At 41.7% G+C, this 70366-nt stretch overlaps 5 protein-coding genes across 8 annotated transcripts; 2 read left to right on the top strand and 3 right to left on the bottom strand.

Moving 5' to 3' along the window:
- Window positions 1-29540: 29540 nt before the first annotated feature.
- Window positions 29541-43288, bottom strand: enc1 (ectodermal-neural cortex 1). Its single transcript, XM_046375531.1, has 3 exons — window positions 42961-43288; window positions 35808-37623; window positions 29541-32221 (listed from the first exon to the last, which is right to left on the bottom strand). Exon 2 carries the CDS (start codon window positions 37615-37617, stop codon window positions 35842-35844), a length of 1776 nt encoding a protein of 591 aa, XP_046231487.1. The 5' UTR covers window positions 37618-37623; window positions 42961-43288; the 3' UTR covers window positions 29541-32221; window positions 35808-35841.
- Window positions 43289-46190: 2902 nt separating this feature from the next.
- On the top strand, window positions 46191-52904 carry hexb (hexosaminidase B (beta polypeptide)). Of its 3 annotated transcripts, none has more exons than XM_046374958.1 (14): window positions 46193-46524; window positions 46687-46838; window positions 47993-48058; window positions 48612-48658; window positions 48758-48868; window positions 48978-49079; window positions 49202-49334; window positions 49485-49665; window positions 49753-49839; window positions 49934-50006; window positions 51592-51772; window positions 52173-52263; window positions 52383-52487; window positions 52596-52904. In XM_046374958.1, the coding sequence occupies exons 1-14, from the start codon at window positions 46244-46246 to the stop codon at window positions 52657-52659; spliced, it is 1674 nt and encodes a 557-aa protein (XP_046230914.1). In that variant the 5' UTR covers window positions 46193-46243; the 3' UTR covers window positions 52660-52904. The 3 variants fall into 3 exon arrangements, 2 of the variants coding, with proteins under 2 accessions (XP_046230914.1, XP_046230915.1); XM_046374959.1 differs by lacking the exon at window positions 51592-51772 and adding an exon at window positions 50789-50963; XR_006841839.1 differs by lacking the exons at window positions 52383-52487; window positions 52596-52904 and adding an exon at window positions 50789-50963 and having other exon boundaries at window positions 46191-46524.
- A 33-nt stretch (window positions 52905-52937) lies between these two features.
- On the bottom strand, window positions 52938-58955 carry gfm2 (GTP dependent ribosome recycling factor mitochondrial 2). Its single transcript, XM_046374957.1, has 20 exons — window positions 58570-58955; window positions 58398-58482; window positions 57770-57815; window positions 57586-57683; window positions 57348-57473; window positions 57179-57267; window positions 56986-57074; window positions 56833-56893; window positions 56436-56621; window positions 56242-56322; window positions 55473-55621; window positions 55021-55161; window positions 54839-54938; window positions 54562-54748; window positions 54401-54477; window positions 54172-54310; window positions 53873-54058; window positions 53636-53751; window positions 53349-53531; window positions 52938-53252 (listed from the first exon to the last, which is right to left on the bottom strand). Exons 1-20 carry the CDS (start codon window positions 58588-58590, stop codon window positions 53124-53126), a joined length of 2289 nt encoding a protein of 762 aa, XP_046230913.1. The 5' UTR covers window positions 58591-58955; the 3' UTR covers window positions 52938-53123.
- Window positions 58956-59016: 61 nt separating this feature from the next.
- nsa2 (NSA2 ribosome biogenesis homolog (S. cerevisiae)) lies at window positions 59017-61750 on the top strand. The gene is made up of 6 exons (XM_046374960.1): window positions 59017-59175; window positions 59880-60067; window positions 60198-60348; window positions 60529-60708; window positions 60934-61126; window positions 61440-61750. Exons 1-6 carry the CDS (start codon window positions 59173-59175, stop codon window positions 61505-61507), a joined length of 783 nt encoding a protein of 260 aa, XP_046230916.1. The 5' UTR covers window positions 59017-59172; the 3' UTR covers window positions 61508-61750.
- A 1691-nt stretch (window positions 61751-63441) lies between these two features.
- On the bottom strand, window positions 63442-67543 carry tor1 (torsin family 1). Of its 2 annotated transcripts, none has more exons than XM_046374318.1 (5): window positions 66660-67543; window positions 65635-65900; window positions 65359-65534; window positions 64947-65074; window positions 63442-64826 (listed from the first exon to the last, which is right to left on the bottom strand). In XM_046374318.1, the coding sequence occupies exons 1-5, from the start codon at window positions 66856-66858 to the stop codon at window positions 64582-64584; spliced, it is 1014 nt and encodes a 337-aa protein (XP_046230274.1). In that variant the 5' UTR covers window positions 66859-67543; the 3' UTR covers window positions 63442-64581. The 2 variants fall into 2 exon arrangements, with proteins under 2 accessions (XP_046230274.1, XP_046230275.1); XM_046374319.1 differs by lacking the exon at window positions 66660-67543 and adding an exon at window positions 66070-66617.
- Between the last annotated feature and the right edge of the window lie 2823 nt (window positions 67544-70366).

Below are 70366 nucleotides of genomic sequence, written 5' to 3'. Positions count from 1 at the left end.
TGCACCTTTTCCTTGCTGCTTTATATTTCATCCTTGACCAGGAAGATGTCACCTGCTTTAGGTGTGTTTCTGCTGATGTAGTTTGCACTTGATTGTGTCCCTACTGAGAGAGAGAGAGAGAGAGGGGGTCGAGGCTGAAGGAGGCAGTCACCTCCATTAAGCACACACGCACACACACACCATCTTCAGTGGAACCGTTCACTCTGTACACTTAAGCATGCGACTGTTTGATGTGCTTGTTTGAACTTCCGACCTTGTCTCGCCAAAACCATTTCGGCTGAGTGACCCTGCTCAAGCATCAGTGGTTCAAGGGGAGGAGTGCAACACGTAGATGGTCCTGTCACATCGACTGTGAAGGACGTCTCATTTACCGCTCTGCTGTAGATTAAATTCTGGGGCCTGTCATGTACAATGACGGTATTATAAGCTAGAAAGTTGATCAATGCGAGATGTGATCAAGTGAGAAGAGAGCCCCGAGTTCATTACAGGTGTAAGGGTTGAAATAAAGAGACCACTTTATGAAAAAGGACTTTAAAATAACATCACCAGTGCAAACTGTTTAACAGGTGCTGGATCAGCTGATGATTCTGATCATCTGTTTTTTGTTTTGTTTTTTTTAAAACTATAGTTTTGATGATTTAACCTCATACGTGTAAATATGTGTGACTTAATAAATTTGCCAAATTAGTTTGCCCAAGCACTTGTTGAAACTGTTTCCCGTGTGAGTGACAATAGTAAGTTGATAGTAGTGAGTTTATCCTGTTTCCCTGGGGGACCCATTAGAAGTCACAGTATTAAACTGTCTTGCACACTCAGACACAACAAAACATCAGCATAAAAATACAAGCCCCGAAAGACTTTTTCCCGTAGGCTTACTTGAATGACTGTAAAATTCACACATGATTTCACTCACTTGGCCCAATAATGTTTGGAAAGTCTAGAGGTGCATCACAATTAAAACACTTTAACCCCATTCAAGTAACCAGAGCACTAAAGCAGAGGTTAGACAGTTCAGCCGGAGCCCACACTGCTACTCTTGGTCAACAGTCCAACACCACCCAGATGGTGAGAGTAGCCAAACGGGCTGCCACCCGTCCACACATTTTCTGACAGGTGGACACACAGGGGACATACATTTTTGTTAAGAAACCATGAAAAAGCATAATATGTGACCTTCACCACTTGCAGTGCAGCGATGCTGAAAAGGAGCTGCAGCATTCACACAAACAGTTACTGAAGTCAGTCAATAGGGGGAGGTTTTGTGAGCAGCAGAACTTGGTGTTTCATATGTGGTTCAGTTTTTATGTATATCTGTGTGTGTGTGTGTGTGTGTGTGTTTGTCTGCTTAAGTATTCATGTTTGTGTGTGTGTGTGTGTGTGTGTGTGTGTGCCTGCAGAACAGATGCTGTTGCCTCAGTCTGCATTGCATGTCCTGTGGGAGTCCTTAATGTTTATTTAATCAGTTCTTGTACTGAAAAAGTATCACCTCACCCAGTGTTCTTAGCAGGCTGTGCAAAGGTCGTACGTACTGCGCTCTGTGTTTCCTTGTGGGAACACACACTTCCCTTGTTGTGCGCACACCAGGGAAGTAGATATATACCCGCAGTATCTGCTCGTGGCACAAATTTGAAAAAAGAAACCATTTTCCTCTTATCACAAATGGTATAGAGGCAGGCATATCTACCTGTTCACTCATAGATTGAGATTTATGATACACAAAAAACAAAGATTAGAATTTATTGAGTCCCTGAAGAAATTCACAAACCACCTAGCAGTATAGAGAAAATTCATCACTAAAATGATGTAGTGAAACAATAAATATAATCCAATAATATGCATGTGCACTATTCTGAAATGAGTCATTCTGCATAATGAGTATTTCTATTGTTTGTACTTTAACAATATTTTGATGTTAATACTTTTCTACTTTTTTTTTTTTTTTTAAAGGACACTCACTTACATAACTCTACACTGTGGTATTGTTACTGTCATTAAAATAAAAAACCTGGGTACTTCTTCTTCTGCTGCTTGCCCACGACGGCTCTTTGAAGGGCTGCAAATGCTGAATGGTAAGGTGCTTTTCTTATATCATTCAAGCTGTGAATCAGGTGGACATGGACAGAAAAGGGCTCTAAACAAAAACACAAATGAAGCCTAAATTCCAAGCATAGCTCAGTCATATGAGCATGAGTCACCACAATGGGTGCGCAGACATTAAAGGCTTGAATTAAATCCCTGCACGCCATTCTGAGCATGTGAGCCACCGCCACGACTTGCTGCAGCAATATCAGTGTTTAAGCCGCAACGCAGGAAGTGTGTTTAATTCAGAATAATGCCCGTCTCATCAGCTTAAATCATCACGTAGGAGCCGTTAAGAACTTGCAAGAATGAGATGCTGTTGAGCCTTCAGCACATATTTAATTCTACTGCTAGACGCTGCCTTTAGCAACGGGCGGTTTTCCATGTTCAAGCTGTACAACTGACCGTAAACACTCCACAGTTTTAAAGTCAAACTGAAATTTTAGTTTTCTTTATATAAACAGCCTCTTCTTTCTATTTCAAAAGGAGATGCTAAGGTTAGCATTGTTTCCTGTAAGACGGTACTTGTTAGTCATGTCATAGCAGCACCTATTAAGGTAGCTGTGGGACAGAATGGTGTTGTGTTTACTCTGGAAAGGAGGGTTCAAGTGTTCAGCTTTTTTTCATGGATCCACCTGTAGTCACCCAAAATGACCAGGCTGTAAAAACCTACAACAAAGACTTGTCCTAAAATCATAAATTAAATAATGAACTTATTATCTTTTTAACTTCATCCCTGTTTGCCTCCTGGGTTTTTGAGAACATAACTCATGGCCTGCTTTTCTGCAGCCTGCTTTGTAAATCTCATATGTCAGAGAGTCCTTGAACACACTAGGAAGATGGGTTTTTCAAACGGTCCCTGACTGCAACTACATTAAGAAAAAATAGGACAACAAAAATGCAGGCTGTGATGGATCACCTTTCACAGGCTGAGTTCAAGGACGTGCAGCTTGAAAGTCTCTGAAATGACTAACTGGTCACTAACTGTCTGTCAGTTGCAAAGTGTGATGTCCTGTGACCTTTAGTATGCTTGCCTTTGCTTATAAATAAAATAAACTCTTACATTATTCTTAGTCTTAAAATCTTGAAAAGAACAGATTTTCCACTTTCTTTGTTTCAGAAAAGAGAGGACAAGGTCATCCTTGAGTTAAGAAATCACGAGCAATTATAATTTTTGCAATATGTTACACCGCCAACATAACTTCCTGTACCATCCTGCCCACTCTTTCACACATCGGCTTTGAGACTGTAGTGCTTCACCCTGGATTTACTTCAGTTATACTTTGTGCTTCTGTTAGGCTAGTGTGCATCTGTTCTGTCTGTGTTTACCCTGACAGAGAAGAGAGGCACGGTCAGCCATCTGGAGACATCTGCTCCATTTCCAGCAACCACAATCAGGTCAGAAGTCTGAGCTCCAAAAGCCTGCAGGGGCCCTCAGATAGCAGATCAACCTCCATGCTGTACCTGCGGGACAGACAGGAGGAATTCAGACAACTCTAATTATCAGTTTTCTCTCTGTGTGGAATGTGGATGAACTAACCAAATGTGCTCGTATACGCTTGGTGACAAAGCGTATACAAGCCTTTGGTGACAAAGAAATGAAATGTGAGCGAGAGGGAGAGTCGAGACAGAGGCAGGAAATGAAGGAGGGACTAAACTTGACAAAGACAAATGTGGGAAGCCTCCATTTATCTCCTTTCACTCATGGTACATGTCCATTCGAATACAAAGATGGAGAGAGAAGAGAGAGATGTAATTTGCCTGTGTTTGGGAGAGGAAATCAAATAACCGCATCATATTTGAAGCATTTCTTCTCTGACATCAACATCCTCAGCAGAAAAATTACAGCGCTGGCACTTGTTTGTTCAAACACTGACCAAACGGTGGACAGGACGTGACTTTGACACCAGAGGCAGCTGTTAACATCCTGTCTCCTACCATCTGTCATTTATGGTGTCTTTAAGTCATGACCCCAGTGTTTTTCTTTTCTTATACCCATGATTATAATCTCTCCCCAACCATAACATTATTTTTCAGTTGCCTCAGCCTAATCAAACGTTAATCATAGCGGTAGCAGACCCAAATGCATGAATGATTTTAGGGATATGAATCATGCCTGGAAATCTGTAAAATATGACCCTTTCCTTTACTTGGACTTGTTCCTGTGGTGGTCAGGAGGCGAATTTATTGTTTTCTTCCATTTTATCTTCTGAACGAACTGACAGCCAACTTTGGCTTTGGTCAGATGTTGTTGTGTGTGTAGACGCTAAGCAGATGCTGCAGACATGGATAAAGAATAAAAGCTGCAAAAACTTCTTCTACGCACTTTTTCTTTCTATAGCATGAAACACCTACACACAAACATCAGGTTCATTCCATAGCTCGATATTTTTATTGATGGTAAAACATTACTGTGTCTCCCTTTATATTCCTCTGTGCTTTATTAGTATTCAGCTGACGCCTCATTCTGGGAAGACCAAAGTGAAAGGATTATGTTAGAGCTTATTAGATTGAATCAGACTTAACAGGTTTTGCCACTGTTTTTAAAGACACGAAGCATCCTCAGAGATTTCCCAACACAGATAAGGCAGTTTTTACCTTTCCAGTTTTCAGTATCTTTTCATATCTCATCTATTTCCAAAACTATTATGTTTTTTTGTCCTTTGTTCTCTGACCTCACTCTGCATTTCACACACTTTACAAAACACTGTTCCCACCCACCGCTCTCAGCCAAACCGACATCCCATCAATAAGAAAATATTTTTGTTGTGTTCCTCCTCTGTCTGCACCTCTGTGGGTGTATGAATCTCTGCTCTCTTCTCCTAAATGATATGAGGCTTAGCTGCCTTCTACAGGAGAAGCAGATAAGAGCTTAATGCATTACCCTGCAGAGCTGCGTCCAGCGCTGGCCTCATAAATCACATCATGGTTATACTTGAGTGTTGACTATGTGTTTGTGTGTATTGGGTGTGTATTGTGGTGGGTGTGTTTCGGGCAGGCGGAGGTTTGGTGTGATGACAAAACACATGCACCCATATGCTTGTTTGTTGATGTTTAAATTGATTCCCCCTCCCCCCCTGCAGGTTTCTTCATCACAGTGGTCAACTCTGCAACACACACTCAAACAGGGCTCAGGCGTGGCTGAGGAATTAACACACAGTATAACCTTTTATATTCATGACCGTGATGGAAGCGGGACCATCTATCACAACACATTTTTATTGAGAAAAACATCCGTGTGGCCAACTGGCCACAGAATACATAGGAGACAGAAACAAGGGAAGGAAATGAGCTAACTGACGCCAGTGAAGCTGGCACGTATCATCCCAGTCTTTGCCTGAAGAGTTTGTAAAGCAAAGTGTCGTTCAGAGCGAAGAAAACCAGATGGCAATTTATACTATGACTTCAGTGAAAACATGAAAAAACTCAGAGCTGCCACTGCGGAAACAAACACGGGGCTGTCCGGCAACAAAACTGAACCTGGCTTAAAGTTTGACCGTCTGATGCCATCTCCAAGATGCTGCAGTGGCCAATCAGATGCACTGAATCACACATTTTGAGTGGTTTACTTTGCAATTGTCATACTAAAAAATATAATTATTACCACTGTGATAATTTTCCAGAAGTATAAAGTATTGTTTCATGGTATTTTAAACTGCTGTGCAGATTTCAGACTTATGGAGATGTCACCCAAACTGCACTTCCTGGATCACATTTTATGTTCCTACCAACGCAGTCCCTTGTCCTGGTTAGTAATGGCTTGTTTACAAATGACTGATCAACACTCAGCATTCAGTGACAATCTGTTTAATCTGTGCGACAGATTTCAGGTGGACATGGTTATCAGTCAGGGCTCCTCCCTTGGACTGTTTGAACCTCTTTCCATCTGGAAAAAACACTGCATGTGGACAATAAATATTCTTACTTTGTGCATTACCACAGAGTTGTAGTAAAGTCTGGGTTCCTGCTTTAAGTCTGCATATTAGGCTGAAAGAGCTCTTTAGGTCTAATTAACAGTTAGAAATAAAAAAATTCCTGCTGCCCAAGCGAATTCGTGTAAATTTACTATTTCAGCCCTCTGTATCTATTTTGTATTTCCTGTTTAATGGAGCTGTTTAAAGATTCTTTCATGAAATCTGGTCCAAAGTTGCTGTAATTAACCTTTATCACCCTGAGCACATTTTCGATTTCCAGATGGAAATGCCCTGTGGCTGCTCAGCTATATAATTTCTAGATGTGACTGTGTGAATGTGGACCATAGCATTATGGCAGAGGAGAGAAAAGTGACTCAGTCTACTTTCTCCTGTTTTCTCTGGCTGCTCCTTTGGAGAACGAGCCAAGGAGAGATGCACAAGCCCACCTAACCCCGTCCTGTCCAATAAAAGTCAGCAGCAGACGTCACTGTTCCCATTTGTTTTAGTTCCGCCGTCTCCATCGAACCACCCTGTGTTGGAGTCCAGTATGGCTGGGTAGCCTCACTACTTCATCATGTTGGATTAAATCAAGTGTCTCCACCCTGGCTGCATGCCAGCAGAGGTCAGGCTGGGCAGCCTGCCTGTGAAAACACAAAACTCTCAGTCACTTTAACAAGGAAGAGCTCTATAGGGAGAGGAGGACGTGTTTGACTAGCATGTGGAGTTTTCAGAGATAAGTATCTCTGAAAGGGGCCTGGGTCAAGTCAAGGATTGGCTAACCACTTCCATCAAGTTTCACTGTCTGTGTGCGTCATGACTGTCAGAATTGTATTTTAAATGTAACCATGTCAGCCTGGGTTAAATCCATCCACAATCCCTATCGCCAGCTCCACCCTGTTTTAAGGAGTGATCTCACCTTCCAGATGGTTCATTGTTCCCACAGTTGCCTGTCCCAGTCCCGGCCTAAAGCAAACACACACACATCTATGAAGTTTGGAGCATGTTTACATCCATACTAATAATAGCCTCAAAATCATTGTTCAAGGTCTTAATCTGTGCTGCTTATCTGCATTGAGATAATAGTGTCCAGACATATTCTTTATTTCAGTATGTACAGTAAATATATTAACTGATTTTAATTTGGCACTCTTTCTCAAAATCTACCACACACTGGCACTATCAAATACATCATGTAAATTTGGGTTACTGTGGAAATCAGATTGCAGTATTTTGAACCATGTAAATATTTTTACTATCACCCTAATCTCGGATTTTTATCCAGCTGTTCATTTGAGAACAGGAACCAACTCACACTTTATCTCTCAGCATTATGATATTGTTCAAGTGAGGAGATATTCATCTTGAGCCTTTTACAGCAAGATGAGGTTTAAATCGGCAAAGGTGCAGTATGAAGCATCTGCTATCCGATTTCCATCTGCCTGCTCTACTTCACACTCATGAGAAATGGCTCAGTCCTTCTCTATTTGCCTCCAAAAAAGCATTCAGTCATAACCTTTTCCGCATTGCCTTGTTTCCTGTTTTAATCATGTTTTCATGCCCGTGATCCTTTAATGTCAGTCAGTGCGTGAGGACAACAATCATTCCATTCAAAACTGGAGGCATAAAGTAAACACAGCTTGCAATCAGCAACCAAAGATCAGTGTTTCCGCAATGGCAAACATGATGTCATGCATTTGGTGCGACAGGTAAACACACACATTTGCCTGGCAGCCTTGCGATAAGGTGTCTGTGATTGGGAGTGTGAGAGAAAAAGTTCTTATCTGTCTACATTTCCATTCCAGGCAGGTGCGTCCGAGCACCTTCAGATTGTTTGTGGAGAAAGTCTACTTTAAACAAAGAGGTGATACATGAGAAAGTCAGATGAACATACTGAGCGTTTCACAGGAGAGTCAGCACTGTGTGCGGTGTACAGGAACACGTACGCACTCTCCCCAACTGTACCTCATGCACACGCAAAGAGCAATGTCTATTATCCTCTGGATCCATTAAGTGGTTTAAGCTCTGCACACTTGTCACGCAGTCAATTTCTAATGAATTCTCTGTGTGAGAAATGGAGGCAATAAAGGGGAAGTAGATGAGAAGAGGACACAGTGCTGTGTGCAGCCTGAGACGTAATGAAAGCAGGGATATGTATAATGTATATTCCCCTGGCCGTGGCCAAAGTCCCCACTCTGTATCATTTTTATGGCACGATCCTTCTTGGATGCCACCGCTCGGCCAAAGGGGAATTTAGCTCAGCAACGCCCAAACTGAGGGATTACATAGGTTCAGTTTCTGTCTCATGCACTTCAGATTTCCATTTCTGCTCTCCCTCTCCTTTCACACTGTTCCTCTTGTCTCACCTTGTCACCTTCCTCTCTCTCTCTCTCTCTTTCTCTCTCTCTACTTTGATTCAGGTTGTGTTATCCATTCATGTTTTTCCCCATTCATACATGTACTTTAACAGAGAATGCATGGATGCATGGATGGTGAGGTAAGAACAGGCAAACATTAGCACCTTCAGGGAGCTAAGAGGGTCCGACCGCAGAAATCTTGTCCTGGAGGGGGTCCCAGGAGAAAAAAAGGAGCAAAATCCCAAGGCGTGAAGTGCGTCACTTCCTTTTCTGACACAAGTGTAGGCTATAAAATCAAATGTGTGACTACTTTTACACTCAGTCTGACTCCTTTGTGCTCAGAATGAGAGAGTAACTTTATATGCTGTGAAATGTTCAGGAATTACTGGGAAGATTTTTGACAGACATTTGAAAAATCATTTTGTGTAGAGTACAAACCAACTCGGCGCCAACTCCAAATGTCAGGTGCCGTTAGAGGTGAACTTGTGTCAGTGAGGTAACATTTAGTACTTTCCATTTTATCCTGAGAGGAAAAGAGTTAAAAAAAAAAATAAAAATAAAAATGCAAGATCGACATGCTGTCTGTATTTGTAGTTGAAATTTCACTGTTCAGGAGGCTGATTCATGAGCAGCCAATTTACACAGTTAAGCTCTGTTGCCTGCTGGAATTTAATTTTCATCTATTTGATTTAATTGCATGATGAATAGTACCATTACTTCAATCAAAGTCATTTGTCCAGAGCAACTAATCTTCACATGGATTTTCTTTATTGTTTGAGGATTAAATTAACCTTTATTAACCACCCATTCATTATCTTTCCTTTGTCACCTCACCTCTCTGGATATCTTCACCATTTTCCACCATTAAACTCCGGGCTCCGGATGTGTTTTATTCATGTCCACTGGCAGCGACAGAGGCAGTAATGTATTCCTGTGTGGTTTGAAAATCACATGTTCTACCTCACCATTCTCAGCCTTGGGATGTGTTAAAACTGAGACCTAACACCTTCTGTATGAGCTGAGAGCTCCTCTCCGTAACCCATTAACAGGTTCTCAATGACAGCGTCTCCATGAAGCCAGCACCACAGAGACCCATTGTGATTTACTGAAAACATGCCAGATGATTTCATATTATGAATATCTCATAGTGTTCCAGTTGCAGTGTTGTGTTCAAGCTTTTATTTATATTTAACTTTTTCATAAGAAACACGTCTGGTGCATACTTGGACGGTATGATAGGATCATCTGATGTAGCTCTGGTGTGACTCCTGTCAGCTCTGGTTCAGACTCTGGACAGCATATGGGGTGATAAAATGATTAACCTTTAAGCATTGTCTAGAGAGGAGTCTAAGGGGAGTCTTTCCATCAGGGGATCTGGTCAATATATGGAGTGTCACCAGTCGATCCCTCCAGTCTAATTCCCAGACCCCAAACACTACTGACATCCTGTAAATCACCTGCTGCCCTGTTGCCACGTCTTCCTGTACGTGTGGTGAAATAACCTGATGATGTTCAGGAAATCACTGTACACATGCAAAATGACTGAATCCTCCAAACTAGATGAGCTTGTTGCAGCAGTGGAAACATAACGGTTGGAGGGCCATAGTGCTGGACTGCAACTAATTTACTAAAGTGCTGTACTTCAGTCCTGCTTTGAGGTGATGTTGGTTTACTTGAGTATTCCCTTTTCATTTCATACCTCTTACAGCTGAGTCTGTGCTTAGTTCACATTTCAGATGAATAAGTCAAAAAAAATGAGTACAAGCTTTTTATTTTCTCTTCAGTCATCTCATAATCCCTCTCGTTTATCTTGTGGCCCTTTGGAGGGGCCCCAACACCTTTAGGTTGGGAGCCACTGTGTTAAACTAGCTGACTGTAAAGTAATTAAAACAAGCTCCACCTGGAGCAGTCACAACAGTAAAATGCCGCTCACATGTTGATGCTTTAATGGAATTTAACATATCAGTCACATGGGCTGATTTTCCACTGCTTTTACTTGTCATGCTAAAAGTATCTGATTAAGATTTTAAATGCAGAGCTTTACTTGTAATGTAATTCCAACTCTGTTTTTCTGTTCAACACTTCTTGGCAAGTTGTTCTCATTTTTACAGGCCCGTTGGCTTGGTTGTGACGAACGAGAACGCAAAGCAAAACACGATATTTTAAATCTAATAAGTGCTGCTTTGTTTCCCTGACCATAAAGTAGTTTCATTTAAGTTGCTTTTTATTGACTTTATTAAGTGTAATGTTTCACACACACGCACACACATGCAGTGAACTAGATGTGTATAAAAACGTGTGTGCTTTCTACTCCAGAGGAGAGCAGAACAATAAAATGTAAACACAAGTAAGGAAGCTCAAAGTTCCTGCAGGGATTTGGAAGAGAATGATAAATGTGTGATTTGCTTCACCTGCTAAGACTCAAAGGCTCATGTGGAAAAAGTAGAGAAACTCACTGACTAAAGTGATCCATTACCTTCAGTGAGGCCATCCTCATTTTTCCCTTGCACTTAATTAAAAATATTTTCACTTTTTCCACTGCTATGCCTCATTAGTTGTGGTGGGCAGAGGAGCTGAAGCAAAATCTGAGTCCCAGTAGAAGGCAACAACAAACTTTAAACGCTTGGTAATCTCTTTACCTTCAGTTCAGGGCAAGCTGATGTTGACGTGATTGCGACTGCAGTGATTGAGGCATTATAATGTTGTGTTTGGAAAGAATTTCCATAATGATCTCATTTGCAATGATGGATTGCATTTAGCGAGGCAGCAGAACGTCTCAGCAAGCTGTTTTGAAGCTGAAAACAAAATGAGCCTTTGGCTTTTAGCAGGTACAGTAAACGGACAGCTGCAGGTTTCACAAGCATTTATTAACCTCTGTCACATTGTCATAGCTTTGGCCACCACGCTGCTGGTGTAAGATTTTACTCAAGGGGTTGCTGTATTATCTAGAACACTTCTTCAGAAGTGAGCGCACCAAAAAATGCTGGTTATAATCCTTCATTGCAAATAACATAAAATAACAACAGAATGACTATGTCAATATCAGAATTAACTCTGTGACATAGTTTTGCATACAAAACGCTGGGATCTGCCTGATAAGGTTTTTCTAGTCACATATTTGTTGGGCAGACAGTTGGAGAGCAGAGGGAAAGGATGGAGGGTTTTGGGCTCCAGCTGGGAAGATTTTCTCCTCTGCAAGAAACATCACAGACAGCTCAGAGTAGGAAACCAGCAGACTTTGTCTAATACTCACATTATTATTAGGCCACGCCTGCAGCCTGCTTCAAGGCTTCCAGAACAGGCTGTTTTTTTGTGTCCCATTTTGATAAAACGCATCTTGTGCCTTCCCTTGTGACTTTGGCTTGTGGCGCTCTCATCTGGAGAAGTATGTGACCTCGTTCCTGAGCTTCCTTGATTATTTTGATAGAGTTTCATGTTATCGTGCCATCAAACTTTCAGGTATGTTTGGTCTTCTTTCATCACCTCAGATAACACAAGCAGCCTGCACCTTTAAGTGCAAAGTGGGAAATGAAAAAAAAAATCTGTGAATGAACATACATGAACACTTTAATCCAGGTGCCCCGCGGTTTAAAAAAAAGTGTGTTAGCAGCTACTTCCCTTTGTGTTTATGTGTGAGTGCATGTTGTGTTTCTTGTTTATAAGAAGTCTTGGTAAACATTGATGCAGCACCAGTCGATTACAAGCTAATGTATGAAGGTTTCTGTGAAGGTGATGTGCAAAAATGCTGGTTTGAAATCATCACAAATTGCAGCATCTGAAATTGCTGCAATTTATCAAAATATGTATTCACCTTCACCCTGTACAACTCTGTTATTCTCAGTAGACAGGTACTATTTCGTGTCGAGAAGTTTCAGAAAGGATTTGTGTGGGGAAACCTAAAGTGATTTAACAGACAGGAGCTGCCCTGGGTCACACAGTTCATGCCAGGGTGAAAAAAACACTCACATCATCTGATACCACAGACCTCATAGGCCTGTATTTGTGGATCGTAGGCCTCAGCTCCTGCTCAGCAGAGATCGTGAGCTGAACATAATGCTAAACCCACAGTAGATCATCTCAATGCAAAGGCAACATGGCACAAGCACGACTCTGGGCCCAAATTAACCCTGAGTCTAAACTGACAGGTTTTGTATTTACTGTAGGACTACTGCACAATGTCTGTGTGCTCAGTTTCACCATGGGGACATTAAATTTTTATCTTATGTATTATTTGTTGTTTTGTTCTCATTGTGTCCATTTCCAAGCTGGCAACTTGACCCGAGTGTCAGATAAACCCTCACAGGTGAAAGGCAAGGTTTACAATACCATATGTATTATTTATCTGTAGAATCAGTCTGTTAAGAATTGATAACTTTGGCAGGCCACTAAAGTAAAAGAAAATGCAAGAAAAACTTTTCTGACCAGAAACAGCCTGAATGAGATTCTGTCTCTTTCTTTCTGCTCTCCTACATTAGTTTGATCAATAACGCTGACAAACACAAGCATCAGGGGTCATCCATCAGCTTCGTACCAGCTCGCGGATAGAAAGGAGGACATCAAATATTAACGCCCACAACTCTTCCTTGTGCACAGCAGAACTCTGACACATACAGCGCAGTGAATTATTGAAACACTTCAGCAGCTGTACTTTTAACACCACTGACGTACAACCCCAGCTATGGATGAGCAGGTTAGGAAATGTGAGCGCTCTGCTCCCGATTCCACTTCAGGACCCATCACGATGTACAGTAAAATGGTTAAAATACTGAGCAGAGGTCAGGTATGAAGGATAGCAGCTTTAGCAATAATTCTGGTTAATTATAACTTGTGCCTTTTCTAAAGAAGTGTTGGTCATCATGCCACTAAGTAATAATAACACTGCCTCACCCAGTTAATTGCATCTGGGAAAACAGCACCATTGCTACAAAGTCAAATGGCACAAGAAACTTAAGCAGCCGGATGATCATAGAGACTGTATATTAGGCAACTGTTGAGCCTCCAGAAACAACAGGTACAACAAGCCAAAGCCGAACCAAAAAGTTGGTCATTAAACTCACAAAACGCAGGAACATCACTGGGCTGTGAGGCGATTTTTGCCGTAGTGGCAGCAGTTGGCATTGCAGGTCACACAACTCACTGTGGCCCAAAAACTATTTTTCCCAACACAAGATCATTACACAGAAATGCCTCTAAAAGCATGGCTATATTTTTTGAACATCACAAACAATCCAAAGCAACTTTCCATCAGAATCCCGTCTGTTATATCCAATAATGAAAATAAAAAAGCCACATAAGCTACCTTTGTCACCATGTTTCCAGATTCTGTCAATTTTGATGTTTCACTCCCTTTTTATGGCATCAAACATGACACAATCTCAGGGGGGAAAAAATATTTATCTATGCTCTTTGAAATTTTAGTTTGATCCTTGTTTGCTGCTTCTAACATGCAAGGGGTGGGATGCATTATCCATACTGCATCCAGTACTAATCAGCATTACAGCCATGGACTTATGTAGTAAACCTTTAATTAATTAATGCCTCGATTTTCTGGCAACAAAGCTAGAGCTGCATGGAAAACTTTTCACATGCAACAGGGTTTTCAGTGTTTTTCGCATCACTGTGGACAGGGCATTAAACCAGACTGGTAGGATTTCAGACAAGGCTTCCTGTTCATATGCATGAAGATGATTAACAGAGATAATGAAGAACAATGGCTCTTCCTGGTGTATACTGTATGTACAGCAAAGCTACACCACATTCCACCACAGAGCCAGAAGGAGAAAACAAACAGTGAAGAAAGAGGCAATCGGAACGCACAAGTAAGATTGCATGTTTCAGACCTTAGATGATACTCATATGTCTCCTTCCAGGATTTTATGAAATGCAAAAGTTGCTCCAGCGTACCACCTCCCTGTGTTGTTCCCTCCAGTCACCCAAATGGGCGCCCAGCAGGGAGCTAACAAGTAGATGACAGTCTGTCCCAGCGGGTGACACCAGCAGCAACAAAGCTGAAGGGGTGAAGAGGTTAGGAGGAGGGGGTATCAGTGAGAAAAGAGGTGAGAGAACACCGGGGGTCTGAGCACGGCAAACAAAACACTCAACCTCTTCCAATTAAGAGACAGCAGGTGCCCAGAGGCTCTCGCCAACGAACATGGTTGTCTCATGAAAACATGAACTCAGCGGTTTTGGGAGTTCTCAGCTCTTTAGTGCATCACATAAGAAGCTTTAAAATGATACTCCGTCACTTTTTGCAGCAACGCACTCAAAGCCCCCCGTGAGAAATCAACACTTCTCTGTGTTTGCAAGTTTATAGTGCGTTTTCACACATGCTAGTTTTTATGAATGAGCCATATGGTTGGGGGGGTCTGTTTCCTCTAGGCCAATCAAAAGTGTCATGGCAGAGAGTGTGTTATTCATCATGCAGTGTGTACGTTCAGTGGGAGATTAATCAGGAGAGGTAGGGTATGTTTGGGTGCCTTTGGAGCGCAGCCCCGCGGGCCCTTTCCCAAAACATATGTGAGTGATTATGACAGATGGGGCCCTGGACACGAGCTGGGGGAGGGTAAAGTAGAGCTGTAATGCCTTGTTGTGGAGGGGTTGCTTTAAATGTGACTCTTAATGTTTTTTAACTGATGTATTGGTGTGACTAATTCAGCTCTGGGAGTCTGTTTTTCTGACAATACATCAGCTCTTACAGTTTATTCCTCTTCCAGCCGCCCCCATACAATCCTTTTCTTTCTGACTCAGTGCTTTATGGTCTTCTGGGCATGTATAAAGGGACTGGGTCCAATGTTTTTTTCCAGCAATGTGACCAAATGCAGCCATAATCCCATTTAAATACTGATTGTATTTTATCCAACCGACTTGGAAGGCAAAAGTGTTTATAGCCTTTCAGCCCAACTCAAGCCTTATATCTTCACAATCGCAGCCAGATGAGGCATTGTACTGCAGAACTGTCCACTGAAAATCTGAGGAAATGCTACAAAATGTGCCATTTGCTAAATGCCTGGATTTATTTGACTTTTTTGAGCATTTATTGGGATTATCGACACTTCTTTGTAGTTATTTTCCTTGTAATTTAAAGAAAGCAGTCCAAAGTCAGGGCCCACTCTGCTTTTGTTCAGGTCTAAATCTGGAGGAGGGGATTTGCTTGTCACAGAGATGGATCTGTTGACACGCACACTCACTTCAGTCGAGAGAAGCTTATTAAGAGTGGAAAAATCCCTAACCCTACAGATGAGAAGTCTGAAGTATTTTGCAATTACACCTATAGTATAATGTCATCATATTTAAATACAAGATGGAGTCATGACACCGGTGAGCTCAGACCAGGACACTGGAAGACACGACTCTGGAGGGGGATGAGGTAGAGCAGAGACGATTTGCTCCAAAATGAACAGGGGGGTTGATTGGCTGATTGAGACTGTGGTGTGATCCAGTTTGCTCAATTGAAAGAGTGATATTTTTTTCAGATGCAGCTCGAAGATCCATTTGTAGCTTTTTCAGACAGTAAGTCAATCTCGAGTTTGTCAGAGAAAGTTCATTAGTTGAATAATTCACTTCGATTCACACATGTGATTTTTGCTTTTGTTGCTGTGATGATGATAAACTTTAGCAAATGTGCAAATCAGTGTCATGACTTTACAGTTATATCCAAAGCTAGTGATATATGCTTATGCCCTCATCTCATACGTGCTATAAGAACTCTGTAACTGTTAATGCTTGTGAGCTCATGGATCTTATTCTGCTGCAGTATCGATTATCTGTTTCTCTTATCATACTCAGCTTTAACACCCCAGCAGCGTCTTTCCTTTTGCTTTCAGTTTGATGAATAACTGGATGTTGTGATACAGTTTTGTCTTCAAGTATATTTGCAAACTTTTCTTAATAATGTCATTTAATAGCTTATGCTGTTACTGCTCCTGTGCTACTGAGGCATTGCGGTCTGGTAAGCCTTTCAAGACTGATGATTGATTTGTTCCATTTATTTTTCATCCCCTTTTAACTGTGAGCAGGAATCAGTAATAGTTTCTAGACCAAGCAAGGCCAGTAAACAACAAATGACAATGTGCTGTCATGCCACAATGCAGCACTGAGTCATTTCATCCCATTATTTCTCCTCAGCAGAGTGCTACCAGTAATGAGTAAACAAGGCCTTATATTACTGAATCTTTTTCTTTCAAAGGCTTGAGACCCTGGCACAGCAGAATGACGCGAAACCAAAAGACAACCAGCAGTACTTATTGTTATTCACCATAAAGTTTTATTCCTGGGGAATTGCAGCAGTTTCTCTATATTCAAATGTGGTGAGAATGGTTTCACAGCTTGGGGAAATGCAGTGGAAATCTCATTACAGTGTACACATGCTGGAAAAAATGTTGGCTCCAGGGCAAATTAAACGCCCTCTCCTGAATTGCAATAGGCTTGTTAGGTTTTTTGTGTGGAAATGTAGCACAGTTGGGGGGGCTGGGGGGGGGGTTAAGTAGATGCTGGCTAGTGGTCCTGCCACTACCTGACTGTTGTAACAAGCAGGGTTAAACTGTAACCTGTGGTCTGCTGTGACCCTCTCAGCAGCAGCAGCTACTGGATGATTTGCATGAAATGTGACTGCTGGAATTTCCATCTTTGTATGAGGCAACAGCCTGAAGCACACTGGCAGGTGTGTGTGCATGCATATGCACCGCTTAGCACACAAACACTCATTGATATTTGGGTCGATTCACATGCCATTGTCATGTACCAGCATTCCCGTGATACACCCATCATGTCGCCATGTTTTTCTCAGGCAAACGTAATGAATGTGAAGCATTTTCAAATGTCTGTAACCGTTTGTTACTGAGAGCTAGAGAGAACGGTGGGCTGCATTAAAATTGTGATATAATCTGGAGGATGTACTCCTTATTGAGCAGTGAAACCTTTTAGTGCAGTCAGTCAGTACAAAAGAGACTGCAGCAACAGAACTGAATCGAACTGAGGTAAAAACAACACTGCCAAAAGACTGAAGTACAGTATGATGAACATCTGTTTAAACATGACAGATTACTGTGGTTTTCAGCACAATGTCTGTTGACATGTTGCTTTAAATGAATTAATACTGTTTTTCTTTTCCATTTTTTACTTCATTTGTGCCCAAGTGATGTGGAGCTCTGTTGGCCAATTTGTCTGTCAGCTGCCTTTTTGGTTGTTGTTGTTGTTGTTGCTATGTGTCCTTCATATTGTAGCTGACAAAGCTGCTGTCTCTTAAAAAGCATTAAAAACATAAATGAGCCACATGTTTGCACTGGGTGATATATTTCTTTATTTATTTTGAATCAATCCCGCATCCAGCTGTAAATCCTCACTAGAACAACAAATGTCTATCAGTCTGCCTTTGAAAATACTGTAGTTTCCCAACCAGTGCACTGCTTGCTCTTGTTTTAGTAGCTAACATAAGCTAACAACTTACAGTGCTCAGGTGTTTTAGGAAATTGAGGAGCCTTGAGTGAAAGTATTGTATTTGTGATTCATTTTTAAAGCTTTTCAACTTGAGTAGGAATGAATGGGCTTGAGGCTGAGAGCCACAGACAAGCTACAAAAACAGGAAATGACAGAGACACACTAACACGCTGTTTTGGTAGTTTCATCAGATTCGTTGATGGTGACAAAATAAACAACAAAGATAAAGCAACTATTTGATGAAGATCAGATTTTTCAGTTGGCCATTGTTCATGTTTAAATAAAACTGTAGTGAATTCTGTATTTAGGTCCGTATGTCTCTCTGAAGCTGAACAGAAAAACACCTAGTGATTTCTAGGTCAATTAACATTCCAGTGTCATTTCACAGAGAGTGACCGAACGCCCCAGGGGCATTGTGGGATAACAGATGCTCACATCACACAGCCCTACCGTATCAAACTGGCTTCACAACCTGAAGATAAAACCCACAAGAATGGCAGTCATCTTTGGCTCCAGGACGTTTCATGACACTGAAAAAAGGTTCAATTCTCTCAGTGGTCTGATACAGAGAAGGTGAAAGGAAAATAACCCAGTACACGACTTGCCTCAGGGGACGGAGTATTGAGCGGTGACCTCTGAGGTAGTGAACCTCCTCCATCACAAATGGACCAATGCCAGGACAGAGCCACCATCCGTGCTGGAACGTGTGGGCCCATTTGGACTGGGTCGGAGCCAAAGTGGTGACTCTGTCAGCGGGTCAGCATTACTTAGAGCTGGCTAATGGACATGAGAGGACATCGGAGGAGGAAAAAGGTCTGACGTTAGCAAAGATTCTTAAAGCACTGGGGGAAAAGATGTTTTGTGAGTGTTCAAATATGGGAAATAAAAATAATGTAAACATGGAAAACCACAAACTGCTGCCTTATTTGATCATTTCTATAAAGTTATGGTTTATTTTTGCTTCAACTGACTGTTATTTATCTAATAATTAATTAAAATCGTGCATTCTTTTTGAGCTTGAAAATTCACTCTTGTCCAGGTGTGAATAAAAAAACAAACCAAGCTCCACATACAGTCATAACTTTTCCAGAGGTTTCAATCAAATCTCATTACCTTTGTTAGCAGGTGCAGCAGCAGGATCAGTTGTCATGGAAACACGCCTCTTCTTTGCCAAATGGGCAAATGCCATCCGCTACTGAAGCCTGTGAGATTTGGCTGAAAGACCTCAAGACATCTGACATGCTATTTTTTCAAGTGGTGGTTTACTGTAATTTTGAGCCCAAACTTATCTATCTTAAAACTTAGAAAACATAAAGAACTGGTTGGTGTGTAAGACTTTTTTCTTTATAAATGATCAGCTGACTGACGAGTCTATGTGAAAAAAAGTTGTGTAAAGTTTGTAGTGGTTCCAGGGGGATCTGGATCTGTAAGTGAGATTTCAAGTGTGAAAATGAGAAAATCAGATGGGGCAGAGTTGGAAAGAAGTTAAGCTTTTTATTAGTGTTATCTTCGCTGCTAAAACCAAACCCAGAGCCCTGTATTTCGACTCAGCGTGTTTACATGTGGAAATAACAATAAAGAACCTTGAATCTTGAATTTTACCAGACCTCTGTAGCCCACTACTCATCTCTGCTGGAGGCGAGCACTTCAAGGCTACGTTAGCCTTGATTAGCATAACACACCAAAATCTCTGAACAAACTGTTTGTGGTTGAATTGCTTTGCAAGTAATGTACAGTAAGCCCTATATTTAACAAGGATCATATCTCTGGTCCTGCTGCGTCTCAGCTCAGTTCAGTGTTATGAACGCAGGCCATTTTGGTAGGTCACTTGCAGATGGTGGACATATTGTGAGGTAAAGTCAAGAGTTCACAGTCCGTGGGAGAGGGTGGTGTGCTGTGTTCGGCAAGAAAAACCGTTCCAGCTGATCGGTCATGAGGGAGGAGCGGGGCTGTACGTGCTCCCTGCATGTGATCTGATGGATGGAGAATTTCTGCTGCTGCTGCTGCTCTCACACAAGTCAGAAAGAGTTGAAAGTTGAAAAGTGGGACAGTGTCTCTCGGGAGGTAAATGCAGAAAGAGAGAGAGAATATCAGAGTTTGGGATGGACACAGTAAAGATGGATAGTGAAAGAAAGATGATTTATTGCTCATTAAGTTTAATCCTTACTTTTTTTTTCTCTGAAACTGAAAACAGTGAGATTATTTTTCCACTTGTGCTTGAAAAATACTGTTGCTTCCCAGCCCTTCACCTTTTGATTTAAGCAGCTCTAGTTTCTAACTGCTGAGGATTAATAGTGTGAATGCTTTTGGATAGGCTGAGCACTGCAGAATTACTCACATTCTCACTGCAACCAACACACAAGGAGGTGAAGACAATGTCCTTTCTTACAGAATTTAAGCAACATCACAGGTGGCATGAAATATTTAAAGCAACAATTTGATATTTTTGGAAAATATGCTTATTCACTTTCGTGCCAAGTGTGAAAATTTCATGAAGATGCAACTAGCAGCATGAAGCTTTGGAAGACAGCAGGGGAAAGTTGTGGTTGTACAAAGGGGTTAAGTGCCAGACTGTTTCCTGGCCATTTCTGCTGGTTGCCTGGCGACACTGGCCACGAGGGTCCCCAGTGTGGACGTCCGTGTGCAGTCCAGAATTTGCAACCATGTGGACTGTATTCACCATAAAGCACACCGTTCGCGCATGAGCTAGAAAAGCAAACTGGATGCTTGTTTCTCTATGCGTTCTATTCCCCATCCTCAAGCGCTTACACTTTCCATTTTCTTTTTGTCATCCTTCAGCTAGCTCTTTTTCCATTTCCAGCCTTTGAGCCAAGCTAAACATCTGATGGATGTACAGAGAATCTTTCATCTTTAAATAATAACAATAATGTTCTTACTGTAGTGTTCAAAAAAACCTGCCTACAACAGTGGCCTGTTGAACTCATACCATGAGCTTCCTACAATTTCCTTAACAGTCTAAGACATATCATATCAGGAGTTGGGGCATGTTGGGAGGACAGTGAGAAATGAGACGCAGGGAGGTGGAACGAGCTCTGGAGAAGAGACTGTTGTGGGAAAAGAGCAAAATAAGCAAGATAAAAAGACATTCTTTCGAGTACATTAACCCCGTTAAGCTACAGTATATCATGCTAAATCCCCCTTCAGCTCTCCTGCCTATTAGCCATTAGCACTGAGGGCCATGTGTGTTATCACAGTCCAACACACCCAGGCCAAGTTATATCCCCTCGTGTTTATGGAGGTGTACTTTCCACCAATTTATACACGTAACATTAAACAGTGAGCCCACTTTTCACCTTGGAACCGTATGACAGTAGTCACAAAGTAACACCCAAAGGTGCTGTACTTATGAGATAACAGAAATCTGAAAACTCTTATCAATTAGCACCTGCACTATGGCTGCTGATTCAGCCTGTGTGTGCTTGGCCTCAGATAGGCACTTCAAACTCTTCAGTGCTGCCTTAACCTCAATCTTTGATTTGTCGACTGGAATATAAACTAATTAATGCAGGTGGAGTTTGATCATTTACAAACCTTCACTTTATGTGAAGAATTCATGAGGTACTTTCTTTTAAAGGGAAATCTGCTCATTTCTATGCTGGAGTTAGAAGAGTTAAACCACAATACTGTCATGTCTGTATAGTAAAGATGACCACAGTACCAACACCCAGATAGCTTAGAGGTTGACCTGGCTCTGTCCAGACTACCTAATTAACACATTTTATTGCTTTTGTTTAATACAAAAGCCAAAGTATAAAAGCAGCAACTTGAGTTTTTATGAGGGCTTACATGCCAGACTATTGCCTGGCGCAGTTATACAAGTAAACCACAACTATTCCTTTACCCTCTGTCACTGGGCAGGTGGACAGGTTTGTCAGCAGCACGGGTATCACGTCAGTACTTGATGTATTGCACTCTCCCTCCCTGATATTGTCACAAATGCTTCCCGTGTCTCTCTGTGGCTCATTTTTCGATCAGTTTTGTTTTCCTGCTCATGTGGTGACCTTTTGTCATCACCGCTGCAGGAATCCAGTGAAATAATATTGCCTGTGACTTGTTTTGCCCCATAATTGAAACTGTTATTTCATTCACTCAGTTTTGAGATGGAGAAAGAAAAACAGTCTCCTCAACATCCCCCAAAATAGGCTCTCTTCCTATTTGTTTTTCTCTACACTGGGCATAAAAAAGATTTGCAGACTTATATAGGGTACACAGAGTTATGCCCACAGAGAGTTGCCCACTGCTGCCCTCCTCCCTGCAGCTAAATCCTCCCACTAATCTCCAATTAAAATGGCAATAATAGGTGTTTGCCCATCTCAGTGCCCACCACTGCGCCCCTGCTCCGTCCTCCCTCCTTGCAACCTCCCATCAAATCTGTCACGGGGGACTTAAACACACAAACACACACACGCACGCACTCAAATCCAGGCAGACTTTTTTCCAAAATGCCCAAAGGATTGACCTAGATTGAGCCCACTTCACAAACTAATTTCTGCAAACACAAAGGAGGATTAGCAGAGATTAAGATGACAAGGTCTGAGGGCTGAGAAGTAGCTGGCAGAGGCCAATTATAATTACTGCCCTAATAAATGGTGGACTGTGGCTAAACCAGTCACTGGAGGGTTTCTGTTTGGGTCTGCTCTGCTCTCCAGCTCTTCTTAGCTTTTGCCACTGACTGTATGTTAACGTATATGCCTCATACAGTAAAGCAGTTTGTTCTGCCTTTGCTGACTGCTCAAAGCTCCCAATAGCTTTGATTCAAAGCAGACAGTGAAGGCACATATCCAATGAATAGCATCAACGAAAACAAAGCTTTGTTAACTGATGAAATTGCATATTTCATCTTGTTTTCCTTATTGTGGGTCTCTTTGCTCTCTTCTTGCATTGTTGCGGTTGTCCTTCTAGACTGTATGCAGGTTGCTTGCAAAGAGTGGCTTACAATGCATAACTGGTAATTTCCTTCTAACGTATTCCATATGTGAGTCTATGTTGTTGGAATATACATCTGCTCTCCCAGATTCATTAAAATAATTCATGAATGCATTTTAGGATAGTCCCAGTATATGTGCTGAAAAGTGAGATTAGGGAATCTAATGAAAATGGAAAATTCAATCCTCTCAGGATCACTTGAATGGTTTAAATTTCTGCAATGTGTTGTACATCTAAGAGCGACTTGGCGGCTTCGGGTTGCTGCTGCTCGTCTCTGAAAAGATGACTTTTTCATGTAAATCCCTTTTTCACCAGTGATGAGAGCACAAACATAAGCCTCAGCTCCATCTCCTTTACTCAGTCCACATGAAGCAAAACATAGAGGAAGACATCTGCAAGGAGAACCAAAGTCTGATGCAAATCCGCGTGATAAGGCCCCTCTGAAATGTCAGCCACGTTTTGTTTCTGAAGCAGAGCTTTTGGGTGTTTTCACAGCACATTGAGGACTGGGTGTCTGACGGACTGCGGCTAAACTGAGTGTGTCTGTGGGTGTTTGGAAGTGTGTTCAAGCACATGTGTGGTTTGCTGTGTTTATGTGTGTGTGGTCTGGTGCAGAGCAAAAGCGGACACTCATCAGCAGAGTTGGCGTGTGCACAACACATTCGGAACAGGAAAGAGAGACTGGCTTTCATCTTCGCTCATGCTTGCCGAGACCCCAATGGAGACCACATGCCTGAGTCAGGCAAGGAATCCTTTTGTGTGATTAATACCAAAGGTTTAGGGGTCCCCCCCTGTTGGGGACTGAGATACAGCTTCAGAGCCCCCAGCAGGTGGTCAGGGGAAGCCAATGAAATCTCTCTAAGGCACAGATAACAATCTGCCACGGGGGAAGGCAGGCAAAGGATAAAACAGTCAAAATCCTAACCAAAATCCTGCATAACTCTGCTAATTACAAACTCAGTGGGCCTCGCGACCCCCCACCCTACCCACCCACTGCTGTCCCAGCCTCACCTCTGTTCCATCTTTACGCCCAGTGTTTTGTTAAGGAGGCTCTCCTAATTGATGAAAGAGGGCAAATAACGCAACTTCAAACCACAGTCTGACTTGAAGTGCTTATAAAAATGCCTGAGAAATTGGAGTTCTGCACACGCCTCATACTCATTCATTAGCTGCGGCGAGGCTACCTTACATCAGCACACATTCATTTATCAGCCTCGCTGTGAGCATGCCTCAGTAAACACAGCTTTTCCATTCCTTCAGCTACTTTTTATTGTTCTCCTGATTTTTTATTTTCTTTCCTCACTGAGGTTGTTTTGGTTTGCAGATTAGGGTCTTAGCCTGGAGTTGTTTGTCCAGACATGTCTGTCAGACTGAGAGCTGAGCTGACCTTTATCTGACAGGTAGTTTCAGGGGATCATGGAGGGTCACTCTGCAAAGCATGGTGGGTAATAAAGTTCAAATTCAACATATATTGTTTTCAGTGGAAAGTGACTGTCTACCTTTAGTACTGTATTTAAGAAGTTGAATTATTGAAGTTTTTAGGTACTAATACTACACTGTGTTTCAGAAGGAAATATTGTACTGCAGTATTTGCTCTACTACATTTTGTGAACAGCATTTACTGGTTACTTTTTTAGAATTTACATTAAACACATTAAAACCATGTAAAATATACAGTTTCAGTTTCCCAACCTTTTTGGCTTATGACCCCTTACAAAAAATAGTTTCTAATTTGGGCTCCTTGTCCCATATTAAGAAACAGTTCCTCCAAACGAGACATAAGTGAATGACTATTTAAGGCCAAGATTTGGAAGATTAAACAATAAAAAATTTTGTTGCGACACTCCACAGTGACCATTTCTCTTGTAGATACTTTGGTACCTTAAATGGGATCTTTAGTAATGCAGTATATTTTTTGTACTTTTACTTGAATAAGTGCTCTGAATAATTCCTTTACCACTGCTTAAGGATCTCTAAAAGCATACATCTGTCAGAATGATATAGGTCAACACCGACGCCCTATCGTACCAGTTCCCTCTGTTGTCTGTTTGAAAAGGGCAGCTGACGAGTAATGAAAGACGGTAAGAGTGCACACTTAGACCTGCCACCTCTCTCGTGAATTCCCTTCCTTAATTAGAAGGCTGGAGTTAATTGATTGTTTTGGCTTCCCGTTCACGTCAAGAAAGAACAACGTTAACTGCTTAACAGACTTCACCAGAGCTACGCTACTTTTAAGTGCAGCGAGTTTACCCCATCGTCCCACCTAAACCGCCAAGGCCCTCCTCCACCTCCCTCTTTCTTTACCCAATCTCAAACCACACCCGAGTGAAAATCCATATAACAGCAGAAATTGCAGGGCAAAATGCCTTTGAGCCACACTGATTAAAAGACCCAACAACCCAATTTCAAAGAGAACATAAACAATGTTATGTGCACACTGCCTGCAGTGACTCACCCCAAACTGTTATTACATTTACCTTATGAAGTCGTGCAGTGTTTCATCTTTTTGCGGTTTTCAGCAATGAGATAAGCCTGAGATCGCTGAGGTAAGCTAAGTGGCCTTAAAAGCATCCCTAAGCGGTTAATAAGTATGTACTAATGACCCCCAAACACATCTTATCAACATGAAAAAGCCTGATAAAGCTGTAGGATATCCAAAGGGTGAAATGGTGTTTTGACTCACAGGCTCATAAATCTGCAGCTGTCAGAAAAAATGAGAGTAGGCTTCCAGGACAGTTGCAACATGTATGTATTGAGCCAGCTGTTAAAGAAAACACATCAGTCTTCTCATGTCTGGGAGATTCTTAGTGCTAATTAGAAAATGCTAACTGGCTAACACATTAAACCATGTTTCCAGGTGAGCTGGTTTGAAATCTGGAAGCAGAAAGCCCAGCTTTTTTCCAATCAGATGCAGCCGAGTCAAGTGTTGTAGGAGGGTGTAGCGTTGTGAATCAGTTGTCATAGAGAAGAAATGTGCCACAACTCTCAAGCATTCAATGGCGTCCAAAAACGCAACCCGTGGGACATGAGTAGCCTGTCCGCTTAAGTGTTCAGCCCATTCCATCCACACCAAATCTGCCTGGCTGTCAGCACAGCATCTGCTCAAACTGACAGTAGAAATTTGATTAAATTGACGCAAATCTGTAAAACAACTTTGGTGAGTCACAAATGTCAAAAATCCCTTCAACGAAGTTTGACCTTTAGTTTTGTTCTGTAGTAAACCAAAGATTGTGATCTTTTCTGAACAAACTGAGTATTGATGCCATTCACAGCTTCAAGCATATTTCGCAAAATACTGAACTTTTCCTTTTTAAGTTTAAGTTTGTTGCCTCTAAAAGTCTGTGGAGGACTTCACTCAAGGTCAGTCACGTATTTGTTGCTCCCCAGCGTTTCATTAATTACACCGCTTTTCTAAATGTTCTCATCTGATGGGAAATCACTTCAGGTGATGTTCAAGCAGTAAATTAGCTTGTGGCTGCAAAGCAACCCAGTCAACTGGGTGTCTTTCCTGAGATAGTCACAAAATCCAAAGATGGGGTCAGTGGGATTATCCAGGGAGAGGCTAAAGTAATGACACAAGTGAGAGACAAAGGCACAGGCAAAAACGAGAAAGAAGAGAGGAGCCATTGTGCATGTGAGTAGACATCCTTTGACTTAATTACCTCTCATCCATTTTCATTCAGCCTTCTCACGATAACACAGGGGGAAGGGCGCATGCCGTGCAGGATAAACCGAGGACTGAATGAATGAAGTCATGCCTAAGATGAAATGAAAAAACAAAACAAACTTAGATACGAAAGAAACAAACAACACTAAGAATTCCAACAACGCATCTCTCTATAGCTGATATTTAAAGAATTTCCCCTTGGGGATAAATAAAGGAATTTATTTTCAGTGTTCTGAAAATCTTGTATGATCTTCAAAACTGATTCCTTAGCAGTGCAGCAGATGCTGTTTATTCCTCAGTATGTTTTCTGGCCTTGTGGTTCAGATAAGCGGGACCAGCTGCAGGGCTTTCAAGAGGACGGTAAAGGAGACATATCAAAGCAGGTAAGAAATTCACATTATGTCCAGTTTGTTGGTGTTATGATAAATATGCTCAAATAGAAACAGGAGGCAGCATCTAAAACTGACAGTGCCAAAAAATTAAAATTAAAAATAAGTTAACTTCGCCATAAGAGGATCTTTCTGTGAATATAATTTCAGGACATTTGACAGCAAGGCGCCGCCTGGCCCCTGACACAGTCCCCTTCCCTGAGGCGGCTTGGTCCTCAGCTGCCTGCCTGAATGCTGATGTAACTCAGAGGTCAGAGCGAGCACAGCCCAGTGGACTACTCTCTCATTTTGAAAACATCCCTGACATGATCACAGCGTCTGAGTGTGTCTGAAATGTTTTAAATCAGCTCCACCCTCCATATGACTGTTTGTTGTGGGTGCGTAAAGGCTTCGGCTTTGTATCAACCCACCTGCACCTCCACCCACCTGATGAAATCTTCTGAAATCCTCAGGGTGAGGGATGGATCTGCAAGGAATCCGGTGACAAATAATGTGTAATGTTTTTGCTCTGCGCAATCAACACAAAGTACCTAACCACGGCTCCAACTGTTTGACCGTATGCAAAGTCGAAACATTAGGGTATAAAATTTGTTACAATTTGAGAATAAAGTTGATCTTTAAAACAAAACTGGAATCCTGTGAGGAAATTATTTAATTGCTTCAAGACAAGAATGTGAATTTGATTTGCTTGGGTGGTTGTTTTAGCATTTCCTAACATACATGTGCACATATAGCGAACAGTTTTTGTTTCCTCGCAACAGCTGGTGTGTGTCTGCAGGGCGAGCTCGTCATCTCGTCACTGAGATTTGGCGCTTCTACAGCTGCCTGGTAGCACCATTAGGGACCATCTTACCCAATGTGTTACAACTTTATTCTCAAAATGTTCTTTTATTTACAAAATGTCTCCTTTTTTTTAAACAGTGATCTGTTATACTGTTTTAATATCAAAATCTGTTCCATAGAGCTCCATTGTTGTTCACTCTATTAAAAATACATCAATGAGGCGTGTTCACACCATGAACATGAGCACTGAAGTTTATTTCAACTCCATCCCGCAGCTGGAAATATTCATTAGAGTGCCAATTATGTATTAAATCCCTACTGAAATTAGTCTCCAACCAATGTACTAATTCTTCATGTATGATTAATGTCTGTTAAAATCGACGGTGCCCAAATATTTTGGAAAGTCTTTTTTTTTTTTTAAGAGTAGAAGGTGGAAAGAAAACTGTAGAATAACATCAGACGTATCCTCAAAAAACTGTTCTGGAAAATATCTAAAATTTATTGTACAGAGTTACTATTAATGCTCTCTGTGTTAAATAACATAATAAAAACATTAAGCAAACATCGCAGTATGCGTAGAAATTGCTTGGACTGCTTTTTCCTGTATATCTACAAGATCTAGGCATATTAAATAACCATGACTGTGATATTTGCTGACATGATAAAGACATGTGCTGCTAACATGCAGTTTTAAATCTATTGGAAAACATCCCTCTGTGTGTGTGTGCGCGCACGCTCGCTTGAATGACTTGAATTGAGGCTAATGCCTGCGTTGCCAGGCGACTGTGACATGTAGGTACATTGTTTTTATCACACTCGTCCACACATACAGGCTGCCCACACAAAATACTAGACTTTCGACTGTTCTGCCAAGCTCTGCATAAGCTAATGGCACCCAAAGGATTCACAGTGCTGAAGGGCTGAGCCATCAGCGGCATGTTCTGGATGGGGGGATAAGACCTACTTCCTGGCGGATAGGAAATTCAACTTCCTGTCTTGATTAATGGGAGGACTGTTGGATCACACCAGGGGCGCTGAGGGGCCTCCCACACACACAGATCTCCCACATTTCACCTTGAATGCCGACCCTTTTTTCTTCTGCGGTCTCTGGAGCAAAATCATCTTGTGAGTCTTGGAATATCTCTAGACAATCTTGAAATAACGTAGATAAGATTTTTTTAACAGCTGGTTGCAACATATCAGCAACACATTGTGAAAGTCGAACAATGGCTGTTTATTTCTCAAGCTCCCCCCTCCCCCCGCAGTCTATGGGTGTATTTTGTTTGTGAACGCATGGGGGTCAGAATCCAGAAAAACTGGTGTTTCTCAACCTCGTGTCAGCACTGGTCAGGAGTTGTGTCAGGGACAAGAATGTAAACAGTGAACAGAGCTGGACTCTGCAGAGCTGGAGGGGTGCAGTCACTCCCTCAGGGGACGTTAGACTTGTTACAAACCAGGGAACATGACTGGCGAGCCACTTTGCAATGCATTTCTCTGATGAAATGTGTGAGAGGGGGCGTAGGAAGTGAGAGGGGAGGCAGGCCAGAGAGGGAGGAGGGGAGTAGAGAGAGAGAGAGGTGCTTTTTAAGATTTCATGTTCTCCTCCAGCCCCCACAGTTTGCAGATAAAGGTTGCCGTTGCCAAGGTGACTTGACAGAGAAAGGGAAAGTATCTGGCTGTGTTTCGCCTGTTCCTGTGCAGGAAGCTTAGAAGCCAGAGGCGCAGATAAGATGATTTCAGTCCCTCCTCCACAGAACAAAAGCTGTACGCATGATATACTGCCTTAAATACCTCAGGACACTTTGGCTGCTGTATTCACTCCAGAGCTGCCTAAATATGCGAAACATGCAGTAATGAGAAAGCACCTTATGCTCTGCTGAGGCTGCTTTCCCCTTTTAAATCTGCACCAACACAAATAGCCAGACAAATTTATCTCCACACACACACTGAAGACAAAGACGCAAAGTTTTACAGCCAAGAGGAAAAACTCTTTTATGTTTATTAGCCATGAATTTCACATTGTGAAAAAAATCACATGTACAAAATAATGCCATAAAAAATAGAAATTAAACTCTTACATGATTAAAAAAAACAATGACACTGATGCACACTGACAGTATTTTTTTTTCTGTCTCATTTACATCATTATGTGAAGCGGGGCACTGTGCTCCAGTCTGAGCCAGGTGGATTTCCAGATAAAACAGAGGATAAGAGAAGGGCAAGAGGAGAAATGGGAAATGCCACTCAGCAATTAGGTGCAAATTGAAGAGGCATTCATTACTTGCTGTTGCCTGGGAAACTTGGGTTCTACAGGAAAGAAAGGACTCTTATCTGATTGGTGGGGCCAGAAGCTCAGTACTCAGTGGTCAGGGGGGGTCAACATTACGGATCCACAAGGGTCCCCATAGAAGTCTTCAAACAGCCAATAAGAGGATGGACTTTGGGGGGGGGGGGCAGAAGTTTGCCAAGTAGTTTACCAATTTTACCCCACTGATTTCATTTGAATCATGAATCCACGAGGAAGGAGATTTGAGAAAATAAAAATATGTACATACATCACCAAAACATTACCTCTTACAATGAAATTCAATGATTCCATTAATATTCAATTGCAAAACGTCAATGTTCAGGTCACCTAGACAGACATATAGACAAAAACACAGATTAGAGTTACCAAGTATTTCATATGCAAGTGTTTAAGACATTCTCTCTTTTTAGTCTTTTGGAACTTGCTTGTTTCTTTTCTTTTCTTTTCTTTATGTGCATCATTGACACTATGGTGAAAAGCACTGCGGTGTCTGCCCTTATCAGCGCACAGCTTACTGGATATGACTCTCTCTTCACCTAAAGAAGAAGAAGACTGTGGGTCAACACCCCGAGGAGCAAAGTTAGCACATGTGACGGTCCTCCAGCTGTCCCAAGGACAGCTGCAAAGACAGTCACATTCTTCACCGTGTCAGGGTTGCTCAGTGACGTCCCTGATAGTTACTGGGCCAATCTGTTTTGTAGTTTATATCAGCTTGTTTTGTTGTATTGTTTGGGCTCTGACAGGAAGATTTAAGACAGGTTTAGACCCAGGTTAGAGCCTAAAGAGAATCTATCACAAGTCAAATGAATACTTCTTTCAGCCCCATTCTGTCTTCTTCTTTGGGCAGTGACCTTGTAGCCAAAGCTGCGTCACAACATCAGTAATCCGATCTGCTCTTCCTCTTCCATCCATACTCGGACATAAATGAAACCCTGGGAGACGTGTACCTCCCGCTCTTTTTAAAAGAACCAACTCCTCCTGGGAAAGTCTGAACTGTGCAAAATGCAGCCCAACTGAGATCAAATAAAACACAACACCTGGCCATGCATGACATAACCCAAACATACATTCACATAAGAATGCAGGCAGAGAAGAAATAAATAGGATTAAACATATTAACATAACACAGTAATCATTGTCATATAAATTAAGACTACATTGCAGCAAGTTTAACAAGAAACTGATTAATTTCTCAGTTTAGGTTAAGGTGACAAGATTGCTGTGACCACAGAGAAGAGTTCATGCCAGTTTTACTGAATCACTATGAGTGGACATGCTCTAAAAAGGGTTCAGCTATGACTCAGCAAGCGGGTTGCTGCTTTTATCAGAACAACAGAAGCACAGCCGGTCTTTTACAGCATTAAGTGTACAGCTGAATGTGACAGTGTTGAATCCAAACACTGAATACTGTCCCTGTGTACAGCGTGTTAGATAACCGACCCTCAGCGGGGGTTAATGCGTAGCTGCAAACCAGCAAACACGTAAGGTCGTGACCGCGAGGCACCTCAACCCCACCGAACGCCCCCAACCCCCCTCCCCCACTGGCCATGCGCATATCCCCTCCATCCTCCTCAACCTCAGCTGGTGTTGGTCATCAACACCTCGTGGCTCACAGTGACAGCAAACTGCCAAAGCCTTCATAAGAGGAACACTCAAAGGTTTGTTTCTGTGTCAGAGCTGTTCGAAGCACGTCTTTGAAAGAGGACAACAAAAAGATAAAGGGGGACAAACAAAAGAGCTTATTAAAGGAGAGAAGAGGGAGATTTGCTCCTTCATTGTGCCCTTTATAAATCAGCTGTACTCAATCAAAATGAGTTGCGTTCCGTTCTTGAGCACACCAATCATTGCATTCTCCCTCCCTCAGTCTAAATAGAACATCCACCATGCTATACATTGCAATCTCCATGAAAAGAGTATTTTTTCTTCTTTTTTATCGTAGATAAAAAGACATCAATGCAGATTCTCACAAGCCTGTCATGAATAAATGGGGGAAAAAATGCAGGTTGTGTGATATGTTTTGCAGTCCTCATGTGGCAGCATGAAAACACGAGTCAGGCATGCCAGATGCACACAAGGTTGGAGTTTATGACTCAAACAACAAGCAGCAGTTTGTTTGGTTTGTTTGCGTGAGCGACTGCACTGCATGTCTCGGCTTCCTTCTCAGAAGCGAGAGATGACATCATTCCAGTAAAGTGTCCAGCTGTTCGTGCTTCTGGTTCTGCATCTTTGCGACATCAAGATGAATGCGGGTGCCTGTACATCACTGCTCAGTGTCTCTTTTTAGAGGAAGATGATGTGTGCTTCTTCACAGTTGGAGTCCAGTAGATGATGCAAAACGGGGATATCTGAGGGTGAGAAAACAATATCTTGTTAAACAGGATAAAAAGATGTGTGAAGTTGCCCTAAAAGCAAAAAATGCTCAACAGTTGAAAGGTGACTTTTTAATTATTTAATTATTAATTATTGTTATCTAGGAAAACAAAGCTCAGGCATAAGGTTCCTCGATCACCCCACAATTGTCTTGTAATTTTAGTTCCTGCAATATTTTTCTCTTTGAGGAGCTGGGAGTATACAGACGGGGGTAGATATAAGATAAACATTAGCCTGTAAAATGTAATAAAGTGCAATGCAACAGTGCTGTTGATTCAACTCTTTTTTTTTCTTTATTTATGTTGACTTGGACTGAATTTTATTTAGGCTAGTCTCAATGGTCTAATACAAGACCAGCACACGCTGCTACCTCAATAATCACCATTGAAATTTCATCACCATTGTTCCTGTATCCACTCTGTATCTCCTGCTAGACTAATGGATTTGGTAAATCCACCCACTCCTGTTTCCTCAGTACAGTCTGGCCTAGATCGAGCTTCTTCTCTTCCCCTCAGCCTACCACGCTTTTCACATCTGAGAGTGTTTTACTCTCAGAATTTCACTTTGACCTTTCCATTTTTAAAGCTATTACTTCATATGTGCTCGTCAGTACGGTACTTCACAGATGGTTTCAGGCTTGGCAGCCCTCTACGTGTCCAACGTAAATGTAATATCAACAGCTATCTCGGTTTGGAGGTGTAGAGGAGAAATACTTTGTTGCTGATGAAGTCCCAATCTGCCTTGAGGTCTCCATGATCATCTGTTGTAAATTTCCTTGAAATCTAATAAATTAGCAAAATGCTGGATTCCAGACTGCATGTCATGTTAGCATTCAGCAAAAGACATGTGAAGCCCTATCCATCAGTCAGTTAGCCAGTAAAGAAATAGTTAAACTGGTTCTGTCTGCTAGCAGCACCTCTGAAGATCAATAATTAGCTAATTATATCTACTTCTGTTCAGATGTCACATTGTGGTTTTATTGACAGTTATGTCCTTGTAGTCTAAGCTAAGCTAACCAGTTGCTGAATGTAGGCTCGTAAGGGTCGTATCAATTTTCTCATCTAACTCTCCGCAAGTAAGTGAATAATATTTCCCAGAATGTAATGATTCCCATAACAGTGTGCACATGCCATGCATGCTTAAACCATTTAAATTGCCACGCAGCCGTGGGAACTGGAAACCAGTTGAACCTGATCAGGTTTCTTTAGAAGTGAATGCCTGACTCAGTCATTTGTTAAGATGCTATATTTATTCTTGAGTCTGTCCAAAAAGCTGCATCAGTTCCATTAATTAGACATTCGAGCTAAGTCAACAATGGATTGGTTGTTTGGTCACCAGTTCCAAACGGCTTATGATAGCTTCTCTACAATTTTTTGTAAGTAAATAACTTCTAAATATCTAAAATAACCAACAGTCATCTTGAAAATATTATCAAAATTAGAAATCCTGCATTATTTGATTTTGTCAGTACTGTTTGCCCATTTCCGGCAGGGGGTCTACAAAGAAGGAATCTCAGACAAGTTAGAATTGTTCCCCTGGGAAAAACTGAGAGAACTTCTTTTTTCTCTCACAGCTACAGTCTCCTTCTGTGAGGTCTAACATACTTCCTTTCCCTTTCATTCCTGAACAGTAAGCCTTCTTTTCTGTTCCTCCACATTTTGTCTTTTCACCACGTTCAGAGTAGACTGTCAGTTGCCATGACAGGCAGGCACAATAAAAACAAATTCTGTATTAAATTAGTGGCAGGATTATATCCTTCACTGAGCACCGTGTAGCACTGGCTTAGAGATAGCTGAAACCTTCAGGCTAGTCTCTCCTTTTCAGAGATGAGTCACTGAAAAGAAAGGGAAAAATAAGTCTTAAAAAATGCTTCATTCTGTGGAGAAGAGGAACATCACAGTATCGCAGCAGTGAAGCCACTTTGAGCGCTGGCACAGTCAAATGGGAGACTGTGCTGTCCTGGTCAGCTGGGGAGTCAGAATCAGAATCAGAATTCCTTTATTTATCCCTGAAGGGAAATTCTTGGTCACTCTCTGTTTCTCTCTGTTTCGCTTTCTCAGGAGCTGAGGGCCCTCAGCCATTTCAACAAATACAACAAAATGTAAAGGACTGCCTGCATGGGTATGTGAGGGGGAATCGGTGTAGGGTGTAAGGACTGTGTGATGTGATGTGATAGTGAGTCTGCAGCATGCAGAAAGACCAGGTTTGCCAGCTGACTACACATGCTCCACATACGTCTGGCCTGTTTATCATCAGAGCAGGAGAGCAGGGTTAGAATGAGGCCAACAAGACGTAGATGGAGGCAGAAGAGACTGTCGGGTTCCACAGTAAATTTTCAGAGCGAGACCACTACTATCAAGTGTGATGTGTGTCTGACTGCGCTGAGGGGTGGGGGAAGGCTGACACTCTCTAGCCCCACAACTCTCCCTCCTCACTTCCCCTGTTGCCACTTCTCTCAGTCACCTCTACTTGTAAGTGATGATGAATGGTTTCCGACACTGAGCGAGTAGCCGCCTCCCCCTCACCCAGCATAAAGACCATAACCTCATCAAAGGAAGACGACTGAGAGTGGATTAGCCTCGCCAGGGTGTTGTAGCCTGCTGGTGTGTGGCTTGTCTAATTGGCAGACCCCCTATTTCCCTGTTAGAGGGATTTCCCCCACAGGAGCAATAAAAGTATCCTATTCTCTTTCAATTACCCTCTCTGTCCTTCGGCCCATCCCCACAGCCACATAACTCACTTAACTAACGCACACAAGCCCCCATCAACGCCCCCCATCGGACCACTCTTCCTCTCCTAGAGCTTCGTCATCTCTTCCTCTGAATCAGGATTAGAAGGTTTTTGTACTTGTGTAATGGTTAATGGTGAATAAATATCATTAATCATTTTTTTTAATTTAAATGTGTTTTATTAATTTATTTTACTGTAGTTTACTGTTCAACTTTAAAATGAGCTCATTCAGTATGTGTCTTTTAGCATCTTTCCCAGTTCTGAAGGCTTACTGCTTTGATTATGGGAAGTTTTTAATGCAAATACATAAGTGATTATCAGTGTTGTAAGTATGATTAAAGGAAAAACAAAGGTATGGCTGTCTTTAAAGAGAACTCCACCAATTCAGCAGAACCAGAGATTTAATTCCATTCATTTTACTGGACAAAACCTGACACTTACATTACCCACAATGCAACCTAACCATCACTGCTTGGTCAGAGGTTCTGGTCTGTGTTATGCTAGCAGTGACTAATAAAGCCATGAGCCATTAGCCTCCAACAGAGATGAAGAATGTGCTGCAGAGGTCTGGTAAGCTTACTAACTTCTTACTCCCAGATATTTTCATTTTCAAACTCGTAGTCTTCAGACCCAACCGATGCTGACTCAAGAAATCACTTGAGGCAATTTATCAGATATTGCGCAGGTCCCTCTGGAGCCATGAAAGGCTTTATATGAATTTTTTTCACATATGAAACAGTACTCTCAAAGACCTTTGAACAGACTTTGATGTGAAAAATCAGTGGAGTTCCCATTTCAGACAGACAAAGACACATGAGAGGTCCAACTCACCTCAGGAAAAAGGTGTAGCTGGAGGGTTTGGGGCTCAAGCAGGCAGATGTTTCCAGGTGCTGACGAAAGCAGTCGGAATGAGTGAGTACGGCACAGTAGTGATGCTGTTCCAAGCATCCAATGTGGGGTCATAACAGTCCAGAGTTTTACAACGCTGTGTGCCAAAGTACCCACCCACCACATACAATTTGTTCCCAGACGCCACGGCCTGGCAGCTCATTCGCTTGGCCGTCACATCGCCCACTTTAGTCCACTGGTAGCTTTCACTGCTGAACTTATAAGCTGAGCATGCTGAGAACTCTGTATCTCCGCCCATGACAAATATCTGGTTTCCCAGCACGGCAGCCGCTGTGTAGCGCCACGGCTGTGGGCAGGATGCCGGCACAGTCCATCGATTCTCTTGCGGATCGTAGCACTGCACCTTGGGCAGTTTATCATGGGTGACGCTGGTTCCTCCAAAGGCAAAGAGCTTGAGTTTGACACTAACCACTGCTGCATTGCTCACACCCTCTCTCAAAGGAGCCACCATGGTCCACTTGTTTGCCACGGGGTCAAACTGCTCCACCTGTTTGAGTGACACAGATGGAGAGGCCGGAAGGCAGCCAGTTGCTGCGGTGTGACCTCCTACCACGTAGAGGCAGTGTTTCAGCTCTGCAGAGCCATGGCCAAACCTGGCAATAAGCATGGGTGCTGCCTTCGACCATTCCTCGTGGACGGTGTCATAGACCCAAACATCTTTGGACACGCCATTTTCTGAGCCTCTCCCGCCAGTGATGTACACCTTACAGCCGATGGCACAGGCGCTGAACTCCTTCCTGGGGCTGGGAATGTCAGCCTTGGGGATGATCTCTTTGGCTTTCTGGTCCACCAGGTACAATTTATCACACATGAAAGTTTGCCCGCCCAGAAGAAAGAGGGCATGGCTGGTTTTTCTTGGACGAGCACATGGGCTGTTAACGACACCATCATTCTGTAGGATCTTCAGCTTACAACGGATAGCTTCGTCCACCAGCTCCTTGCTCTTGGCCTGGGCGTTGATCAGCTCTTCTGTAGAAACATTTTCCATGAGAAAGATGGCAGGTAGAAGGGCCAGACGGACCGTTCTAAGGAGCTCCGGAAGGTGACAGTGCCTCTTTTCCAGGTCATAGTTGATCCAGTTGAGGGCAGCTTCATAAACCAGTCTCTCATCTTCAGTCTCTAGCTCCTCATGGGACAAAAGCTGCACCACCATATCTTTGGGCAGTTGGAGGAAGTCCTCCGTCTTGCAAATAGCAGGGAAGTTGCTGAGGCACATGCCCCAGGAGAGCTCTGACAGCTTGGTGCACTGGTGGGCGTCAGACAGTAACAGCATGCCAAGGCAGTTGGATGGGTGAAGGTTTCTCTCTAGGAATTCAGCACAAGCATCACGGATGTCCTGAAACTCTAGCATGTCCCCAGCTTCTAATAGTGACTCTGCATTCTCCTCATTGATGACCACACGTGACGAATACGCATAATCCAGCAGGAGTTCTAAAACTTCTGGATGGATGGAGTCACGGAAATCAACCTCGCTGGCCTGGCTCTCCCTCAGCCCACCGCTGAACATGGCCTCAAAGTAGCGGCTGCAGGCAGCCAGCACGGCGCGATGGCAGGGGAAGGAGCGGCTACCGGCATGAAGCAGGACATCTGTGAAAAGCCGTTGCTGCCGCAGTGAGTTGAGGTGCATGAGGACACTGTCGGCATAGGAGGACTTGTGAAACAAGTAGATGTTCATAGAGCCAGTGCTGGCTCTTGATTTTCTGTTCTCATGGACGCACACGGACATTTTCATTGAATCCTGAAAGAGAAAAGACAAGAAAGATCTCTCTTTAATCCATTTCATTTTTTAGTTTCATTATATATGGTTGTGCAGTATTTTGCTGATAGATGATGTCATCACAGTGTAGATTGTAGACTTTTTTTTTTTGCTTTGTTGTACTCAACAGCAACTTTTAGTTTTTGTTTTTAGAAATAATTTTTTTTGTACTGACCACCCATTGTTAGGTTAGACCAAAATGCGCAGGAAATTCTTGTTAGCAGTGTGTAATCAGTGTAAATCAGACTAAATTGTATTGTTTATCAAAGACTAGGCTGCTGCAGTTTTAACATCTTTCAAACAAGTATTAAAGTGGGCCTAATTTTCCTTATTATATTCTATTCTCAGATGTACCTGCTGTATATGCACTCACTGTTATGTTGAAATATTACATTTTGCAGCCCTAATATGACGAATGATGTCTATTTTCTTGGACCACATTGTAATCCTCCCCTCAAGAGAGAGACATTTAGCAAGAGATCCAGTGATTACAAGTTGCAAAACAGCATACGTTTGGGAGTTATGAATGTCGAGTATTTAACTAATTGTGTTCTTGCAGAGACCAGGAGGCTTTTCCACTGCAGAGCTTTTTAGAAAAACAGGACAGAAGAAGACAGCAGGAGTCTTTTAAGTCGCTGAGAAATCCATAGCATTTAGTCCACTCTCCTCCAGAAAGTCACAGCTTCCATTTCCACTGTCCTTTTCCTGTCCTCGCTTGGAGCTCACTTTCATTCCACCCAATTTCCAGACGTGTCAAATGCTTCCTTCACTTTGTTCCCCGAGTCCCTGTCTGACCTAGTAAATCCACAGCTGTCAGACTCTTTGACCAGGCTTACAGTCATTTCAAGTTCTCTTCTAGGTCACTCCAAATGATTCAAGAAGTGATAGAAGATTGCCAATTAAGCGCCACTCAAAAGCTGCCTTCTTAGAATCGAAACGGGCATGAGCAAACCGCTGAAGCTGTGATCAGTTTGAATTCTGGCCATTAAAATTGATACTAAGGAAATGATGAGACGTTTTCAAGACAAAAAAGTATGAAACAGTCATAAAACATATCAAAACCCCACTGCAGGAGTTTGTAAAAACAGTTAAATAACCAGCTGCCATTGTTTCTCTATCTGTCATAACCACTGTCTTACAAACCTTCAAGTGGTGAGTGTTTGATTCTAACAAGATCAATTTTCCACTTCAAGACTGACAATACTGTTCAAAAGTTTCCAGGTGTCATAAGTGATTCCTCTATAACCAAGCTGCAGAGAGGATAGTTTTCATTTTCTTTTGGTTGCATCATCTGCTCCAAAATCCTCAGAATTCTTTCTTATGAATAGACAATCAGGTGTTAACCTTGCACATACAAATGAAAGTCCAGTGGGGCCTCATGTGAATAAAATGCTCACACCTTAGGCTTCAACAGAACCTCATTGTTCCTTGTCACAGATTCCAGGCAAACGATTAAATTCCAGTTAAACTAACTTCCCAAACCAGCTGATCTGTGTTATCTTTTTGTTTTCACTGAGGTTGGCTGTTTTGGTAAAGCAATGGGGGCAAAACACAACCTGCAGCACGTATTAACATAATATATTCTGTGTGTGTAACTTTGTTTTAGGTTTAAGTTTCATGCTTTTGGCCCTGCTAAGCAGCAAGGCTTGATGGATGGCAATCAGTCCTCCACTTTGGCCCAGATTGAAATAACTCAACAAATACTGCAAGCATTGTTACGAAATTTGGTACGGGCATCCGTGGTACTCAGCAGGAGAAGTGTAATAACTTTGGTGATCCCCTGACTTTTTGTCCGGCGTCATGAGATTGACATTTTGTGGCTTTGTATGAAATGTCTCAATAAGTATTGGATGGACTGCTGTGAATTTTGGTACAGAAGTTCATGTTCCCATAAGGATAAATTAGAATGACTTGAATTTATGACTTTACAACTGTTTAACATAATAATGACAGCATTTTAAACATGTTAGCGCTGCATTTGGCTCAAAAGCGGCACTAAGCACGGCCTCACAGAGCCACTAATGTGGCCGTAAACTCTTATTATTCTGCTCCCAGTGACTTACCAAAGAAGAATCTGCTTTGTTATTGAAATTAAATGACTCATAGATGTGACACACATGAATGAACCTCAAGATTAAGCACAATGTAAATAAAACAATGGCGGATGTTTCACGAGTGTTCTCACGGCTTTCAGGTACACCCTTGTCTTAATGAACACATGTGGGAGGACTACATTTTTTTAAAAAAATCCCCAGTTTCCCAAGTCACATTTCATTTTAATAATATGAGGAAGAATATTATTTATCACTACTGGATGAAATACAAAACCAACTGCAACCTTGACTCAACAGGATTTATTGCATTCCAGCACTGCCAAAACTGGCAACCCGTCATCTTCTGGCCTCTGGCTCAGCTATAATGAGAATATCCTAACCTGCTCTCTCACCTGCACGTCGCCTCCCACACACACACACACACACACACACACACGCACACACACACACACACACACACACAGTACTGATACTGCTGCTTATGTTTACTAATTGGAAGTTGTAAGTGGCTTGATTTGAATAAGCTGTCCTAATAAATCAGGCACTAAATTAGAGAGATTTTGCAAATGCTTTGACATAATTTCTGTTCATAGACGGGATAGTGAAAATACATTATTATACAGTACATCATAATTATTTGCATCACCAGCAGCAGGTACCTGAAATCATGAAATTGTCCTTTTCCCAAACAATCTGTTGTTTCTGTGCCAGTGTCCTGACGACCAAAGTGTAATCATTTCCTCTCTGTAATGACTCAGAGAGCTGCTCTCTCATCTTGATAATGGCAAGGCACGAATATGGTCCTGCTCTAGGAAATAGCAAATATTTTGGTCTGTTGTCCAAATAAGACTTTGAGTCAAGAATTTTAAACGGCCTGAAATTCTCGCTTAGCCTTCTTCTTATCGACTCTATAATTTACGCTTGTTATAACTTGCATTTTGCTTAATTTGCCTTTGATGATGCATTCAATGGTAAAATTGCAATAATTGCTGCTTGTACATTCTCTTATTACCCATCCCGCTGACCCATTAATTTACTGAAGGTGTTTTGCTTGTCTCATCTAAGTTTTGCATTTTATCAAACAACGTTTTGACGGGTGGATGAGGTTATTTATACACACAGTGAGTGCAGGATAAGCAGATACTTAACTATTTGCATGTTAAAGGACAAAGCCTGGCTGGCCTGTGGGTCCCAAAACCCAAGCTCTTGTGCTTTGTTATAAACTTGCTTGTCCCCAACTGTCCAGTTAAGAGTTTTGCTAAACCTACAGAATCTACTAAGAACTTGGAAGGTTCAAAATGAGTTTAAAATGATATATGATTTTACATGAATTCTTGCAGGACGTGTTGTATTCTAATTCTCTCTTATCATAAGCACCAATTGAGACAATTAGCTGTAAGGTAAAAATGTTTTCTGCAAATTACCGCACATCCCTCGGGGTATTAACCCCATAAATGTAAACAGAGATTATTAGGGGGAATCAGATTAACCTCATATAACCACTCAAATCAGATTATCACTTTAATCCGGTTGTTGACAGAAAACTGGTTACAGCGTGTGTATAAACATTCAGAGCTGCAACTTCCTGTCGTGAAATTCCTGATGACCGTCTGGCGTGAACAACGAGGAGATCAGTCAATCGTCAGAACATTTAGAACAAAACATTCTCTGATTCTCAAGTGTAAGACTTTTGCTGCTTAAATTAATTTGTGACTGTGAACTGAATATCTTTGAATTTTGGACTGTCAGCTGGATGAAACAGGCAATTTGAAAGGATCAGCTAATTAACTTCCTAGCAGTTATTGGTGGACGATTATTTATTACTACTTACTTACTTATTATTACTACTTATTGGAAAAACTTATGAAAAAGTTAAGAAAATCTGATCAACTATGGCCCCCTAAATGAGATACAAAAATAAGCAAATAAATCAACACAAGTTTGCAATCTTGCCAAAATCAAAGATGTAAACATTTTTGGTTGGACTTTAGGAAAAATACACAACAAATAACAGTTAACATTTACCTCGCTTGTTTTCAGAGTACTTCAAGCTTATATATTCACTTAAAAAACGGTTTTGATAATTGTTTGACTTGTTTTTCCCAACAGACATGTCACATTCTCTGCGTCAGCTTCTAAAAACTAAGGTTTTACTGATATTTAGGTTTTTTCACTGGGATATTTTTAACATTAAACAATTAACCAGGTTTACTGATAATGAGGTTTTATTGCAGCCCTAAAGACAACACTACTAAACTATTTATCATTATTTACAATCAGAGCTGCCAGTATTCTAACTTGTCTTTGGTCTTACGGGCTAATTTCTTCCACAGGAACACAATCAGTGCGTCCACACCAACGTGCATTGAGAGGAGGAAAACGAGCGGCTGGCTGGATGTCTGAGAGACTTGTCATCCTCGTTCCCTCACAGAAAACACATCCACATAACCGGAAAGCACAAAGCTACACACTCACAAGGCACGCAGTGAAAAGGCATGCACACTCAGCCTCTGGACCCCATCATGGGGCCTGGCTGGCTGTTTTCAAATCATTGCCAGGTGTTCACAGTCAACCACGGACTCAGGAAGAGGGATGGGAGGGAGAGACTTCAAAAGTAAACACCAGGCTAATATGGGCCGGCTCTATACATCTGCCACTTGGGAGGAAAAAAATGAACTGAAATAAGATGCAAAACAAGAGGACAGCAGCAGCAGAAGCAGCTATCGATCTGCACGTCTGCATCAATCTTAATCTGAAACAGAATCTAATTTACAGCCTCAAAAGCAGCTGTCCACACACATCCGAGCGAGCTGAGCTGTGATTAAAACCAAAAGCCCTGCCACTTGGACAAAAACACTGTTCTTCAGCCTGGAACAGCAGGGAGAGGAAAGCACACCTGACGTCGCCTTTAAAACATCTTGGGCTGGCACGAGTGTGCGGGGAACAAGACGCAGGAAGACAGCACAAAGGGTGAGGGGACACCCGTAGCGTTTTTCTTTCAAATAATAATAATAATAAAAAGGAAAGTGAATAAAAGCAGCGTGCTGGATAAATGAGAGCAGTAACATAATCAGTGAATGTCAATAACAACCTTCCATCAGCGCGTTTTTCTGTTGCGCTTTCTCTGCCACAGCCAGGAGTTTCCCATCATCAGGTGATCAGAGAGAGCGGCAGCAGTTCTAACAATATAACAATCTAATCTAATCGATTAATCGCCTGAGAGGCTGAGATATTGTGGGTTGGGTTTTGTTTTGTTTTTGTTTACCTCTTTGGGTGAAAGCAGGAGTTCAACTGTGTCCGCAGTATCCCTCGAACATGCCACTTCTGAAAGAGCCACGATGCAAGCCTTAAGCTCGGGGAGTGTAACAACTCCTGGTTTATTTCCGAAATGCTGGCGGACACTCAGTCAAGATGAGGCCGGTTTTCCTCAGAAAACGCACTTACACACTGGGTTTCCTGCAAAATCCGCGGATTATCTATATGTTTATTTGAATCTTAAGCGCAAAAGATGAGCTGCGATGTTCGGAGGCGTTTCTGCTGCTGCTGCTGCTGCTGCTCCTGACTGTCGCTCCTCCGCCTGCGCTCCCAGTCCTCTCTGCCTGAAATCAATGGGTGTGTTTACAGGGAGGGGGAGGTGGGGGGGAGGAGGACCGTCTCCTCGTGCAGGAAATGAAGTGAGACAGGGAGTATGCGCTGAGATGTGGAGGACAGTCGCTCTTCTCAAAGCAGCAGTTTCCCTCACACCCCATGCAAACACCACGCCAGTTGATTTAAAATCCTTACGGTGAAGTATTTTTATTCATCGGTGACTTTTAGTGATGTTCCTTCGAGGCCCCTGCACGACCCTTTCATTGCACTGAAGGTGTGAAGGAAAATGCGAAGAATTCTTTCAACGTTTAACTTTATTTGAATGTTTCAGATGTGAACCATGCCTCTGCTCCACCATATCACAGAGTGAAATATGGCACTTTCTATTCCAGGACATTTATTTGACAGCTATAGTTCTTAGTTACACCTTAGAAGTGGTGCAAGCAACACTGAGATCAGAGCCAATAAAACAACATAAAAATCCTCCATTAAGAGTGAAAATCCTGTCCTGCGTTCTGCTGAAGTGGGATTCAAAATGTGTTCAGCTGAAACCAGATGAGATGTTTGTTGAGCTGCTGACAGCTCACAGGCGTCTGAGATGTGACGGGAAATCGACTCTGAATCTTTATGCAAGATTGCATCAGGGTCAGTTTTTAGGCTGCATTTGATTTTTATTTGTTTATTTTAACTCAGTTTGAAAACTGCATGGTAGATTTTAAAGCACTGGATGCACTCCTCACCACCACTGCACTGATGGTATTGAATACCCCAGTGTAGATTAACAACTAAACAAGGTGCGAGCAGGGCCCAAAGAAAATTAAAGATGATGTTTGTGTTATGCTTTTGTTCACCCATACTCTGACAGAACTGCAGAACCATATAGAAAACAGCTTGGCTGAGTCACAGCAAACTGGCCAGTGGATGCCGTAGACACACTGCAAATCTTATAGGATTATAAAGGCATTGTGGGTTTTGGTTGGGGTAGTTGGGAACGGGAAGTCCAATTATATCCCCGGACATGTTGTGTGACTCACATCTGTGGTCCTCCGTCTGCGGCCTGTTGTGGTCCCTGTACTTCTGTCTGTGACTAAACTCTTCAATGGACCCTTGAGGCTTTAATGCTGTTATTTTGTTTGTGTTTATTGTGGAGTGCACTCATGTTGTGGTGATGAGAGCCGTTACGTAATCGCATCCTGTTTCCCATCAACTGTTTTTAATGAAGACAGAAATGACGGTGCTTTCATATTAAGGGTAACAGCCCACATTGTTCCTCAGAGAAATGTGATTAGTTTGAATGGAAAGGCAGCAGCAGCTTCTTACAAATGACAGGAGAGACATCTAGTGGACAGCTTGTTCCTGGGTCTGATGGTGTTGGAAGCTTCCAAGGACTGAAAACAGAAATTAGTTTATTGAATGATTATCTCCAGTTGACTTTGACTTTGGAGTCACACACTGTTGTGTGTGTAACAGTAAAATAATGTATCTGTAAAATCAACCCTTTTTTATTTAAACACACATTTTTCTTTTCCTCTGAAAAGTTTTCACTTTTGATGAAGGTGCCAGAATAAGAAAATGACCAAAGAAAATCACTGTATTTCACCAAATAAGAAAACAGCCATTCACAAACAAAGACAAGTGTGTTATATTACATAATTACATTTTTGGGGAGTGAATTTGCCACTGGGTCTGAATCCCTGTCGGAAAAGAACAGACTGCTTGACTAATTGAGATATGTGAGGGGTAGTTATTTTTTGAACAGTTAATTAAACCACATTATGATGTTTAATTTCTCATGTAATTTACTCGTATGCTTTCGGCACAGAAAAATGAGTTGTCTGTTTTGTATCCTGCCTATCATAAAAGTGAGTTGAACATATACAAATAATAAAAATAAATCAATGTATGTGCAGAAAAAAAAACCCAAATCTTTATTGGAGTAAATGTTTCATATATATGACACTAGAGACATCTAGTGGACAAAATATTCCTGGACCTGAAACTGATTATTGACACAGTATGAGCAGATCTGAAAAGGCAACATTAAGGATTCAAGGATTCAAGGAGCTTTATTGTCATTTCACACACGTAGAAACATGAGGTGGAACGAAATTAGTTCCCCCGGTCCCGATATAAGCCCAATTTCCTAAGAAAATACCCAATGCAAATAAATATAAACAATTAAATGGTGTAAACTGATTAAAAACTGGCAAACTAGAATGAAATATCTCTTGAATGGTGCTTATTATTGTTAAATTGGCATACTTCCTCCATCACCTCAGCCTGTTAATGAGCGTGTGCATGAGGATGAGGTTTACAGTCAAAGCTCATGACAGGATAAACCAAACCGAGTGAGGGACTCTGCTGGCTTAAGGATCTTTGTCATATTGTTATTGTATATCAGTCTGCATGTCATCCTGTATGTTATGATAACCTCTGGCCAGTAGTTACTTTTCAGAATAAGATTAAAATACAGTTTAAAAAGATGATATTATTACGGATAAAGACTTTATTGACCCCTTTGTGAAATTCAGAAGCTGCACGATATATACTACTATACATATATACTGCAGTATATACTAACACTTTTGTACTCCTGATAGAGTATTTCTACACTGAAGTCAAAGATCGTCTCTCTTCTTTTACTGTGTCCTCTGTAGTGTTTGTATGTGTTTTGGAAAAACTACCTGTAGCCCACATCAGTGAAAAGTTATTTTAAAAAATCACATATAGCTAACCTAAGTTGTATTCTTTGAGCTGCTTTTTGCGCTTTAATTGAATATCATGTGTTGACTCTTGCGTAAGGAAATAATGTTGGACTATTTTCCGAGAAGAACCGGTTGTGGTTCTCCTTTAAATCTTCGCACAAAAGCAACTTCCGCATGTGAAGTCCCGCCCAGCCCAGTCCTCATAACGTCGCTCCCTGGTCTCCAGGTCTTGTGACTCTGCTGTGGCCCAACAACATGCCCGCTGCTGTGAAGTTTGCTGCGGTCTTGCTGGCCCTGCTTGGCATTTGCCGGGGGTTGCAGCACAACTACATCGACGAAGTGGAGGTGGAGGAGGAGGAGGAGACCTTGGAGCTCTTTGGTCAGCCGTCCACGTACGGCTCTCTGTGGCCTCTGCCGCAGAAAGTGCAAATCTCCCAGGTTTCATTCAAGTTGAGCAGCTCCAACTTCGACATCGTTGACGCCGCGGAGTCGTCCGCTGGCCCGAGCTGCAGCCTCCTGCAGAACGCCTACAGGAGGTAAGAAGCTGTATTTTATCCACCTGGTTTGATCTGGTTTTGATTATTATGATGGTTATTTGATTTTCTTCGTTTTCGCTTTCTGTTTGGAGAAAGCCAAGCGCCGTGTTGCATTCAGGGACACCTAAATAAAGGACTTCCTGCGCCTGTCTCTGTCCACAGGTATTATGAGTACGTGTTTGGCGTCGCTAAAAGGCAGGGGCTGAACAAAGCCAGGCGAGCAGGCCCTTCTGAGCTGACGCAGCTGCAGGTGTGGATCACATCACCTGACTCTGAATGTGACGGTTATCCCGGTGTGTCTTCTGACGAATCATGTGAGTCTCTTCCTCATTGTTATTATCACGTCTATCATCAGCGCAGAGATGAAACATGACATTTCACTGAAGTACTTGTACTACCAGCTGCGTATGCCCACTTCACGGTACACTTCTGCTCCGCTACGTGTATTTTAACAGCGTTGATAACTTTACATCTTTAGATTTTACAGAATGAGCACCAGGACTGGACTTCAAGCATAATTTGTGACACAACAAATAGTTTTGAAGCATATCCTGTTCCAATGTTTGTCTTGCAAATGTCTTATGTGGAAACTAAAAGCTTCCAGCACAAATACCCTGACAGTGGACTTTACAGTGAAGCAGGAAACCTCACAGTATCTTTAATGAAGGAGTCGTTGCCATTTCAGTGATTTTTGAACAAGATAATTGAACTTTTCTTGTGAAAGGGACATCAGATATGACTTGCTAATCAGAAGAGATGAGCTGATATCATTAAAACATATATATATTATTTTTTTTCCTCAACTGCTCCTGCAGAAATGAAAGTTGCATGGTGTTATCTGCAGCCCACTGCTCTGCTGTGTGATCATTTCCATCCTTCTCCATTTTAGACTTCTGTGTAGTTTATGATACATAGTAACACATAGTGGTAGAAACTAAGTTACATTTTTTTTAAGTATTGTAAATCACACTTCTGTTCCATTTCAGGTAAAATTGCTAGAAACACAAAAAATGAACACAGATTTGTGCAGGACGGCTGTTTTGTCTCCTCTTCTCCGTTAATCAGTCGCTTTACCTTGACCGGCTATAATAATAAAATACTGTCTACATGTTGACATACTGATAGTCAAAGTACATTCTGTACTTCTACTTGAGCATGAATTTCAGTACTGAACTTTCATTGGCAAAAGAATATTTTTTATTGTGCTTGAATACTAATAACTCAGGACAGTGTCTGATTCTCCGTACTGCATTTTACAACTAGAGGAGGAGCACATTGTTTTGGCTCGCCAGTGGAACAGGAGATGACCTGCATGGTGGAAACTGGGATTAACACTGTTAATACAGACCACATATTTAAAGCCCCCCCTGAGTGTTTAAGACCCTGACTTTAGCACCGTAATGACCACCTGCCAAGCTTTAACTCCTCTCACTACACACGTGTAACGTACAACTGTTGGTGTCCACAGATGAGTTGACCGTGAATCAGCCGTATGCTGTCCTGAAAGCACCAAAGGTCTGGGGAGCCCTGCGTGGTAGGATTTGGCTTTCTTTTTTTTGCTCATTATAGCACCTCTTTAAAGGAAAGGCTGCAGCTAACAGTTGTTTTCATTGTACATTAATCAGTATATCACAATTTTAATTCAATTCAATTCAGCTTTATTTATAAAACACTTTAAAAACATTATCGTTGGCCAAAGTGCTGTACATACAAAAAAGTTTAAAAAAACATGACAGAAATAAAAACTAATTAAAAGACAATAAAAGAGATAGAAAAAGATAAAAACAATAAAACAATAGAAAACAAAAACCCAACAACTCACACTGAGTTAAAAGCCAAAGAGAAGAAATGCCTTTTAAGAGAGGATTTAAAAACTGAAAGCGAGCCTGCCTGCCTAATAATTTTAAACACTATACTCTTTTAAAATGCTTGTTTTACTGGACTAGTGGTCAAGAAACCCAAAGATATTTCCTTTACAGTGACAGAAAAGAAGAAAGTCCCCCAATCTGAGACGTGATATAGTTAAGTACTTGAGGAAGCGTGCAGTGTTTATATTGCATTGCAAAATTTGTTTCTGTGCTTTGTAGGACTGGAAACCTTCAGCCAGTTGGTGTACGAAGATGAATATGGAGTTGTAAGTGGATATGATTGCTTGTTTATGAATTTACATTCATAATGAGAACATTTTGTTGAACGACTCAGGGAAGCTGATTTCAACTTTGTGTCTTTGCAGAAAAACATCAATTCAACAGAAATCAGTGACTTCCCCAGATTTGCACATCGAGGAATCTTACTGGACAGCTCTCGGCATTTCCTGCCCATCAAAGTCATCTTGGCTAATCTGGTACCTGGCTGACCTTATTCTGTTTTCTCATTTTTAATTCTATTTACTGGTTATATACATTTGGTCCAGTGTTGAAATTGTATTTTTCTTAATTTTTTCATTCATACAGGAAACAATGGCGATGAACAAAATTAACGTCTTCCACTGGCACATTGTGGATGATCAGTCCTTCCCTTACCTGAGCCGAACTTTCCCACAGCTGAGCCAGCGGGTCAGTGAGGCTGGTTATTTGTGTTAAATCCCAGTAAAACCAAGTATAGTTTTCATATCAGGATACCATTGTTGTCAGTGTCATCCACCAGAGGACCTTGTTCATTGTTGTCTTGTTCACAGGGAGCTTATCACCCATACACACATGTGTATACACCTGCTGATGTGAAGATGGTGATTGAGTTTGCCCGTCTGAGAGGCATTCGTGTGATCCCAGAGTTTGACACTCCGGGACACACGCAGTCTTGGGGCAAAGGTGAGTCACCACAATTTTCTATCTTTTTTTTTTTTTTTCTTTTTCTTTGTTTCAAGTAAAGTTTTTTTTCTTTAAAAAACTACCTTAAAGCATTCAGCAAGAAAACAATGAAGCATAAATGCATATCTACTTCATGTCTTTTCCTCCCAGGCCAGACAGATCTGCTCACACCCTGTTTCTCTGGCTCCAAACTTTCTGGCACCTTCGGACCAGTGAACCCCATCCTGAACACCACATATGACTTTATGAAGCAGTTCTTCGAGGAGATCAGTGCTGTGTTCCCTGATGGTTACGTTCACCTGGGCGGTGATGAGGTGGACTTCACCTGCTGGTGAGACTGTGTGCAGTGTCAGAAAACCTCTCCTCTGCATCAAAGATGAGACATCAGGTGATATTGGCTGTTCTTTCTGCCATACAGGAAGTCCAACCCAGATGTTCAGAAGTTTATGGAACAGCAAGGCTTTGGACCAGACTACAGGAAACTGGAATCATTCTATATCCAAAGGTGTGTTGGTTATTTCATACTACAGTAGGATGCCTGTTTTCTGTTCTCTATGCAAAAGAGAAAAAATTTGATTTTTTTTTTCTTGGTCTGTTAGACTCTTGGACATTGTCACCACTACCAAGAAGGGCTACATGATCTGGCAGGAGGTCTTTGACAATGGTGTTAAGGTAACTTGCAGCATCAACAACAGTTATTTCCATTTTAAAGTTAAGAATGTCAGACTTTTACATGCTAACCATTTACATGCCATTTTTTATTCTGTGCTGTTAAATTAATAGCTTGACAATTTGGGAAATGTGCTGATTTGCTTTTTTGTTGAAAGTTGGTTGAGAAGATCAATACCACTCATGTCTGAAAATTCTATGAAGCTATCACCTGCAGCTGGTTAACTTAACATAAACACTATAAGTAAAATAAATCCTTAGCCTGGCTCTATTCAAAGCTACTAAAATCCACCTACCAGCACCTCTAAACATCTGAAATTGACTCATTATATCCTGTTTGTTTTATCCAAATGTCATTTTGGGGATGGAAGTTACTGCAGCTATACAGCTAGCCAAGTCTTGTCATTGTAAGTTTGAAAGGCAGTTAGCAGGGACACCTGAAACCTGGAAGTGAAATAGTCCACCCTGATAAACTATATCTTTTCATTTTTACAGTTGGGTCTTTGTTCAGATTACACAAATAATATATAAAATGTTGCTTAATGAGCTTTAGCTTAGCCGTATTCCCATTTTCAGTCCTTAGGCTAAGCTAAACTAACTGGTTTCTGGAGCTAACTTCAAATTTAGCCTTCACACATGAGTTGGTATCAGTATTCTCATTTGTCATCTAAAAAAAAAGGCAAATAAAGATGCATCTCGACTTGTCAAACTGTTCCTTTAACCAAAACTAAACACTGATGTAGTATATAACCTAAGTACAGAAGCTTGGTCTGTAACTGTTCCAGCTAAAGCCAGACACCGTAGTGCATGTGTGGATTGGCGGCGGCTCTAATGAGGAGATGGGAAAGGTGACAGCAGCAGGGTATACCACCATCCTCTCTGCCCCATGGTACCTAGATTACATTAGCTACGGACAGGACTGGCAGAGATACTACAAGGTTGAGCCACTCAGCTTCAACGGTTGGTTTTCTTAATAATGGCTTCTTATCTCCAATCAATTACTTTAGTTATCTCAGATGGGTTTATTGAGGCAAAAAAAGGAAAATATGGATTTTTCAGCAGGCTTATGCTTGAAAACTGCACAGTTGTGACAATTAAAGAGAGTCAGTGATGGTGAACATGGGGCCTTGCGGGTGGTGGTTTTCAAATGTTGTTTCGAGGACTGATGTGGTTGAACACAGTGGAGGACCAATCCTGGAGTAAGAAAGCAGTGGGCCAATAAACTAAATACTGCGATAAATTGAGAAGTGAATAATGAGTATTTAGTGTGGCATTACCAGAAGGTAAACACATTTGGTGTGTTGGGCTCAAATTCAGCAGCCAGAGGAAAATAAGTCAGGTTTGGTCTTCCATAAACCTGGACTAAGACGAAAGTTGGACTGAAGCTTTTTTGATTTCCAGAGACACTTCCTTAAAACATTACCATGCAAATTATGTTCGGCAGAAAGGCACATAAACAAAAATAAAAACAGAAAAAGACTTCAATCTCATGAATGGACAACATATGGCTTGGACATTTTCGTCTTCGTTCCACCCGAACTCTTCTTAATTTCGTTCTTTCTAATACTGATATTTGTATGCCGTTTAGCTGAAACCAGACACAATTATCCACGTCTGGAAAGGAAACCAGGAGCAATACCAGAATGAGATGGCAAATGTTACATCCTCAGGGTACCAGACCCTGCTGTCTACTCCCTGGTACCTGAACCGTATCTCCTACGGCCAGGACTGGCAGGGTCATTACAAGGCCGACCCGCAGGATTTCAAGGGTTTGTCTGCTTAACTGATTTACATAGCAAGACACTTTTTCCGTGCTCATTGCAAAGAGTCATGTGCTGGCTTTACGACATTGCTGTTTTTAAGTATTTACATACTGGTGTTGGAACTTGACCTATCATAGATTTATTGCGCTGTTGATGGTCTGACTCTGGACTCTGGTCTGACTCTGCTCTCTTGGCTCTTGACACAGACCTGAAATGTTGCGAGGATGTTTGTCACTTCTGTGCAAATAAGGTTAAGCCTGTTGAATGACCACAGGGATAATGTATAAATATTTCACCATATAATTGTAATTTTAATTTAATTGCATTTCTCACTTGAGTTGGCTGGAGTTTTAGAATCAGTGGAAGTTGCTTGGGCTGCCTGATGTCACCATGTGTTTCAAAACAGGAACTGAAGAACAAAAGAAGCTTGTGATTGGTGGAGAAGCCTGCTTGTGGGGAGAGTACGTGGACGCCACCAACTTGACACCCAGACTCTGGTACTGTGTGGCTCACTGATCTCTCCATAAACTCTTATCAGAAAAAAATGTTATTTTGAACCTTGACACATCACATGACCGTAGGCTTAATCTCTCTTGTCTTGTCTGGTCACTCGCAGGCCTCGTGCCAGTGCTGTGGCAGAGCGGCTGTGGAGCGCAAAGGACGTGACGGACATCAGCGATGCCTTCAACAGACTGTCTGCACACCGCTGTCGTATGGTGGCGTAAGTACCTGAAGTCGTCTTGTATTCTGTTAATTTGAATCTACCATTCCTCTCCTAATGATTTGTTATCATCTAACACGCTGCCTTTAAAATGTTTCCCTTTTAAAGGCGCGGGATTCCAGCTGAGCCGCTGTTTTCCAGCTACTGTCCTCGTGAGTACAAAGGGGTCTGAAAATGAAAAGGAGAAGCTGGACGTGAAGCGAGGAAGGGAAATCCAAATGCAAATATCACCTCCGCACTGATCAAATGCTGAACTGCCTTTGTAGAGATGGTCTTGTACTTATCCCTTTTAAATCTGCAAATCCACAGACCACCTGATCACATCCAATGTCAATTTTTCGAATGCACTTTGTGTTGTTGTTTTTCTTTTCTATGAATGTTTGTATAATTGATTGTGAATAAAATCTTTACATTTTAGATGCTAGTCTGGTGTTTAATTTCATAAAAAAATAAAAGATAATTAAATACTTTATTTTGCCTCCAACTAAGAACATGGTGCAGTGAGTATTCATGCTATAACAGCATTTTACTGTATTTGTCTTTACTGTAAGTCGTAGAAATGTCTTTTTTGGTATTAGCCACACCTCTGTCTCGGAAGGCCATTGGTCCCATTGCTGAACAGCTGCACACTGTGAATCACAGCAGACCAGACATTCTTTTAATGAGGGCATTCTGGTCCTGGGGGTTCATGGCTTCATAGGTGTCCAGTTCCAGGGAGAAGGTGGCATTGCCAGATGTCAGTGTTCGAAGGATGGTGGAATAGCCCTTTAGGAAGAAACATGTATGAATAGTAAATATTTGCAAGGGTGACCAATTAAACTGAAAAGTGGAGACAAATGTTTGAACTGGATATCATCTCACCATCATCTCAGCCAGGGGCACATTTGCGAGCAGCACCTTGTTGTCGTGACGACTCTGGATGTCTCGGATGGTCCCTCGCCTTTGAGCCAAGTCCCCCAGCACGGAGCTCAGGTGCTCCTCCCCAACTGTCACCTCCAGTGACATTAGTGGCTCCAGAACTTGACCTCCTGCTAGCTTCAGGGCCTGTATCCAAAGAACCACAAGTGGATTTATGGATACATTATTTTACATTATGGGTCTTATTTCACTAGTTGATTGTTTTGACATAGGAAGCTATAACGGTTTACCTTTAGCATACAGCGGGACACGCAGGCGGATACCATGGCAGGAGATGTTCCTTGTCCCATGTTGACACTTTGGATCAGTGTGGACACACCCAGTAAAGGATAACCTAGCACTGGACCTGAAGGTGGAAGCAGACATTGAAAACATTTAGGGGTCTCAGCTTTCTCCTAAACAATACGATCTGGCGATACAGAAAGAGCAGGTTTGCAAGACACTACATTAGTTTTGTTCAGTAATACCTTGAAGATATGAGCTTTGTACACCGTTTTCCACGGCCTCCTTCATTTCTGGTGAAACATGCCCCTTGCACTTTTCTGAGAAATCGACGTCACACAAACCACCCGCAGAGAAGACGTCCCGAGGCCTGATGGCCAACTCTACTGTCACAACATGTCGACTCGCTCCAACAGTACGGTCAAGTGTATCTACATTATTAGATGCCAAAAAATTGAGACAAGCACAGTATACAATACAACAATTATCCTTCCCACACACACATAATTCAATGCAAACATTAAGAAAGGTGTATTTGTTATACCTGTAGCAGAGGCTTCATGGAGAATTGTCTCCCTGTAAGCCACCTGCAGAGGTCCAAGGTGAGTCTCAATGCCATATTCTCTTTTGATTCGATCATGGATAATCTCGATATGCAGCTCTCCCATCCCACACAAAATGGTCTGGAGATGAGAGTGACAGACATGAGGTTTGTTCATTGTGGCAGATGCTCTGACTAATGGAAGTCCTGTGTAATCTGATGATGGTATTACCTGGCCAGAATCAGGATCAACCCTGACTTTAAGACTGGGGTCTTCCCTCTGGAGGCAGGTGAGTGCATTCTCAAGATCTTACAGAAAAATAATGCATTTGTGAACGACTACAAGCTTTGTGGAGGATGTGTAGCAAAGCCATAACTCACTCAGTCACTTACCGGCCTGCTTGGCCAAGGAGGGTGGCTCTATGGTGCAGAAGAAGACTGGATCAGGGACCTCCACACCCGAAAGAATCACGCTGGCAAACTCCCCATGATTCTTTCCCGCCCTGTCGTCACTTTGGGCCCTGCGGGCTGCGGCTGCTGCCGAGGCCTTTGATGAAACGATGGTGTCCCCTGTGACCGTCTAAGTGGAAGCAGGAAACTTAATTTAACAACCCATTTCAGGGAGAATATTTTAACGAGCAAATAAGGACTGTGATGTGTGATGCTCTACCTGCTTCAGTCCTACAGTCAGAGCAATGTTTCCTGCAGTCATCGAGGGGATTTCTACATGCTGATCAGCAAACGGCACCAGCAGCCTGCTCATCCGCTCACTGTTAGGAAAAATAAACGTTTTCACATATCATACTAATATTTTTGGTCAAAACTGACATAGCTGTAACGGAAACAACATACATGCTGTTCCTGTTGATGTTGTGCACAGCAGTCTGTGATTTCAGAACACCGGAGTAAATCCTAAGAAATACCAGAGGACCACGCTGCTTGTCATGGACAACCTTGAAGGCCAGAGCACACAAGTCGTCCTTGTACCACCGCCTGAAGGATGATGAAGAGCTTATGAACAAATGTACATCAAAACTTATTCTGAAAAACTCACTGAAGGATAATTCAAGCATGATTTGAATGTATGTGCTTTTTATCCATCTTCCATCCATTTAACATAAAATAGAAGCTATTAAAATAATGAATAGCAGTCTGGTTCATCTTCTCAGGCTCATTCAGCTCCATTAAATTTCAAATGAAAAAGACTTTACAGGCCTCAGACTCCAATCATGCAGGAATTGTCCTTTAATTATGTGCCATAACAGTTCTGGTCGATGTTTTAGCTTAAAAAAAAAATCACTCACACCAGGTCGTGGTGCCGTTCAGAGGGAGCAGGCAGGTAGGCCGTGATGGCATCTAAAAGAGGCTGAACACCTTTGTTTCTCAAAGAGCTCCCACAGAGAACCGGGACGCCTTTACGAGCCAGAGTCACCCGCCGCACAGCCTCCTGTAGCTGCAGACACACCAGCACTGCTCACTCACAAGTCTCCAACAGCCAGAAACTCGCAAGCGAAGTTCCCAATAAATGTTCATGTGTCTGAGCGCACACACAGACTGAGAACTCCCTGAACTACTGTGAGCAACATCTAAGAAACAGCCTTTCCATCTTTATTTACTTTGTGTTGCTAAGTGGCCGGTCTTTCCACCATGATAAGGGTTTAGCCATTAGCTATGCTACACTACGCTAACCTTAAACCTTCAAAACAGCGGCACGTACGCATAAAACGCTACTGATGACACTGATTGGCTGCGTAAGTAAATGCGTGTGAACCGCATCATATCATTGGCTGGACAGTGTAAGTCGTTTTATCTGAGGTTACCGCTTGTTGCAACTTGTCACCTGACACTCACTGAGTTGCATTGCAAAATGGTAAATAATAAATTGTTATATGTTTATTTTATTTACAGTTCAGGTTGGATTTTATGTTATGCGCTGCATAGATTTTCTGTGAGCGCAGAACACGAGAGCAGTGCGCGACTGCGCAAGCGCGCATCTTAGGGGGAACATTGCTGACAAGTAACATCGCTACTTTACAGGCTTTTATATTGTGGACCATGCAGCACAACACTTACTCTGACAGAGGGAATGGCATCAAAATTGTCACTAAAATCAGTCAGCAGCAGTTCAGCAAACTCATCATCCAGATCAGCAACCTGTGAGCGAGAACAGAAACATAAACTGGAGAGGAAATCTGAAACGTATTAACATTTTTGTTCTATATTTATGATTGATTGTCTGCATTGCTGTAAAGTGCTGCGTTGTGTACCTGTTCAATTAAAGCTGTCCTGGCCTCGCTGACCTCCTGCAGGAGTTCGGGCTCATCCGACTTGTCAAGAGGTTTGCTTTTAAACATTCGGCCATCATCTCCCAAAGATCCTTGTTCCCATAGCAGCTTCTGGTTAGTTAACAAGTCCACAACACCTGAGAAGTTTTTGCCACTGCCAACAGGAATCTATGAAACATGAAGCTCTGCGTGAGATGACGAAAATACACGATACCATACTGCCAACAGATTTTTAGATGTGTGACTGTCAGTACAAACTAAAGTCAACTCGAATAATAAACTAATACAAACAGATTTTGTCTTAATCCAAGTAATGTCTTTTATGGCAGATGGATATTCATCACTTTTTTCTTCATGTGTGTTTTTCTATAAAGCCTACCTGCAGTAGGACTGGATTGGCTTTCAACTTCTGTCTTATGCTCTCTATAGAAAAACTAAGGCTGAGAGAAAAAAATGGAAGACAATTTTCAGTAAAATTTTGAAAAACAAGAACGAAAAATCTCATATATGGTGGGACTGTTTAGTCACTCACTTTGCCGCCGGTTTATCCATCTTATTTAGGAAACAAATGCAGGGAATGTGGTGCTTCTCTGCTTGTCTCCACACAGTCAGAGTTTGAGCCTGTTGGCGTGTTCAAGGCAACATCAGTGACCGTGTTCAGAGTTATATAGCTAAAAACAAATGTTTCAATGAAAGAAGAAGACGTTTGAGAGCGCCGGGCTAACCTCAACACCGGCAGACGCATCAAACACGGCAACAGCTCCATCAAGAACACGAAGGGCCCGCTCTACCTCGAGAGTGAAGTCAACATGTCCTGCAATTACACACAGAGAGTCGTGTTTCCGTGGCTTCTCAACACTGGATGTTTTATTCTCACAAGGATGCCATTTCTACCTGGGGTGTCTATAAGGTTTATTCTATAACTTTTCCAATCAAATGTGACTGCTGCAGACTGTATGGTGATGCCACGCTCCCTCTCTTGAGTCATGAAATCTGTGACTGTATCCCCATCGTCCACATCTGAAAGCAAATGATTTGCAGGAATAAATTAAAGAGACAGAAACAAACGGGAATTTCAAGGGTAACAAAGAGTTGTGCTGTGGCCACATCTTGTTTTCACCATCCTACACACCTCCTAGTGCTCTGGTATAACCAGAGTAATAAAGCATCCTTTCTGTGGTTGTTGTTTTTCCTGCATCAATGTGGGCCATAATGCCGATGTTGCGGATCCTGTAAATACCAGAGCACAGGTTAACCACAAAGCCCAGAACACAGCTGAAACTAAAGAGCTGAGACTGCAGACTGTGATGACTTACTTGGATATATCAGGATTGACCACCGCCCGCAATGATTTGACATCATCTGTGACAGAGAACATTTAGGGTGATGATGAATCAGTCATGCTATCCATGACCAGTTTCCACTGCATCATTCATTATCTTATTGATTAAAGGATTAGTAATTTTGTGAATACATCTAAAACAAAATTAAACGCACATCAAGTTTCAGCAGCTCAAAGGGAATTTTATAACTGCTTGTGTAGTTCAAAAAGTATATTTTGAGTTTCAAATTTGATTTTTGACTTTGCAAACAGCTAATAGCTTTTCTAGAGTTTTCAAGCAGAATATATTATCTTTATTGGCAGATGTTTTACTGATGTCTGATATGTTCAGTGCTCGGAATAAAAAATAGAAAATTTGAGACTGCATTATACATGACAACAGAGCAACCTGAACATGATGAAAAGTTCCGCTACTAAACTGACCATGTCGTGGTTTTGTCAGCAAAGCTATTTAGAATAAATATCTATTAAACCTAAACCAGCAAATGTCAGAGAAACTTGACTTTTTGTCTTGTTTGCAACTAATTAAAGCATCGCATCAGCATTAGCTTATCACATCAGCATTAGCTTATCATAAAAGATCTGACAAAAACGAGCGCTACCTGAAAGAAAGCTGTAGCGTCTTCTTACATGACAGCTCACTCCACACCTGCAGCACCGGAGCCCAGCAGTTAATAAATACCTTCCCTGTGAATGACAACGACGCTGTGATGAGGTCAACACAATATTTACATGCTTCACTGACAGACCTTGGTTTGGCACATCATATCGTACCCAAATCATTCTTCCTAACATGTCCAGGAGGCTGTAACGCAGAGTTTTAATATCCGTTTAACGTCCAAGTTTCCCCCCCGGAATCACCCTGCGCTTTAGACGAACTACTGTAAAGCAACATCGCAGTGAAAGTAAGACTAAGCAATGTCAGCCTGAAGAATTAAAATGTCCTACAAAACAACATTATCTACGGCGTTAAATGTCACGCTTTCACAAGGCTCAGCTGCAAAATACTTCCCCAGAAACAAGCGTGTGTGGAACGAAAACAAAATCGGTCCTGTCAATATCAACAAATGTAAAAATTTTTTTTACAAGTACAAAAAAGTTATAAATCAATTATTTAGCTAAATCCTGCCAGGAATGTATAATTTGTCTTTAAAACGGTTCACTGTCACGTTAGCTTTGTTAAGACGAAGACGATCATATTAAACCAACGGACAACCTTCTACGTCACGATTACGCACTTCCTCTAAGTATCGGCTTCGGGGAAAACAACACCTAAAGGACCCAAGCCTAAGAAAAAGGCACCAAATATCTCGCGTCTTTGCCAACGCTTACCACCTGCGACGTATTCACTGTAACACCTAACTTCTCACACACAAGATGGTAAGAAGGCAATCCGTCTTTATTCTGTTATTTGACTTTTTCAGGCAGTTTAACTGTTTAGCATACTGTGTTAGCATTAGCTTTGGTTCACATGTGGCGCGGTGACGTGCTGCTCTGCTCTGGTGTTGTGTTTAGTGAAAATCATTTTGCCTGCACTGACAGGAATACTGTTAATATAGTAGGAGTTTGAGCATGAAAGCTTGTTTTCTTTTTAAAGAGTTAAAGCTTCCTTACCACCCGTACGGCACTTTCAGTTCTATATTTTCTAAAACTGTAAACCTTAAAAGCTGTTAAGTGTTTAAATGCGGTGTGCGTCTCATTGATGTCACTTAGTTATGTTGCTAGATTTTGCCTCTGTAATTCTTTAACTTGAGATTCAAGCTGTTTTTTTTTCTCTGTATAGGCAGATTTAGCAATTATTTTCATCATCGTTTGGTCTGAAAATATATGATACGTCAGAGCCCAAAGTGACATCCTTTGCTTGATTGACTAATCCGATTGACTAATCCGATTGATTAGTCAATCATAACTTATAAATAAGGACTTAACTTACTGGATGAAACTGGAAATTATAAATCTAAACCAAACCTGTGCATTTCTTGAACTTGGAACTTGAATTTCCCTCAGGATCAATAAAGTATCTATCTATTTATTATGCTGTGGCCAATTAGAATGAAAGTGTATGTTTTCTTTTTCTTTTGTAGCCCCAGAACGAGCACATTGAGTTACATCGCAAGCGGCATGGCTACCGCCTTGACCATCATGAAAAGAAAAGGAAGAAGGAGAGCCGTGAGGCTCATGAGCGGTCACACAAAGCCAGGAAGTTGATTGGTTTGAAGGCCAAACTGTACCACAAACAGAGACATGCAGAGAAGATCCAGATGAAGAAGACGTGAGTGTATTAGAGAGAAAAACTGGGCTTGTCTTTATGAATGTTGGCTGTTTAAAAAAAAAAAAAAAAAAAAAAAACAAGCCATGGAAACTAACAAACAGCCAAACAATTCTGCCTTGTATCTTTGCAGCATCAAAATGCATGAACAGAGGAAGACCAAGCAGAAGAACGATGACAAGACCCCCGAGGGAGCAGTGCCAGCCTACCTGTTGGACAGAGAGGGACAGTCCCGTGCTAAGGTCCTCTCCAACATGATCAAACAGAAGAGGAAAGAGAAGGCTGTAAGTATCTGCTTGTTGGCAGTGATTCTTAAGTAACAAGCTACACTGAAGACTTCTTACTGTTATGCAAAATGTATTTGTCATTTGTTTTTTGTTTTTTTTTTTGGTAATAATGTCTGTGGTGTTTTCAAATAATATAATTGGTTCCTGAATGCAAATCTGTAATGTTCTAATGTTCAGGGTAAATGGGAGGTGCCCCTGCCAAAGGTGCGTGCCCAGGGAGAGACAGAAGTGCTGAAAGTCATCAAAACCGGAAAGAGACAAAAGAAGGCCTGGAAAAGAATGGTCACCAAAGTTTGCTTTGTCGGTGACGGCTTCACGCGTAAACCTCCAAAATATGAGCGTTTCATCAGACCCATGGTAAGACCACAGTGTCGTGGAAATGTTTTAAATGTCGTGTTTGAGGCTGCACCAAATTAAGTTTCAAGTGTCTGCTGTTGTATTTTATGACACAAATTTCAGTGCTCAGTACGGCCCTAGACATGTTACATTCTCCATTCAAGTTTAATGTTGAAGTTGAATTGCACGTTCCAGTTTTAAACAGCTGAACTCCTAAATGACCTCCCACTCTCATATCCGCTTTAGGGGTTGCGTTTTAAGAAGGCTCACGTCACACATCCGGAGCTGAAGGCCACATTCTGCCTTCCCATCCTCGGCGTGAAGAAGAACCCCTCCTCACCTCTCTACACGTCTCTGGGAGTCATCACAAAAGGAACAGTCATAGAGATCAATGTCAGCGAGCTGGGCTTGGTTACACAAGGAGGAAAGGTTATCTGGGGTGAGTGCTCAAGATTCTGTTGGTCAGTGTATTTAAATGCTCTACAGTAATGTGCCTGTCACCTACTTCAGAAATTAATTCAGTTCAAAGGCTTAAACAATGACTTGATAAACACAGTGAGATACTGCTGTAGAAACACAACACAGTTGGATATAACTTGAAGATTAAGGTGTTGAGGAATCATACTGTGACAAATTCTAAGGTCTGAAACATTTCAGATGTGATACTTAATGTAAATATTCTATATATGGCAAGTGCATGTACGTGTGGCATGTGGTACTGTTGTAATTAAACCATATCTGTTACTTCACAGGTAAATATGCTCAGGTGACGAACAACCCAGAGAACGACGGCTGCATTAATGCAGTTCTGCTGGTATAAGACTCTTGACTTTTTGTACAGACTGTGCCTGATAACTCTGAATTGACACGAGGAGTGTTGACTACAAAATAAACACAAAGATGCAACAAGCAAGGGGCTTCAAATCACACGAGGACCTTCAGGAGGATCACTGAGGCTGCACTTGGCAACACAGCAGTTTTTGAAAGAGAAAGACGCTCAAAGGAAAGAAAAACATATGGTGATTACTGTGTTGGATGTGAAATAAATAAACCTGACATGACACTTTTGTTTTTGTTTTCTTGGCTTGCTTGCTATTAACTCAGACTATCCTGATTTTTTCAGAGGTGTGTATATTATAACAAGCAGGGCTGATCATGACGAGGACAGGTAATACCAACAAAGTGAACCAAGATTAATTTGTTCCAGAAATCAGACAAGCTCAAAAAAAATTACAGTATTACAAAATGTAGATGAAAAATGAAATGGCAAAGGACAGACATGCAATATGACCCTGTAATAAATACAAACATCCTTTCAGACTTTGTTCACATGACAGAAATTGTCACATTAAGTTGAGTAAAAATGACAAGTATGCCTTTAATAGCTATCTAACAATCTGACTTTTTAACACATTCTCAGAGGTACAAAAGGCATACTGTAACATACTGTATTCCACTTCATGTAGCTGTTGCCTTATATTTAAAAGTATAAGACTGATCACATGACAGTTGTCTGAAGCAGTACCTGGACTGTCACATGTTTCACATGATGGTTAGGACAGCTTTAGAAAAACAAGCAGAGTGTAATTAATATATTATTGGACGAGTATCAAGACCGTTAGGGTGACTGTCTCACCTGCTTACAATGTTAGCTACTGTGACTTTAACAAGAAGAAAGACAGCTGTGGTTAAGAGGTGTTGCTGGATTAACTGAGTTGGTTAAGCTTTGATTGTATGTCTATCTGCTCATCTCCTATGCTGACTAAGTATCCCTTAATACTTTCTGGCCACAACTGAGCCATAAAACCTGGAAGAAAAAAGCCTGAAATGGGATCTAGCCTGCTTCCTAAAAACAGACGAGCAGTACATCAGTGTTGTTGTAATTTTCACAGAACGTCACATCCCACAAAGGGCGCAAAACAGTACTTGTCTTTACCAAAACGCGTCTTCCTCCTCCTTACTCCTCATTGTGTGCACTGCACTACAATGTCTGAGGGGGAAAAGGACAGGAAGCAGCTTACAATAAAATTTTCATCTTCGAAAAACTGGAGCAGCAGGTTAAATCTTGGGGAGCTGCAGATTTCTGCGGATCATTGGTGGATCAAAGGCCCAGACTGAAACAGGCTTCATACCTGGGACCAGGCTGAGCACAAATCTACGGTTTTTGGACTAAACAAACTGTCACCTTTCAGTGTGAAAAGCCTGATAGGTTGGCATAATAAAAACATCTGCTGGCCTACAACACTGTCACAACTGCTTCTTTGTGAGCTACAGTTACCCTTTGCACAGTCGTGTTTCACAGTTTGTTTGATTATTACACAACTCTTATTTCAGTCCAAGCTTTCAGCTGCCACTTTGGCATCATGTTCACCCCTTGCATTTAGCAAATAAAAAGAGGAAGAGACAAATCTGCATGGTCAGAGCTGTAAGGAAGGGGAAATGTTTGTTGCATTAATACATTTTGGTTCTTTGCATAAGACACAAACAGAAGCACCTGAACCTGCTTATTGACAGTTTTCACTCACTGCTGGTGCAGCTCTGACAGTGGCTACAGCTGAACATTTTTGTCATTACAAATATATCCGTATGTACAGAAAGGGACCATACAGCTTTGTTTTCCTCAGGAGTGAGATTCAAGCACTTTCAAGGTACCTCAACCAAAAATGTGAAAGCATGTATGAGACAGTGACGCAAAAAAAAAATAATCCAGATTTTATTTGTGATTTGTTCGTGTGGTGTTTTACACCAACATCCACACCAACAACATTCTTTCACAGTTCACCAAAAGCTGCTTCGCATGCAAACTGTGAGCGAACGTATAGAAAATGTTCCATTACATTTTCTTAATGGTTTCAAAACCATCCGATTTTGAGAACCAGAGCACTTCTTTCCACAGCAATGCTAGAGAAGAAATACATATGACTTAACACTTGCTTCTTTTTTAAAGACAAATGATAGTACAGAGTATAATGTTTTGAAGGAAACTTTCAGGTAGTTTTTAAATTACTGGATATCATTAATCAATTACATTACAATATCATTAAAATGTTGTATTCTGAACAGTCTGCAATTCTTTTAAGTGTTGGTAAAAAAGAAAAAAAACAGTATTCTTGTGTTGTGGGAATCCTGAGTTCACAGAGTCAAGAAATCATCAATGTAAGGCAAAATTACATCTGGAAATATTTCACTACTGACACATTAATTACAGTACATATTATCTAACAAAATCTATTTGTGATGTTTCATGAGAGCCAGATAAGATATTAAAAGTGTGTGGCTGCACTGTATAAAAACACATCTTATTTTGGTATGGCACCCAAACCGTTTTCTGCATTGTGTCTTTGTATGGTGAGACTTTGCTTTAAGGCCAACGCTGACTGTCAATGAACTCATATATACAGTGGACACGTGTAAAATAACTCAGTATATCTTAAAAGAAAAAAAACTAGCATAGAAATTAAAAAGAATTAAGGCCAGTGTTTCCTGTTATCTACAAATACAAACATATGACAGTCCATAGTTTCACTAACAGGACACCTCTTGGTCATTCAGACCCTTCATCGAAACAAGTCCCAGACTGTTGCTGTGGTGTGACATAAAAGCAGAGATCAAACCCTTTTATCTGTTACACGGGATAGCATTTCAAGTCTTATTATTTTTTCATTCAACAGGTTCTTCGCTCTTTCATCACCCTCTTCGTTCAGTTTAAGCGAGACGCAACACTGGAGAAGGCCTGCCGAACTCCTCCATGTTAGGTCAAGACAGAGAAACCTGTGCAGAGACTTCACTCAGTCAGGGTCACTTCCTCTCTTTAGTCACTTGGCTGAGCATTTTTTCTTTCTTTCAAAAAAAGTGCACATAGTGTTTAAACACAGTGTCTATGAGATACTGACATTATGTGTAGTAGTCTAACTTGCTCTCTATCGTCTTGCAGCCTTTGACAGCAAACACTCTCTCAGATTTGGGGAAGTAGACCAAATCTCTGGCCACCTGGTCGGCCACTTTCTTGTCCGGCTTAAGTCCTCTGGCTTTCATCTCGGCCAAGGCGCACTGGACGACGTGCTGGTACTCCAGAGGCAGAAAGGGGACGAAGAAGTCGACCAGGTTCTTGTCAATCAAGCTTGTATGCCACAAGCCACCTACAGAAAGAGATGAACAGATACATCCAGTAGCACAAAAATCCACACTTTTCATCAGATCCAGCTTCTGGATGACAAGCACCCGTTCCAAAGTATTCATTTAATTTACACTCTACTCACTTTTCTTGTTGTTGAAGACTGACAGAGAGAGCGCCGTCTCCAGGTCTCTGAGTTCAATCTCTTCTCGATTTCGCCCTGTTTTCCAGAATTCTAAAGCGGTCTGTATGATGCTGTCCGCTCCAGCGTTGCTAGGAAGAAGATCAGAAATGGCAACATGTTAGAATATGGTGCTTTACATTTACAAAAAAACAACATACCATACAGAGGCATACAATGTGTTTAAACAACCTATAGATAAGAGTGAAAGGCTTAAATATATTTTAGGGTTTTTAAAAATATATTAGTGTAAGGGTCTGTTTTACATTATTACATAGAATTGTTGTTAGAACTGTTTTTCTCCTTTCAGTACTTGCTATTAATGTGACCAGAGATTTATGCCTTTATGCTTGACGGGTCAGATTTTCCTTTTTACCTGAGGAAGATGAAGATGGCTTTCCGATAAGAAACTCCATCCAGCTTGTCATAGTAGTCCAGGTACGGCTTTATGCTGTCAATCAAGCCAGGATGCATCTTGTCCATCTCATCAAAGATGAACATGGAGTGTGCACAGTTGGTGACGTTGCCTTTAATCCACTGCTGTAACTGAGACTGAAGAGAAAGAGGAGGACATGCATATCAAAAAGGAAACACAGAGCAAAGTGAGTTTTTCAACTGAAGGTTTATGGGCTCTACCCATTCGTCATCGTACCTTGTAGGTATCAAGCTGACTCGAATGTGGGAAGTGAAGTTCAGATGTGAAAATGTGAACAAAGCTGCTGTCCATTCCCTCTTTGTAAAGGTTTTCAGCAATTAGCTGACTGACAAAGTTCTTCCCCGTGCCGGTCCATCCGTGCAGAGAGAGCACCAGGGGCTTCTTTGGGTTGTCGTTGCTCATGAATCCGCTCACAGCCTTCAGGATGATGCGTGAGGCGATGTGCTGTCCGTACAGTTTGCTTTCCAGGTCAGCCTCGAGACCTAAATGGTGCAAAGCACGCGGTCAACAGTATTACTAGCTGCAAACATTTGAAAGGAACATCGTTCTCAGCATCTCGCCCACAAGACGCTCGTTAGCGTACAGAGGTTACGTTACAGTGCTTTAAAACAAAACGAGCCACTATCTACACATTTGCTCACAGCTGCTCACCTGTTGCATTGAAGGCTATCCATTTGGGATCACAACTTTCATGGAAGTAATTCCAGATTGTCCGTCCCAGTGCCGCACTAACACCTAAAACTACTGTTGTTGTGATCGGTTCAAATGTGTTAACCAGCACACTGGCTGACGAAATGACGTATAACAATAAATGTAACCGCGCCGTTTTCATCGTGGAAACCACCCAATACCTAAATTCAATCGTATTTAGCTAGTAAAACCACCATAACAGCACGGATAAAACCGCGCTAAATCTGTAGGCTAACTAGCTTCTTTACAACGGGGAACTTCCTCATACGTCATAGAAACGCGACAAAGCACGCCGTGCTCTATTTGACGCAACAACAGAAATGTTTGACAAAGTTTAAAGGGGTGAAAATAACTACATTTACAGAATTAGATTTATCAACATACGAGCTTGTGCAATTTATATATATATGTATGTAGGCAAGATATGACGTAACAGATGTACCTCGTCCGCTAAAGTTAACGTTAGCTTACCGTTACAGCTATTACGTTGGAAGCGAGCACAACACAGAATCAAATATGGTGGCTGATGTGTTACCTGGATACCGTCTTACCTGTCCTGTTGAAAGATATCCACTCGGGTCGGCAGCACTCGTGGAAATAGTAGAGTATATTCTGGTAGCTAGCTAAAAACCCAGTCAGAGCCGCAGCCATACCAACTGCAATACTGGTGCTGATGGGCTCGATAGCCTCCGTCATGCCGGAGCAGATGATCATCCATAGCAATAAGACGTGCCGCTTCCTCGGTATCATCTCGCAGAAATATCACAGCGTCAACAAACTTGTCTAAAATGGGGGGGAAGTCGACGTGCCTGTGAGCGCGTCAGACTGTTTGTCAAAAGGGACAGAGTCAACAGCGTTCAGATGACTGGTCGTCGAAGCGGGGTGGTTGTCATGCGAAGCCGGAAGTGACATGCACCAAAGTCCAAAGGCAATAACAAAGAAACTCTGATATAGAGTGCTTAGAAATGCTGTGGGCAAGAGCACCATGCTCTTCTTCTTTGGTTTTTAGAGGCGTTTTGTATCCAGACTGTTGCAAGTTTCTCCCCATCTGACTAGTCTACTCAGTCTAAACCCTAAGAGGGCCTGAAAGCCTTCTTCAACAGCGCCTGCACCTTGCATCAACAACTATTTCTACTTTTTTTCGCTTTCTTTCTGCCTCAGCAGTACAGTTAATCATAATGGCCTGAAATGCTAAGAACTTCACCCTGCCCTTACAAAAATACATATTCATCAGTCTTCCCACATGTTGTGTTTTCTCAAAGTTCTTGAATCTTTCCTTTCCTTGCTGCTTCCTCATGGGTTAGCCTCCTCTGGACCCCGATCCTTGTAATTTCCATCTCTTTTTCTCTTTTCTTTGGGCACTCTGTTTGCCATACTTCTCCAATGAAATGGCACCATGACCACATCCATGTAAAAATTTCAATGTAGTGCATCCAATGCAGGAGGAGCCCCATGAGTAAGACAACAACACTTCGTAGTTTTTTCACACTTACCAGTAGAGGGCAGCTGCACACTGCAAATGGAGAACTCCATCCATCCATCCATTTTCTATACCGCTCATCCGTCAGGGTCGCGGGGAAGCTGGAGCCTATCCCAGCTGACGACGGGCGAGAGGCGGGGTACACACCCGGGACTGGTCGCCAGTCAATCGCAGGGCATGAAGCTGAAATGAATGGTTTGATGGTGGTTATACAACAAGAACAACAATACAAATATTATTATTATTATTATTATTATTATTATTGTTGTTAATAATAGTAATGATAACCACCAGAAGGAGGTTCAACAAACTCTGAGTTAAACCGTGAATTCTGAGATGATTTGCGCTGAGAAAACTCTGAAAACTCTGAGTTTCCAGTTTCAGAACAGCTGATCTGAGTTAGATCAATTAACTCTGAGTAGGTTGGCTCTGAGTTAAGCACCAAGACTATAAAAAGCCATCATGAATGGAGCCCCGATACTATGATTCACCATGGCAACGGCCGGCAAGAAAAAGAGCGCCCCCCAGTGTTTGTCCATAAAACTGCAAATCCTCCTGCAGGCACATGTTGCTCAAGTCAGTGTGCAAGTTTAGTGTTTAATCGCTCTTAAAATATCACAGGTGAAAACTGGTGAAATGGTATTGATCCTAATGATCAGTTATCATATAAGTGCAATCCTGTGGGGGAAAAGAACATAGAAGCAGCTAAAAATGAAATATCAAACATAATTCAATCAGGTTAGGCTTAAGTGTAATATAGAGATAGATAGATAGATTGATCCCAAGGGAAATATATATATATATATATATATATATATATATATATAGCCAGAGGTTTGAAATCCGCCAGGAGAAAAAATATTGTATATTTCTAATTCAGTACTGGCCAGCTAAAACTAGCTAAGCTAAGTCAGGAACTGCTGCTGCTGCTGCTGTGGCCTTTATAGGCCAATGAGACATTAAAACGTATGCGATACTGGGCCATAAATACTGTAATCTTGACATGCCTGGTCTTGATATATTTGAAATGGCAGGTTCAAGCTTTTCTGTTATTTTGACAATATGAGGTAATTCCCTCTTTTTGCTTCATGTCATATGGTTAACCTCTCTGGGAACCCTTTTACTTCATGTTTATGTTTTTTTACTCTCTGGATCAGGCTCAGCTATTATAAGAGAATGTAGTTTATAGATACCAAATGTTTTCTCCAGGACTTTAGCCTCGGTGCAGCCTACACGGCCCCTGGCTCTGCTAGGTTATAGCACACTTTGAGGAAAGGATGTGGGTGGTGTCACAGTGTAACCAGCAACATGTTGAAGCTAATCTTGCAGTTCACCTATGTTTTAAACAAACGTAGGAGGTGAAGCAAAGAGCAGTGATAAACTCACATCAGATTCTCGACATTTTACTCTAGATCTCTCGCCATGGCACTCGGACTCCCAGCCTTCATGGCACCAGCTTTTGATCAGCATGGTGGTCGTAAATCTGCCAACACAAACTGTCTCATGAGGCACAAGGCGAACAAAGGACCTTCATTTTCTGCTGCTGCTGGTGTTTTTCCTTCCTCTCCTCCAGCCTGTCACTGAGCAACGTGTCCTTCCTGGTGTGGATAGGGTCAGATTGTGTTCCCTATGTTCCAGGATCAGGGCTCTTCCTCCAGATCCTCGAGGTGGGGTAAAGGTGCAGAGAGGAGACTGTGACACCCGATGAAGAACAGATTCCCTTGTGGGCTGGGATAACACTGAGGGAAAGGAGGGATTTGAGCTCTCTTTGATAATATTGTAAAAACCTTGATAAAATGCAAAAAAAACTTAAGTTGCCCTACACCAGATCTGTTGTTCATGCTTGAAGCAGCTGCCTGTGTTATCTGTTACCATCTGCACTTCAGAAAACAAAGTACCCATTTTTGTTGTTGTCCCAATGATAGTAATAACATACTGATGTTTAGCACGTAATTTTCCACAGTTATCATCTTAGATTAGTGTGACATGCTACCATTTGCCAATTAACACAGTTGAGGCAAATAGGAATCTTATTAGTTTAAACTTGGTTCAGCCTAGTTATTACAATTAATCTCGAGGGAGACATGAATGTCAACATCATGACAAAAAGTCAGAGCATCTTCTGGGCACAAGGAAAGTCTGTACCAAAAATCCTGCCGATCCATCCAACACCTGTCACATTATTTCACCAAAAAACAAATATTTACCTCACACTGATGCTTCAGAAAAATGAGGGGATCAACAAGGTCAGTCTTCGGTCATCTTCTTTGCAACATGAATGTCACTAAAAAAATGGTAACTCATCAAATAGACGTTGAGATATTTCAGTCTGGACCAACATGGTGGATTGACTCCACAAACAGCTTTGTCCCTGAAACCCCTTACCTGGTGTAAATTGCAGAATGTATCCTAGACCAATAGTAAACAGATTCATCCACCTCTAAGGAGCCATAAGAATTGAAACGGCTGAAAGTTAACTGTGACAATGAAGTGCAACTTTATACAAGTGCAGAGAGGGCCTCATTAGCTCTGAATGAAGTCAATGAGTTTGCTGTTTGTGAAATATGAGAATAGAATTATGCAACAGGCTTTCCCCCCTTCTAACTTCAGGGCCTGGGAAGTCTGGGCTTCTTGTCAATGGTCATCAAGTGGGAAAGAATAACTTTGCCTGCAGAGTAAAAATGTCTATTCACTGTGGATGTTGGACAATGATTTGATGACTCTGACAGAGCAGAATATTTGCTTTTCTTAACATGTTTAACTCTGCTTTTACCAGGT

Source organism: Scatophagus argus, chromosome 20 (assembly GCF_020382885.2).
Source record: "Scatophagus argus isolate fScaArg1 chromosome 20, fScaArg1.pri, whole genome shotgun sequence".
NCBI lineage: Eukaryota > Metazoa > Chordata > Actinopteri > Scatophagidae > Scatophagus > Scatophagus argus.
Note: the sequence above shows the minus strand (reverse complement) of the source record. Positions and strands in the feature narration are given on the sequence as shown.

Excerpts from the sequence above, each read along its gene's own strand:
- enc1 (XM_046375531.1), bottom strand. The coding sequence starts at position 37,617 with ATGAAAATGTCCGTGTGCGTCCATGAGAACAGAAAATCAAGAGCCAGC.
- hexb (XM_046374958.1), top strand. The coding sequence starts at position 46,244 with ATGCCCGCTGCTGTGAAGTTTGCTGCGGTCTTGCTGGCCCTGCTTGGC. Across the intron at positions 48,059-48,611 it reads GGTCTGGGGAGCCCTGCGTG|GACTGGAAACCTTCAGCCAG; the intron begins GTAGGATTTGGC and ends TGTGCTTTGTAG. Across the intron at positions 49,335-49,484 it reads CACGCAGTCTTGGGGCAAAG|GCCAGACAGATCTGCTCACA; the intron begins GTGAGTCACCAC and ends TTTTCCTCCCAG.
- gfm2 (XM_046374957.1), bottom strand. The coding sequence starts at position 58,590 with ATGTTAGGAAGAATGATTTGG. Across the intron at positions 55,622-56,241 it reads ATGCCATTCCCTCTGTCAGA|CTACAGGAGGCTGTGCGGCG; the intron begins GTAAGTGTTGTG and ends GTGTGTCTGCAG. Across the intron at positions 54,478-54,561 it reads CTCCTTGGCCAAGCAGGCCG|ATCTTGAGAATGCACTCACC; the intron begins GTAAGTGACTGA and ends TTTTTCTGTAAG.
- nsa2 (XM_046374960.1), top strand. Across the intron at positions 60,709-60,933 it reads AGCGTTTCATCAGACCCATG|GGGTTGCGTTTTAAGAAGGC; the intron begins GTAAGACCACAG and ends TATCCGCTTTAG. Across the intron at positions 61,127-61,439 it reads AGGAGGAAAGGTTATCTGGG|GTAAATATGCTCAGGTGACG; the intron begins GTGAGTGCTCAA and ends GTTACTTCACAG.
- tor1 (XM_046374318.1), bottom strand. The coding sequence starts at position 66,858 with ATGATACCGAGGAAGCGGCACGTCTTATTGCTATGGATGATCATCTGC. Across the intron at positions 65,901-66,659 it reads GATATCTTTCAACAGGACAG|GTCTCGAGGCTGACCTGGAA; the intron begins GTAAGACGGTAT and ends TGCACCATTTAG. Across the intron at positions 65,535-65,634 it reads GTCAGCTTGATACCTACAAG|TCTCAGTTACAGCAGTGGAT; the intron begins GTACGATGACGA and ends CTTTCTCTTCAG.